Source organism: Mytilus trossulus, chromosome 2 (genome assembly GCF_036588685.1).
Source record: "Mytilus trossulus isolate FHL-02 chromosome 2, PNRI_Mtr1.1.1.hap1, whole genome shotgun sequence".
Classification (NCBI taxonomy): domain Eukaryota; kingdom Metazoa; phylum Mollusca; class Bivalvia; order Mytilida; family Mytilidae; genus Mytilus; species Mytilus trossulus.
In genome coordinates, this window is record NC_086374.1 from 102936122 (window position 1) to 103008210 (window position 72089).

General features: G+C 32.2%; 4 protein-coding genes across 4 annotated transcripts; 2 read left to right on the forward strand and 2 right to left on the reverse strand.

Moving 5' to 3' along the window:
- The first annotated feature begins 2234 nt into the window (after positions 1-2234).
- On the forward strand, positions 2235-4367 carry LOC134706181 (uncharacterized). The gene has a single exon (XM_063564889.1). The coding sequence runs from the start codon at positions 2235-2237 to the stop codon at positions 4365-4367; it is 2133 nt and encodes a 710-aa protein (XP_063420959.1).
- Positions 4368-22185: 17818 nt separating this feature from the next.
- Positions 22186-28814, reverse strand: LOC134705602 (thyrotropin-releasing hormone receptor-like). Its single transcript, XM_063564323.1, has 2 exons — positions 28585-28814; positions 22186-24135 (listed from the first exon to the last, which is right to left on the reverse strand). Exons 1-2 carry the CDS (start codon positions 28634-28636, stop codon positions 22901-22903), a joined length of 1287 nt encoding a protein of 428 aa, XP_063420393.1. The 5' UTR covers positions 28637-28814; the 3' UTR covers positions 22186-22900.
- Positions 28815-44828: 16014 nt separating this feature from the next.
- Positions 44829-60315, reverse strand: LOC134708579 (amino acid transporter heavy chain SLC3A1-like). The gene is made up of 12 exons (XM_063569227.1): positions 60226-60315; positions 58327-58408; positions 57285-57607; positions 55956-56135; positions 54589-54719; positions 53498-53623; positions 51319-51444; positions 50245-50345; positions 47798-47984; positions 47047-47304; positions 46100-46251; positions 44829-45489 (listed from the first exon to the last, which is right to left on the reverse strand). Exons 2-12 carry the CDS (start codon positions 58398-58400, stop codon positions 45279-45281), a joined length of 1869 nt encoding a protein of 622 aa, XP_063425297.1. The 5' UTR covers positions 58401-58408; positions 60226-60315; the 3' UTR covers positions 44829-45278.
- A 1399-nt stretch (positions 60316-61714) lies between these two features.
- Positions 61715-69718, forward strand: LOC134708580 (uncharacterized). Its single transcript, XM_063569228.1, has 6 exons — positions 61715-62098; positions 63693-63931; positions 64806-64941; positions 65591-65857; positions 67859-67979; positions 69135-69718. The coding sequence occupies exons 1-6, from the start codon at positions 62011-62013 to the stop codon at positions 69274-69276; spliced, it is 993 nt and encodes a 330-aa protein (XP_063425298.1). The 5' UTR covers positions 61715-62010; the 3' UTR covers positions 69277-69718.
- The last annotated feature ends 2371 nt before the right edge of the window (positions 69719-72089 follow it).

The window sequence follows — 72089 nt, forward strand, 5'->3', positions numbered from 1 at the left end:
TTTTTCACTAGTCCTTTATAGCTTTCTGTTAGGTTTGAGCCAAGGCTCCCTGTTGAATGCCTTTAACTTTTTACTGTTAACTGTTTATATATTGTGACTTGGATAGAGAGTTGTCTCATTTGCACTCGTTAACACATCTTCATGTTTATATTAATTATTTTTGTATCGAATAGACATCTAGTGCTCTTAGGAGACCTGGATGCAGATACTCCAATCTAGCCAATGATTACCCATTGACAGCAAAGATGAAATACCTCATGTTTTGAAGTTTCCTTCTGTTATATGTTCATTGTTTTTAATGGTTCAGTGAATACATGAAAACATGTTAAGTTTCTTAATCACATACATTGTAATGCTCTTCTTTTTTCTTATTTATTAATAAGATAATTAGATTTAGTACATGGCAGGCTTCTTATACGTTCAGGTTGTCACGATCCAGATGTATTTTATAGAGTTATTCACATATTTATTTAGTCGAGCTTGTATATAGATAACGATTGTGAAATTGTCGTCATGATCAGAGAATTGCACTTGCAGTCTTTGCGCAGGACGCCTATTGTTCACGGTTTATTTTATACATAGTTTTAACATACGCTTTTATGTATATATGTACGTTTGGCCTAAGTTTGGTTCACCTGTGTTTAAACGCACACTGATTAGGCTTGGCCTATTTACACACCTGTTGACTATTTTTAAATAGTGGTCAATCGAGTTCTTCGGACAAGTTTGGCTATTTTTAAACAGTGGTCAGATGATTTCTTTGGACACGTTGTCATTTCATTTCTGCTTGGGATTTTCGTGTGGAAGGATGCCACACTCGTTAGAGCATTTTATATTTGTTAGCTAAATTTAACCTACAATGGTTCTACTGCATATAGTGCATCAATTCCGAGGTAAGTGTTTTATTCTTACATATATTTATATATACTTTTCTGTATGTTACTTTGTTTATCAAATTTCCGAAACTTTCAGACTTCTGTAGATAATTTTCCATTATGTAAATTGTATAATTTAGAAAATATTTTGTAACCGGATTTAATGATATGAAAACAATGTTTTATATTCAGATATTTGCGGTTTTACTAGTGAACAAGAACAAGATTGTTAATTACGGGTACATATTGAATGTACGTGATATTTATGTGTACAAGGTTCCGAATTTCCTTATGTACGTGAAACTATCATGCAAGGTTATGATATTTATTACAGTGTGACACATTTTGCTACATATAAAATGTATGTGCGTATTTATCTATGTAAATTAATAGAATATATATGTTCATTTTATGAACGTGAGATTATAGAGTTCATGTTTATGTTGCATGAACGTGCAAGTAAAAAGCATATCTAAATTGATAATCGTACTAAAGAGTTTGTACAATTATATTATTACCAGGTTCCAGCCTGCACCAGAGTAATACAATGCTGCGGTGTTAAGGAGTGGTCATACAGATTGAACGCAATCATACATGATAATTCATCAAACAACATATCTACATATTTTAGTGGAACTGTCGTGCACGATACCATAACCGTCATAACGATACCATAACCGTCATAACGATATAAAGGGAAGTAATCTGGATATACAATACAAACTACTGAAGCTGTTGGACTATTTATTTGGACTTTAATATTTATAATAAGTTGATGTATTTTTCTTCTTAATTGTTTATTTTTTTTTGTTTGTTTATTAAATAATTTATTTATTCTAATCGTTGATTCTTTGGTCAATATTGTAAAATAGCACTGAAAGACTTCTCCATCCGTCCGTCTGTGTCAGAAGTGGGATAAGTCTGAAGTGTCTTTTTTCTTATACATTTTGAAGTTAAATTTATATTTTCTATAGAAGAATTGTTATTTTTTTTTATATACATTGAATATTCATTTATAACGTGTAGTAAAGCTTACTATTGTATTTTTCAGAAACTGTAATGTCGACAGAAACCTGATAGTTTGGAACCTCAGAATTTGTAAAATTTCTACACTACATTACCTCGGTGTTGTTGCACGCTGCAAGTACAAACAGTAGATTTAATGTAGGTATTGTTATTTAGAGTAGATTTAGACTAAGGCGATTGTTTATTTGTGTTGTGATTGACACTTGTGGACCAGGCTATGGTCAACTGTGATACTAAAGCGTAGTGTTACGAGATATATATATGTGATATATTGAGCATTGTCCTTGGTCTAGTTTATTGTTACATAGCAAGTCATATTAGCAGGAATTAATCATGGAGAGTCTTAAAGAGTTAAGACAGTATGGTGAGTCATTAGGGTTAGCCAATGAAGATTTAATTAGGTTCATTGAGTCACAACAGGCGAAACAACGCGATGATAGACGTTTTGAAAGAGAAAGAGAAAAAGAAGAATGGGAAGTTGAAAAGGTAAGATTAGAACATGAGTTGGAATTGAAAAGGCTAGATAATACTCGTTTATTTGAAACTGAAAAACACAGGGAAGAAAAAGGTAATGTTAACCCCTCAAAGGTACCTAAACTACCTCCTTTTGAGGAAGGTACTGATGATATGGATGCATATTTGCGTCGTTATGAAAGGTATGCTATATCGAAAAAATGGGACAAATCAATATGGGCCACTCATTTGAGTGCACTTCTTAAAGGTAATGCATTAAATGTGTACGCTTTGATGCCCTCAGATCAAGCATTAGATTATGATGCTCTTAAGACATGTTTGTTGAAGAGGTATAACATGACCGAAGATGGGTTTAAGCAGAAGTTTAGATCTTGTCGTCCAGAGCTTGGTGAAACGTTTCAACAGTTTTCTGTTCGTTTGGGTAGTTATTTTAGTAGGTGGATTGATATGTCTAATGTTGTGAAGACGTTTGATGGACTTTATGATCTTATGTTAAGAGATCAGTTTTTACACATATGTAATAACGAGGTAATGTTATTTTTGAAAGAGAGAGTACCGAATTCCATAGATGATATGACTCGGTATGCTGATCAATTTAAGGAGGCAAGGCGAGTAAATATAGTATCACTTACAAATCAGACTCAAAAAGGTAAGTCACAGCCGGCTCAAAAACCCAACAATGCACGGAACCAAGAACCGCCAAAGCAAAGTGATAGAGATAGAAATAGACATACAGGAGGTTATGGCGGTGGAAACAGATTTGATAGAAAGTGCTTTAAGTGCAACAAATCAGATCATTTGATATCGAACTGTCCATTATTGAAAAACAAGGTTGGTAATGTACAAAATAGTGGTTCACGGGGAAAGGAAACTCCTATTTGCGGGAATGTTATTACTCTTACTGATAGCATTATTACTACCCAAGTAAGTAATCTTACAATACCTGAACAGTGTGAAAAGAAACCAATCAAAATGCCTGTAGCTAAAGGTAAGTTAGGTGACCGTGTTGTGACAGTACTTCGCGATACAGGATGTAATGGAGTTGTTATAAAGAAAAGTCTTGTAAGTATAGATTGTTTTCTAGACGATTATCAGACATGTGTATTAGCTGATGGGTCGAGTGTTAAAGTACCTATAGCTATAATTACTATAGACAGTCCTTATTATCAAGGTGAAGTAAAAGCATGGTGTATGGAACAACCATTATATGATGTTATTATAGGAAACATAGATGGTGCTAGGGAGCCTTATGATCCCGATATATCTCCGTCGGTAAGTGTAGTAACTCGACAGCAAGCGAAGAAGAGAGATAATCCATATCCGAAATTAAAAGTTCCAGGAAGTATTAAGGATGTTAGTCTAGAGGACATTGAGCATGAACAGCAGTCTGATGCAAGTTTGTCGAAGCTTAGACAGTATGTAGCTGAAGGCAGAAAGTTTGAGAAGACCAATGGTACAAAGGTAAATTACATATTGAAAAAGACACTTATGTATAGAGAATTTATGTCGCCAAAAGTAGAAAATGGTAAGTTATTCCGTCAGTTGGTCGTTCCTGAAGTTTATAGAAGCGATGTCATGAAATTAGCACACGAGTCATTGATGGCGGGACATATGGCTACACGACGTACAGTTTATCGTGTATTATCAGAGTTTTACTGGCCAGGAGTTGAATCCGATGTTAAGCGGTATTGCCAGTCCTGTGATATTTGCCAACGCACTGTACCAAAAGGTAAGCAAGTTAGAGCTCCTTTGGGTAAAACCCCTATCATAGATGTACCTTTTCGAAGAGTAGCTGTAGATATAGTTGGACCTTTAGTACCAGTAACTGATAAAGGAAATCGGTATAAACTAACACTTGTTGATTACGCTACAAGGTATCCAGAAGGAGTAGCGTTACCATCTATCGAGACAGAAAGGGTAGCGGAAGCATTGATTGATATATTTTGTCGGGTAGGTTTTGGGCGCACAATTTACTTCCAATTTAATGTCTGAGGTGAGTAGACTGATTTCTCTTCGGCAGCTTACTACCACACCGTATCATCCTATGTGCAACGGACTCGTTGAAAGGTTTAACGGAACGATGAAGCTGATGTTGAAGCGACTATGTGCAGAACGTCCGCGAGATTGGGATAAGTATTTAGGACCAGCATTATTTGCCTACAGAGAAGTACCTCAGGAGAGTGTTTTATTTTCCCCATTTGAATTGGTATATGGTTGGCCAGTCAGAGGTCCAATGACCATTCTTAAAGAATTGTGGACTAGAGAAATTACTGATCCTGAAGTGAGGTCCACATACGAGTATGTTATCAATTTACGAGAAAGATTGGAATCGACTTGTGAATTGGTTAAACAAAACTTGGAGAAAGCGTCACGTAAACAGTCACGTATATATAACAGAAAGTCACGTTCAAGAAAGATGAAGGTAGGTCAAAAGGTATTGGTGATATTACCTACTAAAGCAAATAAGTTGCTGATGCATTGGAAAGGACCATTCTCTATAGTAGAAAAGATAAGTGATCTTGATTACAGAATTGATATTAGAGGTAAACTTAAAATGTTTTATGTCAACATGTTGAAACTGTATGTTGAACGTGAGCAAACTAACGTGTGCGTTAGTGCACCAGATCACAAGGTAGGTTTTGTTGCTACAGTATCAGTTATAGATCTCGAAAATGAAGATACAGACGATGTAGACAATTACGAAAGTGAGTTAATCGAAACGCCCGTTGCAGTTGCTAAGGAGACATTACGAGATGTTCATATCAACGAAGCTTTAAAAGCAAATGAAACAGTTAAGGTACAGTGTTTACTAGATAAGTTCTCACACGTGTTGACAGATATTCCAGGTAGGACAAATGTACTACAGCACGATATCAAGTTGACTTCTGATGATCCTGTTCGATTTAAACCTTATCCCATACCATATGCTATGCTAGACACGGTAAATAAGGAAGTCGATAAGATGATAGAAATGGATATCATTGAGCGATCAGATAGTCCTTATTCAAGTCCATTTGTGATTGTGAAGAAGAAAGATCAGAGTAATCGGTTTTGTATAGATTTTAGAGGTTTAAATAGTATTACAATTTTCGACGCAGAAACGATGGGTAATATAGAAGAGATGTTTTCAAAGTTATCTGGTTATCAGTTTATATCTAAAATTGATTTAACCAAGGGATATTGGCAAATTAGTCTTGTGGATGCTGCAAAACCTAAAACAGCATTCCAAACACCTAGAGGATTGTTCCAATTCAAGGTTCTGCCATTTGGCTTGGTCAATAGTGGTGCTACTTTTGTACGTTGTATGAGAAAAGTTTTAGAAGGTTTGGAAAACGTTGATAACTTTGTTGACGATATTATAGTGTACACACGTTCTTTTAATCACCATATGGAGGTTTTGGAGAGTGTATTTGAGAGGTTGGCATCTGCTAATTTGTCAGCAAGACCCTCAAAGTGTTATATAGCGTATAGCAGTCTTGAAGTTTTAGGTCACATTGTCGGAACAGATCGCCTTTCACCAAATCCAGATAAAATTGAGGTAATCAAAAATGCTCATAGGCCTACAACCAAGAAACAAGTTAGAAGTTTCATTGGCATGGCTGAATTTTACAGAAAGTTTGTTCCCAATTTCTCAGATATAGCAAGTCCGCTTACTGATCTGACGAAAAAGGGACAACCAAATCAGGTACGTTGGGAAGCTATTCATGAAAGAGCATTTTCAAGTTTGAAGAATGCATTAGTAAAAGCTCCTGTTTTAAAGTTGCCAAACTTTTCTCAGGTATTTATCCTTCAAACTGATGCTTCTGATAATGGAATAGGCGCTATACTGCTACAGGATGAAGATAATATTAGATTGCCTGTATCGTACGCTAGTAAAAAACTAAAAGCTAGTGAACGAAATTACTCCACTATCGAGAAAGAATGCCTAGCCATTGTATGGGCAATCAGCAAATTTCAAAGGTATTTATATGGTAAACAGTTTATATTAGAGACCGACCATCAACCTTTGATATATTTGCAAAAGTCTAAAATTGCAAATGCACGATTGATGAGATGGTCACTCTTGTTACAACCGTATAGGTTCAGGATTGTTGCCATCAAAGGAAAGGACAACGTTGGAGCAGATTTTTTGAGTCGTATATAGGATCGTGGAGATAAGTGAAAGTAAGAATACTTTCTCAAATTTGGGAGGTGATGTCACGATCCAGATGTATTTTATAGAGTTATTCACATATTTATTTAGTCGAGCTTGTATATAGATAACGATTGTGAAATTGTCGTCATGATCAGAGAATTGCACTTGCAGTCTTTGCGCAGGACGCCTATTGTTCACGGTTTATTTTATACATAGTTTTAACATACGCTTTTATGTATATATGTACGTTTGGCCTAAGTTTGGTTCACCTGTGTTTAAACGCACACTGATTAGGCTTGGCCTATTTACACACCTGTTGACTATTTTTAAATAGTGGTCAATCGAGTTCTTCGGACAAGTTTGGCTATTTTTAAACAGTGGTCAGATGATTTCTTTGGACACGTTGTCATTTCATTTCTGCTTGGGATTTTCGTGTGGAAGGATGCCACACTCGTTAGAGCATTTTATATTCGTTAGCTAAATTTAACCTACAATGGTTCTACTGCATATAGTGCATCAATTCCGAGGTAAGTGTTTTATTCTTACATATATTTATATATACTTTTCTGTATGTTACTTTGTTTATCAAATTTCCGAAACTTTCAGACTTCTGTAGATAATTTTCCATTATGTAAATTGTATAATTTAGAAAATATTTTGTAACCGGATTTAATGATATGAAAACAATGTTTTATATTCAGATATTTGCGGTTTTACTAGTGAACAAGAACAAGATTGTTAATTACGGGTACATATTGAATGTACGTGATATTTATGTGTACAAGGTTCCGAATTTCCTTATGTACGTGAAACTATCATGCAAGGTTATGATATTTATTACAGTGTGACACATTTTGCTACATATAAAATGTATGTGCGTATTTATCTATGTAAATTAATAGAATATATATGTTCATTTTATGAACGTGAGATTATAGAGTTCATGTTTATGTTGCATGAACGTGCAAGTAAAAAGCATATCTAAATTGATAATCGTACTAAAGAGTTTGTACAATTATATTATTACCAGGTTCCAGCCTGCACCAGAGTTATACAATGCTGCGGTGTTAAGGAGTGGTCATACAGATTGAACGCAATCATACATGATAATTCATCAAACAACATATCTACATATTTTAGTGGAACTGTCGTGCACGATACCATAACCGTCATAACGATACCATAACCGTCATAACGATATAAAGGGAAGTAATCTGGATATACAATACAAACTACTGAAGCTGTTGGACTATTTATTTGGACTTTAATATTTATAATAAGTTGATGTATTTTTCTTCTTAATTGTTTATTTTTTTTTGTTTGTTTATTAAATAATTTATTTATTCTAATCGTTGATTCTTTGGTCAATATTGTAAAATAGCACTGAAAGACTTCTCCATCCGTCCGTCTGTGACACAGGTATTTCACATCCTATTTTTTATGGGAATATTCTTTATAAAGCACAAAAATGTCAGTATTCACCTCATAAACTAACAAAACCTTTAAATAGACTTATCAATAAGGGATATAGTTACGATACTGTTGTCAGGTCATTAAAGATTGCTTATTTGTACGTGAATATTAATTCTCTTATAGGGTCTTTGCATCGGAACTAAACACATTTATTCAAAAACCAGTTGTTGGCATGACACGGGTTATGTTCCTCTCATATATGTTATGATGGTTTGATACTAAACCCCTAACGGGAAGAATTGTGCCTGATATTCATATGATGAAATCATAATCTTTCAATCAGTTTAACTGAAGTCTGGAGCTGGCATGTCATTTAACTGCTAGTAGTCTGTTGTTATTTATGTATTATTGTCATTTTGTTTATTTTCTTTGGTTACATCTTCTGACATCAGACTCGGACTTCTCTTGAATTGAATTTTAAATGTGCGTATTGTTATGCATTTACTTTTCTACATTGGCTAGAGGTATAGGGGGAGGGTTGAGATCTCATAAACATGTTTAACCCCGCCGCAGTTTTGCGCCTGTCCCAAGTCAGGAGCCTCTGGCCTTTGTTAGTCTTGTATTTTTTAAATTTTAGTTTCTTGTGTACAATTTGGAAATTAGAATGGCGTTCATTATCACTAAACTAGTATATATTTGTTTAGGGGCCAGCTGAAGGACGCTTTCGGGTACGAGAATTTCTCGCTACATTGAAGACCTGTTGGTGACCTTCTGCTGTTGTTTTTTATATGGTCGGGTTGTTGTCTCTTTGACACATTCCCCATTTCCATTCTCAATTTTAACCTTGTGAGCCGGCATACTTATCCATAAAACAGGGTTCAATGATCAAAATCTTTTCATATAATAGTGATCATTGATCGATGTTAAGTTTTTTTTATGTTTGGTATGTATCTCAGGTACTAAGCAAAGGGACCATTGTATTCGGTGTAAGGTATACATGTCTGTCTGGCAGGTTTAATCGGACATTGACTTTTCTTTATGGCTGATTGGACAATATTACGTTTTCTGGTTTGGTATATTTCTCAGATACTTAAGAAACTATAAACAATGGGACCTTTTTATTTGGTAAATATAATGAAAGATATTCATATTTGTTTTACATGGTTCACCTGACACTTACCTTATTCACTTAAAGTTATTGTCATGGTTTATAGATTAGTTGCAATTATCATGGACATTGCCAACCATAGTCTATTCAAACCCGTATTGACTACATCCAATAGTGAGGAAAAACGTTACTTTTTTAAGGTAGAATTCGCTAAAAAGGTTTAGATGCTGTAAATATTGGCAATATTTTCCATCAAAAACTATACCTCATTACTTCAAAAATAAAGCTACACCTGTTATTTTCAACCACAAGAGAGTTTTAGAGGCTTTTTACCTCAAAGATACAAAATCCAAGCCTCCGGATTGCTCATGTGCATCTTCTCAATACAATTAAAGTCCAGCTGGTCATATTATTACTGGTGACCTTGGTATTGTTACAAATGAACAACTAAGAGAATTGCTAGCCAAGGGACCAAAGTATAGAATCCCCCAGCCCATCATCTGGAAAAAGAATTTCAAGTTACTGATGGATGCAGTTGAGGACTATGCAAGACAATGGGTAAAGCGCGAACCAGACGAACCCGAACTGGACACTTTGTCTGAATGGATCAAAGCAATTCGATCATGCATTCAGAGGCGCATACAAAAACTACGATGTAATATGAGTACTAGAATTTTTAACCCTTTCAAGAATCCGGAGGTTGTGGATGCTTTATCCTCTTTGCATGACAAATATGTCGTTGTTCCGGCAGATAAAGCCTCCAATAATATTGTCTTCATATGTAAAAACATTATTTGCAATGTCTCACTACAGAGCTTGGAATTGATAAAATTACTGGTAATCCTACATATTCTTTAACATCATTTACCAAGGATGAATTTTTACAAAATCATAAATCTGTCCTTCTTTCTTTTTGTATCAACATCAAAGAAAACGAAGAAAACTTGCTCTCATTATACTGGATACCTAAATTACACAAAACTCCATATAAAGAACGATACATAGCTGGGTCTTCAAAATGTTCGACTAAACATCTTTCTAAAGTATTAACTACTATTCTTTCTACAGTTAAAGATGGGCTGCAAAAATATTGTGAGGAGATATATTCTACCAGTGGTGTTAACCAGATGTGGATTCTCAAAAATTCGAAAGATCTACTGCTTAACCTTCGATCACAATCTTTGCAATTTTGCAGCAACCTAAAAACTTTTGATTTTTCTACGCTATATACTACTATTCCCCATGCTCAGTTGAAAGATCGACTTCACCATCTCATAAAACAGAGCTTTTTCTATAAAAATGGGAATCGTAGATACAAATTTCTTGTTTTGGGATACAATAATTCATATTTTGTAAAGAATCACACTGAATCTTTCAGAAAATATACTGAAGATGATATTATTAAAATGCTGGACTTTTTGATCGACAATATATTTGTTGAGTTTGGAGGATTTATATTTCAACAGACAGTCGGTATTCCAATGGGTACTAATTGTGCACCCCTGCTGGCTGATTTGTTTTTGTATTCGTATGAAGCAGAATTTATTCAGAACCTTCTAAAAGACAAAAAGAAAAAGCACCTTGCGAAATTCTTTAATTTTACTTTCCGATATATTGATGATGTTTTATCATTGAACAACCCATACTTCAGCCAATACTTACATCTCATATATCCAAGTGAACTTGAAATTAAGGATACTACTGATACTAGAAGGACTGCTTCATACCTTGATCTTTTCCTCAATATTGACGTAGATTGACGACTTCACACGAAAATCTATGATAAACGGGACGATTTCAACTTCCCAATTATCAATTTCCCATTTCTTAGCAGTAACATACCCTCTGCCCCTTCGTAGGGGGTGTTTACATATCACAATTGATACGTTATTCACGTGCTTGTTCACACTATACAGACTTCATATACAGGAGTGTGCTCCTTACGCAGAAACTGCTCCAACAAAGTTATGAGGAGGACAGATTAAAATTGACACTCCGTAAATTTTATGGACACCATCACGAATTGGTGGATCCATATGATGTCTCTTTAACTAGCTAAGGACATTTTTTCCACATGGTAGATTGTGTTTTGTCATTATGTCGTCTAATCTTTTAATTACCAAACGTGACTTATTCCCGATTGTGACTGTTTTGCTGAATGTGAATTCGTATTACTATAAGACGTGTTTCTGTACTTGTTTATCCCAAATTCATGTATTTAGTTTACATGTTTAATGTTATATTTGTAATTCTCATCGGATTTTGTCAAATGTGTTGACGTCTTTTTATTATATTTAGGTGTTACGGATAGAAAAATTAATCACCGCCTTTATTGATTATATTTAATTTTGTACGATTATTTACGTTTGAAGTTGGATTCATAACAAACTGGACATATATATATATATTACAGTTAATTGCTATTAATAAGTATTACAATATGCATTTTGTTTTTATGAATTATCAGTATTTAGTTCTAATATAATCTTAAAGCAATCCTAATTCTATCTCACTTTTGAATTATAGTTTTTCATGTGTGACGTCATGCTGTTTCTAAATTTCATAAATTCAAATGTCACATAACGTTTGTGCCTTTTCGCCATCGTATGTGACGTCATTTTTTTTAATTGAGTTGACGCCTGGACTGATTCGGGTGTGTCTATGCTGTATTGAAATTAGCATCATGTATTCGGGTTTAGTTTTCTGTAATAGGTTAATACTTCAGTTTCATTATGTATATATCTTTCATATTCGTTTGTTAATATTTACTGTTTGCAATAGCATGAATCGTTCTATATGATAATGGTGTTCTTATCCCGGGCATAAAACAATGCCGTATTTGGCAAAACCTTTTCAACTTTTGATCTTCAGTGCTGTACAACTTTGTACTTTTTTCACTTTCGATCTTTTATATCTGGGCGTTATGTATTCGGGTTTAGTTTTCTGTAATTAGTTAATACTTCAGTTTCATTATGTATATCTCATTCATATTCATTTGATAAAATTTACTGTTTGCAATAGCATGAATTGTTCTATATAATAAGAATGTTCTTATCCCGGGCATACAAACAATGCCGTATTTGGCCAAACCTTTTCAACTTTTGATCTTCAGTGCTGTACAACTTTGTACTTTTTTCACTTTCAATCTTTTATATCTGGGCGTCACTGGTGAGTCTTGTGTGGACAAGACGCGTTTTTGGCGTATTGAATTTTAAACCTGATGCCTGTTGTTATCTATTAATCATGTTTTTCTTTGTCTAATGTGTTCTCCTATTCATTTGTATTGTAGTCCTGTAGTATCATGTTGTCATTTCAATGTTATATTTAACTTTGCCATTGAAGCGCGAGGTTTGGCATGCCATAAAACCAGGTTCAACCCACCACATTTATTCCCCTTTAAAGGTGTCCTGTACCAAGTCAGGAAGATGGCCATTGTTTTAATATTGTTCGTTTCTGTGTGTGTTGCATATTAACGTTGAGTCATTTGTGTTTTCTCTTATTTTTGAGATATTGAGATAAGACGTGGCACGGTACTTGTCTATCCCAAATTCACGTATTTGCTTTTGATGTTATATTTGTTATTCTCGTGGTGTTTTGTCTGTTGCTTGGTCCGTTTCTGTGTGTGTTGCGTTTCGGTGTTGTGTCGTTGTTCTCCTCTTATATTTAATGCGTTTCCCTCGGTTTAAGTTTGTTACCCCGATTTTGTTTTTTGTCCATGGATTTATGAGTTTTGAACAGCGGTATACTACTGTTGCCTTTATTTATTAGTCAATGTAAAGTGTGCAGGTTTTTCTTTGCCATTTGATCAAGGGCTTACCGTTTTGAATTTTCTTTGGATTTCGGTATTTTTGTTATTTTACTTATTTTTATACGACTTCAAACAAATTTTTGCGTCGTATAATGCTATCGTGTTGTCATCGTTTGCGTCGTCAGCGTCATGGTCGTCCAAAGACTCATTTAGTTTTAGGTAAATAACTGTAGTTTTCGTGAATGGATCTCTATAATTTTTATCAGAAGGTTTAATACCACTCAAGGAAGGTTGGGATTGATTTTGGGAGTCATCATGGTTCCAATAGTATAGGAATTAGGGACCAAACAGGGGGCCCAAAATATTTTTTTTTGTAGTTTTCAAACAATAATTTGTGTTTAAGTGTATGAATCTCTCTGAAATTAAACCACAGGTTTTCATACCATGAAGGGATTTTGGGGGCTTAAGGCTCAATATATTTTGGAATTAGGGAAAAAAGGGGAAAACTAGGGTTTTCTGGTCAATGGACAAATTAGACAATTTAAAAGCAGTTTAAGGGAGGTAGTTCAGACATACAATGTTATAAGTATGTTCAGAGTTACATACCTTACACCTTATACGGTATTAATCTTGAATGTTGTTTCCATACTTGCCCCAACTGTTCAGGGTTCGACCTCTGCGGTCTTATAAAGATGCACAATGGGGAACACATTGTTTCAGATAATTTGAGCACACATATCAGTTTCAATCGTTAAAAGTCATGATTACATGCACATGTTGTCTGGCATGATTCATTTGACTTTGATCTCATTGTTAGCTCAACTGGCCAAAAGTGCCACCTTCAGCTTATGCCATCACTCGACGTCCGTCTTCTGTTGTTTCAATTCGTCAAAAACAAAAATCATCTCGAAAACTACTTTGCCAAATTAACCTAACTTACTGTTTCTTTACTAAGCCACAATGATCATAAGGGAATGAAGATAAGATGCGTGTGCCTGCAAAAGCAACTTGGCCGACATGACTTAAATAAAATATTGGTGGTATAATTCGAGTTTTGTCTTTTTCTTGAAAAGAACAAAACATTAAAATCTGACAGAAAAATATGTCAAAAAAATAAAGGCGCAGAAGTATACCGCTGTTCAAAGTTCATAAATCGATTGAGGGAAAACAGCGCGTGCACTCTTGTTAAAAATAATAGCAATAATAATTACTTTTTTCAATTTACTGGCTAGTTTTGTCTTTTAATATAAGCAAGATAATTGATATAATACCAGTATGACTGGCAATTGTGATGATCAATATATGATCTATACAGACCCCTCCTACTTATGGCAATCGTAATTAACCAAATTAGAAAACTGTTCAATTTAAAAATTACAAAACTGTTCAGTTTACAAATAGCATGGTATACCACTTAATACTCGTACTTATCATTAGTTGTAATTTGATCTACATGTGTATAGATTAGTCCTGTGTTATTGAAATTAACATAAATTTTAAATGAGCATTTCTTTATCAAAATTATATACAGACGATAGAGTTAATCCTGTGTATATATAACTTGAGTTAATTTGCATCAGACAAAAGAACTGTAAATGGTGTGTAAAAGAAGATTTATAGAAGGGTTTATACATAATATATATTTTTTAGAAAGACCAAAAAGAAAATCAATATGAGTCAAAATCCAAGTGGGGTCTCTTTTTTCTTGATAAATGTAAGCAACTATTATTTGGAATCCATGATAATTTTATCAGTGAATGTATTTGTATATTCATGTAATTCTAATATAGGAAATGTATATTCACTCTCATGTTAAAAACAAATAAGAATGTGTCCATAGAATACGGATGCCCACCTTGCACTATCATGTTGGTGTTTAGTGGACCGTGAAATTGGGATAAAAACTTGGAATTTTAATTAGAAAGATCATATCACCGGGAACATGTATACTAAGTTTCAAGATGATTGTACTTTAACTTCATGAAAAACTACCTTGACCAAAAACTTTAACCTGAAATGTGCACTATCATATTCTATGTTCAGTGAACCGTGAAATATATATAGGAATCAAACACTAATTTGGCAATAAAAATAGAAAGATCATCAAAGGGCACATATGTACTGAGTTTCAAGTTGATTGGACCGCAACTTCATCAAAAACTACCTTGACCAAAAACTTTAACCTGAAGCGGGACGAACGGACGAAAGGACAGACGAACGAACAAACGGAAGCACAGACCAGAAACAATGACCCTTTTACTGTCGTAGGTGGGGCATCAAAATCAATAAACTTTCTCAAATTACAATATTATAAACATTTGCCTAGAAAATAAAATAAAATTCTCCATCTTGGAATAATTATTAGAATGAAAAACATACTATTATGTTTACTGATGTGAAATTCACCCTTTGTCAATTATGCATCATCAATATCATAAATTATTGTTTCAACATATCCTTATTCTCACCAGTACAGAGATAGCAACATTAACAATTTATCATATATTATAAACCAGAGAAAGAGGTTACAAAAGTAACTATAATACATAATCAAAATCAATAAGCTAAACTATTAGTAATAGGAGTGAGAACATACCTATACATGTTTGAACACACAAATACCCCAATTTACATGTTTTTGACTACAATGTCAATATTTTATAAGATAATTTCATGTATCTGCTTTTGTTTTCAGAAAGCACACTAACAGCTTCCCCTTGTTGACCGGCAGGATTTTGTTTACCATTAAAAAGTTAATGCAATGACATAATATGAAGGAGATGCAGTTTATAAATTCGATACAGCATCTACAGTTGGACCATCCAAGAGGTCAAAATCTCCAAGAAATGGATCTTATTTAGTCAGTAAAGCTAGAAATCAAGTGTTGTTTCAAATATTTGAAACGACAGAGAATTACCAGTTTTGGTGCACAGGAAATGTATGAAATCCTCAACAAGGATATCAAGAATATAAAACAGAATAGAATTATGATTCAGATAATATAACAGCCAATTCGGATTTCGGTTTTTATTTTCTGTTCGATGCGGGTAGCAACCAAAATGCGTAGGATGTTTCGCTGGCCCATCGTCCTTCTAGTCAAAAGTTGAATTAAACAAAATTATGAACTCCGAGGAAAATCAAAAATGGAAAGTCTCTAATCAAACGGCAAAATCAAAGGATAAAAGCAATCAAACGAATGGACAACAAATATCATACACCCGATGTTAGATGTTCCGTGATTATTTGATCGACCAACATACCAAGTCACGTAATCATCAAAACAGATTTGTCTTTTTTTTTAATCACTCTTGCGCTGTGTGGTTGTCGTAGCTCTAGCGAGAGGTCTCGTGGTTTAGGTCACTACATACGGAAATTGCATCGGAGAATTAGAGTACGGAATGACAATAATTCAAAAGTAGTACATTTCTGAAAATGTTGTTTTTTGTAAAAAAAAAAAAAAAAAAAAAAAAGCGTCCATGCATAATTCTTTAATAGCCCCAATTAAAACACAGCCATGCAAATACATACACATATTCAACATTTTTAATTTCACATGATTTCGAATATTGAAGAGCATAAAATCAAAATGAATTTTCAAATTAGTATATCAAGATTAATTTACAGTACGGGGTGCTATTTAGGGTTATATCATTATATAATGTATAAAGTAAAAATTCCATCAAATTATATTAAATTATGCATTTCGAAGACCAGACGACTGTCACATTGCAGGTGTATGCAATACAAAAATAATTGCACAAGGGTTTTCGATATTTCATAGTAGTCAAAACATTTACTAAATTTTATTATCGGTATAAGGTCACCATTCGTAAATATAAACCAACAAGCAGACATTTTATACATTCAGGTATTTGACATTCAATGTTTTATGGTAATATTCTTTACAAAGCACAAAAATGTCGGGATTCACCTCAAAAGCTTACCAACCCTTTAATCAGACCTATTAAGAAAAAATATAGTTGCGTTTCGTTGTCAGGTCATTAAATATGGCATATTTTGACTTTAATATTGATTCACTTATAAGGTCTTTGCATCGGAAATAAACACATTTTATATCTATTTTAAAACCAGTTTTTGGCACTATGACACAGGTTATGTTCTTCTCATATATTTTATGATAGTATGATACTATAGGAAGGGATTGTGCTTAATGCTTGATATTCATATGATGAAGACATAAACGTTCAATCAGTTTAATTTAGGTCTGGATCTAGCATGTCAGTAACTGCTAGTAGTCCTATGTTAATCTATGTATCATTGCTTTGTTTCTTTTGTTACCTATTCTGACATCGATCTCGGACTTCTTTTAAACTCAGTTTGATTGTGCGTTTGTTTTTCTACATTGGTTAAAGGTATAGAGAGAGGGTTGAAATCTTGGTTAGACTTGTATGCTAATTGAGATTTAGTTTATTTATGTATTTCGGAGTTTAGTATGACGTCTATTATTACTGAACTATAACATATTTTTGTTTAGGGACCAGCTGAAACACGCTTCCTGGTGCCAGATTTTCTAGCTGTGTTGAAGACCCATTGGTTGCCTTCGGTTGTTTTCTACTCTACGGGTTGTCGCCTGTTTGACACATTCCCCATTTTCATTCTCAATTTTATTGAAAAAAAAGTGAAAATGATAAGGAAAACACAATTTAAAATTTAAAGTATTACACTATTATGGAAACGAAAACTCGTAATAAAAGTGCCAAGCTATTCATATATACCCGATAACGCCAGTGCTGCTGAATATATATTGTATATGAATTATTAAAGAGAAATTACAATGTCGATTTCCTCAAGGAGATGACAAAACTAGTCTTGCGTAAAATATTTCACTTTTTAATGAAAATGAAAAGAATAATAAAAGCCACCTAACATTGTTTATGGACACATTCTTAGTCCCAATATTAAGGTTTAATCATAACAATTCTCTTAATACAGTCAATTGAATTATAAAGTTTGTTTTAAAATCTCGATAAGCATCCCTGAGCCAGTGTTAACGTTTTTCAATCAAGCCACATGTTCTTCCGATTAACCGGAAGTTGTGTCTACAATGTCATGTATTGAGTCATGCCACTTTTTTCAAAGAGACGAAAAGAAGGTTGTAACTGTCTGGAAACGAGATTAATTCTAAATTCCCGTTAAGTTTTACAAGCCTGTTTGAGGATATGTCTTTTGATTATTGACATTTATGTTTTGTTGTTGTTGTTGCTAAAAGTGCAATTAAAACGGATATTGTTAAGGGAAAATGTATTGATAGAATTAGGAGCAGCATGGTTTATCTCTGATTTTCAATCCCTGGAACCATCGAACAATGACCCACATATATCCTCGTACATAACCACATGCTTTGGATCCTCAATGCTCTTCAACTTTGTACTTGTTTGGCTTTATAAATATTTTGATATGAGCGTCACTGATGAGTCTTATGTAGACAAAACGCGCGTCTGGCGTACTAAATAATAATCCTGGTACCTTTGATAACTATTTGACGTTATGCGGAAAGAACCACGAGAGCTAGTATTCCACTATTCCTGTAATTTCAAGGAACAAGAGACTATCATGATAGTATAACATGCAATATTATAAACTCGAAATAAAAACCGGATTTATAAGAAAACGACCTAGCTTAAAATTAATTTCCAAGTAAAACAAACAATCGCCTCTGGAGGGGGTAATGATTAAAGGATACTAGTAACCTAAAATATAAGAAAAAGCAATCCACACCAACCCAGTAAACTCTGTGCTATTGTTTCTTCCAAAATAATATACTTCGACTTCATCATCACAGATGTAACTAAATATGAAAAACATCCGAATACGGGCGATTCATTTTGAATTTTTAATAACTTTATGTATTACATGCTCAATTTTAGTATCTAGCAGCACCTGTATACGGTGTGTATATCTCCCAATTGATACAATATTCTCGTGCTTGCATTTCCTATCACGATTTTCTTGGTAGAACAGGGTTGTTGCTCACAAGGAAGCTATTAAAATAAGAGTTCCAAATGGTTAAGTTGAAAATAATCTCTTCTTAAATTTTACGGACGCCATTACGAATTGGTTATGAAAAAAACGTTTCACAAAAGATATCCGATATGATCCTTACGTCGTAACTACAATCCCCTTCCCTTTCATAAATTTGACCTACCGAATTAGACTATTTACTGGATTTGTTATCTCATAAGCAACACGACGGGTGACACATAGGAAGCAGGATCTTCTTACCCTTCCGGAGCACATGAGATCACCCCTAATTTTTGGTGGGGTTCGTGCTGTTTATTCTTTAGCTTTCTATGTTGTGTCATGTGTACTATTGTTTGTCTGTTTGTCCTTTTCATTTTTGGCCATGGCGTTGTCAGTTTATTTTCGTTTTATGAGTTTGACTGTCCCTCTGGTATCTTTAGTTCCTCTTTTAGGGTAGCAAATTTATCAGGAATTGACCAGGATTAGTCAATTATAATGAAATGTGTAGTTTTACACTAACTTATCAATAAATGTTGAATTGGTATAGTTGTTCGAACAGAGTTATTGCTATTTTCATTTACATATTTCTAAAAGGGCTAAATGTATCTAATGTAAATTTTGAAAGCAATTAACACTTTAGTGTCCTCTGAAACTAAAATCTCAGCAATAATTAGCGAATAATCCATCGTGAACTTCTACAGCTATTATCAGTTGATGTCTTCATATTGAAATATTTGAAAGTGGTTCAAAATCCTTCCTTTAAAAATTTCTTCTAACTGTTTTAATGTTGTCCTGTTACACAATTGTCCCTGGTCATGAGATCGGTTTTGAGCACTTGTATAACATTTAAAACCCCGTCATTTTCTGTTTCATGTGTTATCTTGCTTTCTTTATTTATATTCATCATATGTCCCGGTTCGTAAGGTATCACGTAGGCAATAATAACAACAAAATACACTGACACTGAATGTCATAAGAAGTTATTTATTTCTTGGACTGATTCTATTAAACCTCTAAATATCAGAAGGGAACTGCCATAGCTCTTCAAGACGAATCAAAACTTTTTTGCACTAGAATAGAAAGTAAAACAAAGTCCAGATCACAAAGTTTTCAAAGCGTCCGTTTTTCCACTTGTGAACTGATTAATTAGGTATAACGTACATCCCATGGATTTTCTTTCAAAACTATATGTTGGAAGGATTTCAATGGTACGGTTAAAAACCAAAAGCAACAATAGATTACGTCTCAGTTTCAGTGATCTGATCATCCTATTTTTATCCGTTTCTATATGTGTTACATTTCAGTGTTGTGTCGTTGTTCTCTTATATTTAATTCGTTTCCCTCGGTTTTAGTTTGTTACCCCGATTTTGTTTTTTGTCCATGGATTTATGATTTTTGAACAGTGGTATAATACTGTTGCCTTTATTTTTCATATAATGAAATTGAAAAGGGATACGGTTCATATGATGAAATTGAAAAAGGATACGGTTCATATGATGAAATTGAAAAAGGATACGATTCATATGACGAAATTGAAAAAGGATACGGTTCATATGATGAAATTGAAAAAGGATACAACTACGTTGATAAAACGCTAGAAGCAGGACGTGAAATTTGCCACCAGCGTTATACATTCCTGTGGCACTTTCTCTCTGATACAACTTACCCATCCGATAAGTATGGGAAATATGAATGAAAAGAGAGTCTACAAACGTCTCAATAAAAGAGAGCCGTGGTATAGTGGTTAGTGCATCGGACTACTAACACAAAGGTTCCTGGTTCGATTCCCGTTCGGGATGAAAATTTCAGGAACTCGATTTTCGGCTCCCCCTTGACACCATTTGCGAGAATGGTCTTAAGGAAACGAAGATAGTCCTTCGGAAAGGGACGATAAATGGCTGATCCGTGTTAAGAGAGAGCCATATCTCTTGCACGTTAAAGACACCCTTGTAGATTTCGAAAAAGAGTAGGCTAATGCCGCTACAAGGCAGCACTCGCACCCGCAAAGTGGAAAGGGATTAGTATAAGTTGCAAAACTTGTTTCCCAATCCACTATGAATAAATATGTTTAAACTAATAATATATATGATAACGATTTTGTTACATTGTTGAAGATGTCTACTTAAGCGGTAAACGTTTGAGTTTTATAACAGGGATCGTGTAGTACTGGGCCAAAATGGTCACTGCACTTTTAAATGTAAAAAACACATGCGTTCCACAAAATCACCCAGTGGTGGTTATAATAGAAAATTTCGAATTACGTAAGATTGAAGATAAGCAAAATGGTTATATAAAACACTAATACGACGGAAGACATTAAAGATATCAAAACATCTAGAAAACTAAAGTAAGTGATTGTTTTCAAGCCTAACTGTGCATCTGCTTTAGTTTTTTTTTTTAGAAAATCATGCAGATCTTATTTTACACACTTGCAGACAACCAAGTACATGTATACAAATCGGTGTCGAGATGAGGCGTGTTTTAAACTTATAAAGCACAGAAAGGGATACAGAAGCACTCCTGGAAACGTGGTCCAATTATTTTAGAAACAGTCCTTTAAGACATGGATATTTTCCTCCCCAAAATTCAACATCAAAATATATAACTAACAGTTAACAAGTGTTTCTCGTTAAACGTTTTTTTTTATATAGATAAGATCATTGGTTTCTCTGTTTGAATCGTTTTACATTGGACACTTTTGTGAACATTTAAAGCTTGCTGTTCGGTATGAGCCAATGCTTCATGTTCATGGCCGTACTTTGACCTCTAATGGTTTACTATTATAAACTGTGCCATTGGTGGAGAGTTGCTTCGTCGTCACTCATACCACATCTCTTTTTTTTTATATCTATAAAATCAATGTAATGACCTAAATATATACCTATAACTATCCTTCACGAGTATTCTATCTAGTAGTTTTAGATTGGATTCATTGAACTAGGCGCACAGTAAACTTACACTTCCAATACTTCTAGTATAACTAACTTTTTTTGTTTTACTGTTACGTTTTTTCTATGCTTCAAGGTTTTTAATTAGTTCATTTATATTGCCTGTACAATTTGTTTGGTGTATTTTCGGAATATTTGGTCTTTTCTATCCATGTGAGTTTTCTATTTTGTAAATGTCGATCGTTTGTTTGTTTATTTGCTTATTTTGGTTGGGTTTTTATGGGTTAGGCTCATGTTTTTGAGTCCTGTAGTTTTATAGGTTCATATATAAATATATAAGTCAAAAATATTACAGTTGTTATCCATTCGTTTTGTGTGTTTTGTCTTTCCGTTTCGAATTGTCCTTGGAGCTTAGTATTTTTGTGATTTTACTTTTTATACTTACAAAATTGAATAAGCAATATTTCAGAAAAACATATTTTAATGGTAAAACACATAAATTATTATACATTCAACAAACCTAATGGATATGAAACTCTGTAAGCAGACATCGTTGTGATGTTTGATGGTGAACATGACACATCATATGGCCGTGTCATACATATATTTATAAATGAGTCTAGCACTAATTTGTAGATGTTGTAGCAGAAGCATATCTTTCGTTCGTATACAAAGCCATATTGTATTATTTGTATAGAAGGTTTTTAATAAACTTCATGCACATTCTAAGCTTATGCTTTTGTCCTGCTCTTGAAAATAGTTTACTGAAAAATGCTATAAACACCAAAAGAATACAGAGATAACGGCCTTCTTATCTATAACCTTATAATATTTTTTTATTATCATCTGATACATGTATGTCTCGATGATGTCGTGGTAGCGTGTTTGCACAAAGTGTGGGAGGTTGGGAGTTCGAACCCCGGCCGTTTTCAAAACAAAAGCCTTAAAAGTTGGTAATTGCTGATTTTTTGCCAAGCACATAACTTTAAAGAGGAATAACAAACACTGGACGGCTAATTATGTCCGTTTAAGGTGACTCGTCTTTCTGAAGACTTTTTTCGTTAAATCCGACTCAGCGTGAAGGTCTTGTACAAAGTGGAAATAATAATCCGCTATCACCAACATTTGTAATTTCTCAATGACCAATGGAAAACGGAATTTCGAACGCACTTATAACATTCTAATGTACACTGATTTAGTATTTTGTATGTTATCCAATCATATCAAGTTCTTATCATACATTAAGAAGTTTTAAGCAATTGTATTTACAGTAGAGTTGCTGCTGTGATCTCTTCCATTTGCCGAGTTTTTCAGAATGTCCTGTTGAGAGGATAAGGTAGTGTTGAATGCCGATCCATTGCGCATTGACACAGAACTCATCTGAGTCATTGTTGTCGAATATGGCCGACGGAGTGGTTTCTTTCTGCAGCAACAAATCATGTTTATAAACATCGTCCTGAATTTACGACCACTAAGAAAATACATATAGAAATTAATAGCATGGTTAAGATCCGAAAGGAAAAATACGATGTTATACACCAGAAAGTATTGTGCATACGTATGAACATCTTTGGTGTAATCCCAATAGTCTTGCATGATGAAAAATGCACAGTTCGGCATAGTTAAGATAATAAACACAACTGAGATACTGACTAACATTACAGTTATCTGTTGTTGGTGTTTAATCTTGTCGGTATTTTGTGTTTTGTCAATTTTATTAGTCAGCATTCTTTGTTTGCTAGACGCCATTTTTATTCCAAGAATAATCATCGTGTTAAATATCAAGAGTAGTATGAAAGGTACTATGCTGTAAGCAGCGCCATCTATCCAGTACCATACCTTAGTGACGAAATGCACATATTCATCTACGAAAGAACACTGCCACACATATACCTTATGTGGTAGCTCAATTGTTGTCCAGTAGAATTGCAAGTTTAGGGCCATCAGTATTATTGCCAAAACTATCATATTAATAAAGGCTCGTCTTTTAGTGCATAACTTTGTGACTTGCAATGGAAACCAAATCGCAATAAATCGTTCAATCGTCATGGATACTAACAGCCAATTAGAATAATGCATTAGAAATGTCCCGAGAAAAAACATAGTTCTGCAACCATTATCAAATAGTCGGACATCATATAGTGTAAGGAGCAAGTATAACAATTTGAAAACGAGATTCATGGCGTCGGTTAAGGAAAGCATCGCCATGTATACAGATGATGAAGTTAGAGGTTTCATGCGACATATCGTAATGAGTGCACATGCGCTACCGGGAATTCCTAACGCACATAAAATATAAAGATAATAATTATTGATAACAACGGCAGCTTTGAACTCTGAATACTGATTAAGTTGATCCAAAAGAGACAGTACTTTCTTGGACGCTGCTGTTGTACCGTTGTCGGACGTTATATTAGCTGTAATATTCTCACTTATTGATGTGTATGTCATCGATATTGTTGTCGATTGCATTTTCACTTTTTTTTCTGAAAAAAAATGTTTATTTTGTTAGTGAAAAATATTTCTTCGCATATTTAAAGCATAAGGTGTAAAGAGAATGTCTGGAAAGTTTTATAACTTCAAGGCCTGTGGTGATTATCGTAGAAAAATCTACGCCATAGAACTATGATATTCATATTCATGTGCATGGAAATTCTACTTTAGTTTTTTAACCGTTCAATATTCAACAGATCGTCAGCCATTAATTGGTATGAATATTTTAAAGATTTAAATGATAGTTTTCATATCCGCTACCCTCGAATCAGAAATCTGAAAATAGGTGTCAACATGAGCATAAAATAATCTTTCAGGGTCGGTTGTCGGTGGTGGATACAGAAAGCTCTATGTTTTCGGTCTCTTAGCTTTCAAGTTAAATCAATTTATTGGTATAATATATTAAGTTCCATTATGCCATATCAATAACAGACTTTATGACATAGACGTCAATGGGACGGCAACCCAACAATTCGAGAAAAAAACTAGTAAACAGCTGCGCCATGAGCGCATGATACGCCCGACGTCTTATGTGGAAGTTATATGCAATAATCATAAATAGTTTCTGAGAAATTTTAAGCAATAACCATATATAGTTTTTGAGACACGGCGGGAAACCCCCCACCCTGTTTTTTTTTATACAAAAACTATATATCACTAAAATAAAATTTTGAATCAAAACCAAAAAGTATATAGATCTTTAGATTAATATAACAAAGAAGTGTGTAAAGTTTTAAGCAATAATCATAAATTATTTTTGAGATACGGCGCGACAAGTAAAAAAAAACCTCCCCTGTTTAACAAAATACTCAATAACTCAAAAATAAAATTTTGAATCTTCACCAAAAAGTATACAGATCTTTAGATCAATATAACAAAAGAAGTGTGTAAAGTTTTGAGCAATAATCATAAATTGTTGTAGAGAAACGGCACAACATGTAAAAAAAACCCTCCCCCTTTTTTACAAAATACTCAATGACTCAAAAATGAAATTTTGAATCATCATCAAAAAGTATACAGATCTTAAGATCAATATAACAAAGAAATGTGTAAAGTTTGCAGCAATAATCATAAATCGATTTTGAGATATGGCGCGACATGTAAAAAAACCCTCCCCCTTTTTTACAAAATACTCAATAACTCAAAAATGAAATTTTGAATCATCACCAAAAAGTATACAGATATTAAGATTAATATAATTAAAAAGTGTTTAAAGTTTTAAGTCATAATCAAGAATCGTTTTTGAGATACAGTGCGACATGTGAAAAAAACCACACCCCTGTTTAAGTTACAAAGTGCCGTAAATCAAAAAGTTTAAATCTAATTTTCACCAAAAAGTATACAGATCATTTGACCATCATAAGAAACAACTAAGTTTCATGAAATTTGGATAAGTCGTTCTCAAGTTACGGTGCGACATGTTTACGCCGGACAGACGGACAGACAGACGGACGGACAGACGGACACCGGACATGTGTATACCATAATACGTCCCGTCAAAATTTTGACGGGCGTATAAAAAGGACAGCTCAAGGTAGATTACTGTGCCAAGCTCTCACACTAGAACGTCCGGTGTCCAAAACGATTGTTGGTAATGATAAATGGGATAATAAAACAATTGTCTTCTAATTAGTTATTTTTCAAAGAAAAAAACCCTGAAAAAACAACACAAAGCATAAGTCGCATTTGGTGAAATAAAAAGTGCTGTTGTTGCAAATACGAACGTATACCACTAGCTAGTAATCAATAAATAACCAACTAAGACCTGCTAAACCATTTGGAGCTTGTGAGGATATTCATTGTGCCATGAAATCCTGTCTTTGGCTTTGTTAATCGCCTTTTTTTGTGTTTATCTTTTATTTTCAAATCTTTATAGGTCGTTTTTAAATTTTTCGATTTTGATTCGATTTTGGTTTGTTCTCCTAATGTTTCAAAACATTAAGCTTATTCAAGTACGTTACCTTTTTAACAGTGTCTTTTTTTCAAGATCAAAATGCATACCACGACAAGTTAAATAAGTGTTTGACATTGAAGCATAAACACAAAAAAACACTTTTTTATTTGAAAATATCCGATATATATCCTTTTCTTACTATTTAACTTTGTGTTGTATGTTTAAGTGCCAAATTTCTCAGTACTTTAAATCTAAGAAACAATACAGATCGATTCATTCCCAATTGGAAAATCTCGACTCCTTAACATTTCCCTGCTGTTCATATTTTGTTTCAATTCTTACAAATAGTCCTTTGTCTGGAAACATATTTAACTGACTTTTCGATTGATTATATTTAGCCTTGATTCTAAACTCAAACCAGAATGCATTCATCTTTTTTCTATAATGATTGATCAGGTTGTATTATTTATATAATTTAAGAGTATAATTGTATTGTCTTTATTCCTAGTAATTATGTTCAATCATTCAATAAACTAGAGCAAAACCTTTATTTAGCTATAGTTAGGTCTTCTAAGCAGTGAATTCTCTTTAAAACGTTGTAATTCGTGATCAAAGGTATCAGGATTATAATTTAGTACGCCAGACGCGCGTTTCGTCTACATAAAACTCATCAGTGACGCTCATATCAAAATGTTTATAAAGCCAAATATGCACAAAGTTGAAGAGCATTGAGGATCCAAAATTAGAAAAAAGTTGTGCCAAATACGGGTAAGGTATTATATTCCTGGGATAACAAAATCCTCGAAAAGTTCAAAGTTTTGTAAACTGGAAATTTATAAAAATGACCATATTATTCATATTAATGTCAAAATAGAGACAATTCCGTGGAGAATTAGCTTTTAAATTTCGTGCGTACTTAAATTTGTATCGTGCGTATACAAGTGTTGTCTAACCTTATATGTACACAAGTGCTTGGGTTCAAGATTCAGTTGCGGATCAAAAGGAGGCCACATAAGGTGACGTCCATCGCCACCGTTGACCAAATATTTTGTTTTTCAATATATATATATACAACTCGTCTAAACATCAAACCAACAATGTTAGATCTGTAAATTTGCTTTCGCAAATTTTTGGTTCTTCCCTCGCCGGGATTCGATCCCATGCTACTGTGATATCGTGACACCAAATCGCCTGCACTGCAGCCGTCCCGCTAGACCACACGACCACCTGGGCTCTCATATATAGATATGTATAAAAATATTTAGTATAAAATATTCTAAAACAGTTTTGCCAGCGCTACACTCGCCAATATAGGCCGCACTTCTTTTTAATCAAAATTTTGTAAACGTTGTGTCGCGTTTGTTAATGTTTTCTTGATTGACCCTGTTTGAACTTTCAATAAGGCAGCAACCATTTAAATTTTGGGGGGGTGGGGGCTATGGATTTTTGTGGAAAAAAGTTTGTTTCCAGTTTTTGTCGCAAAAAAATAGATTGCAACAAAAAAAGTGTGCCGGGGAAAAAAAACCCATAGCCCCCCTTCCCCCTCCCGAAAATCAAATGGTTGCTGCCTAATGCATGCACATGTTGTTGCTAAACAGACTTTTTACAAACGTAGAAACAAATACTTCGTTTAATCAGGTAGTAGTAAGAAAAAAATGTAGCATTTGTACTAACAAACGACAAACGAAACACTGCAGACACATTTTTATTGTTTGCATAGTTTGTAAACTATATGTAAATTTTGCAAACGTGTGTTTGAAAGAAATGATCAAAACATTACTCTCTCGCATTTAAAATTTTGGATCTGCGTCTTAGATAAAAGAAAATCATCGTTAGGACTGATTATATTTTTTCAAAAATTTATTTACCACTGAGCACTGCTGAGCTTACTTTACCTTGCTTAGGATGAATACATCCCATGTAAAAATATCTTGAATTTTACTATCCATACTAAAAAAATACTTGATGTATGCGGTTTAAAAATAGAAAAACCAATAGTCAGTGACTGTAAAGAATGTTAATATTCCAGTATTGTACCCAAGTACCTGTATACGAATCGTCGTAAAGTACTGCGATCGTCGAAAAGAATAAAGAATTGACAATTTCCCCTCCTTTAATCTTATGATAAAACAATATTAAAAAGCTGTAACACACAATAAAAAGATATGTTTCACTTAAAATTAATTGGCATATTCGTTACGTGTGACTAAGGCAGTAAAATGAAGTCGATAAAGTACTTCCATGGTGTGAACATCTCAACAACTTTTATAAACGCCAAAATGTTTTGTTACTTAACATCCACTCTCCAAGATGTTTAATAGACTTTTTATTTTTATCTATAAATCTTATGTTTTTCGCGTGGTAAAGCGCGCCAATAAAGTAAGCATGCTTAAAAACAGAAGAAAGTGAATTTTCAAATTTTCAAAATAACCCTCCTGTTCACAGTCCTCCCCAAGAAGAACTAATAGTCACCCCTTATAACTAAATGTAGTTGTATAATTATGATTTTTAAAACCAAAGAACACGGACATACAATACTTTTACTTACCTGTATAGATCAAAACCTTTCCAAGTATCAAACTAAAATGTTTAAGTCTCATAAGTATATATATTATATGTATAAAATAAATTTCCTGTTTAAATTGGCCAACCAATAAACTGTTAGGCTAAACATTGCTTCGGCAATGAATGGAAATCATTAATTAAAGTACCATTCATGGATGCTTACAAATCCCGCCTCTTAACGATTAACAATGAGGATTTAGTTTGATCGCTATATCATATATATAACCTTTAGTTTAAGGTTAAAACAGTATGATATAATATCACACGAAACATATATATAATCTTCGCCAAGAGCTGAACTTAACACAAACACATAGAATTATATTTGCAGAAAAGGGAACCTTTTCAATTTGGGGTTAAAAAGGTACGTGGTCGCAATAGGGAATAACTTATTTTGGAAATATTTTAAGAATACATTAGAAATTAAAACGTGCGAGTTAGTTTGATCATGGTGACCGTCTTCCATTGGGAAATTAATGTATGATTAAGTTGCATACAGGCCTTTTTTCTTTTCTTTTTTTTTTTTATATATTTAAGTATCTTCTTTACTTTACCGCGTTACAAAATGAATCCCCAAGCTCGCCCACCTTTCTATCTGTCATTTGATTGACAGCTAATCACAGATCAATAATGAGGATGTTTATCACTGTTGTATCGATTTCAATAACATACTTCATGTAAAAACAAAAATAAAGTAAAGGACCTATCCAAGAATAATTGCTTATCCAATATCAATGTCCAATCGAGCGAAATAAAAACATTGGTTAGCCATTTAAGCCGTCGTCAATTTAACTAAGGCAGCGAAACTTGTTTTCAATCTTCAATAACATTGAAAACTAATTAAAAACAGATTTATGCAAAATATAAAACGAAAATCTTGTTAATCTTATGACTCTTTTATTACGCACGAGGGGTTGGGTGGTCATGATAAAAGTTTTGAATAAAGAATCTTTCATATATGGACTTCATGAATCTGATATAAAAAATATCGAGAAAATAAATTTACGAAATATACTCATTTTTGTAACTATCAACAATAATTTATTCATAAGCATCATCAACAATTTTATTTGATATAGGTAGTATAAGTATAAGTACATCTGCAAAAAAATGGGTTACCTCTTATACCGACTTTTATGAGTTGCGTGGTTTTCCTAGACTTTTTTTTATTATATGAATTTTTGGTTTTCACTTCGTCCGGAACCTACCTTTACAAAACTGTTTCGACACGTTATTGTCTAATTTTGAACATCAAATAACAACAAAAACAAAAATTAGAATCTGTTCACTGATCTGTTATTTGGAAGAATTTTTAGTAGGTATCATTGGGGTCAAAGCGTGACTCGAACTTGCCGCTTTGTTGTAGGCGTGACACTTGCAAGTCACATTATTATGTCGTGAAAAATGGAAATGAAGTCAAGCGGGACACAGGAAACTACGAAAAAGCTTACGTACAAAGTGTAAGCGGGATACGAGAATCTGACAAAACAGTAAGCGGAATCATGGATCAGACCCCCTCCAATGAGACGCTTTTTTACTAAGACATAGACAATACATCCAGATTTAACCGTTTGAATATATGATAAAACATTTTTTACAATCGTTTATAAGTAAACTACGAAATATACGAAAATGCAAAATTACGCGACTGTTAGACGTCCACCCCAGATTTTGGCTCGATTTCTTTATAATCTGCTTTACCTAAAAAAAGTAAAGTCACCAAAATAAAGAACACTCAGGTGAATTAAAATCGGAAAATCCCTTATCAAATGGCAAATCAAAAAGCTTCAGGTAAAACAAATGCATCAAACGAATGGATTACTACTGTCATATTTCTGACTTCTAGTTTTATATCTAGGTAAACCTCTCACTTTTACGACATTCGCAGACAATTCTTAATAGTGACAGTCACATAAATATCATGAGCGCATGTGATTGACAATCAACGATCTCATGTTTTGAGTTGAAAAAGTTGCCCGAGTGTTACGTTTCAAATTTTGTTAAACGTTGTTTTTTTCATCCCGAATTTGAATGAAATGAAGTATCATGATTTTAACATAACTAAATATTCATTGTTCCTTTTTTGTAAATGCTGAACTTTTCACGTAAATTGTTAACGTTCATTTTGTGATCCCATAGAACAGTTGTTAATGAATTTAAGTTCTATTGCATATTTATTTATCATTATTATTGATTCGTATAGTAAATATTTTCAATTTTCTAAAAGAGACTCCCATTCAAAATTGGTTTAATCCAAATATTATTATTATTATTGAATTATTTTACTATTTATCACTATTTTGTTAAATTTATTTAATCCCGAAGGCATTTATATAAGAATTTCCACTTCAATTACTTGTTACTTAGAATACAGTTTGCTCCAACAAATAAGAATGATACACTGAGACTAATATAATACATACACTTTATAAAAACAAAGAAAACATTGATTGCTAATAGTGCTGCAATACTCGGCTGTTGTTCTCAGTGTATTTCTTTTCTTCTTCTCCAAAATTCAATATAACTAAATATTTATTTCAAACAAATAACAGTTTTATGTTTTGTATATCGCTTGCCTCAGTGAATATCTATAATTTAAAAGTCTATTAAACAAGATATTTACCTCATAAAAACAATTTAATTAGGGCAAAAAGTTCAACATTTACGATCATGTAAACCAGGTTCCGTAGACATCTTAATGCTGTGAAGCTATTTCTTAAAAGTGATTTATAAATTATCCTGGCACATATTATCCTATGAATCACAAATCTTCAAACAGAGCGTGGTTGATCACGACGCCTGTTAGCATTTGCGCATCGCAATTTTGTTTACAATACGTCAACGCTTCGTGAACAATCTCATTGGTGGACTCAGTCCTTTAAAGAGCCCTCCAGAAAGCTGAACATGATTGCATTAAAAGTGAAAAAAATACACAAACACTTGTAACGTATAATCAAAAACAAAATGTCATTTGAGGACTGATCAAAATCTTTAACTTCTTATTAATTTTCGGTTAATTTGCCGAAGATTATAACGATTCTTAGCTCAATAAACCATTTACAGATAAGCACGTGTATAATAATTGAGATAATTAAGCGATATCTGGTTTTTTTAATTCCTGATTTTTATGTCCAATGAGTCCCATTTTTAAATTAAACTCTGGCGTAAATATATTTTATTATCCTGGTATCTATGACGATTTTATTTGTAGTAACATATTTTTACGAATTTGATTCCCATCATGTTTGTTTCCTTACTCATATGTATCGAGTTTCCCTTTTGCTGTTCGATTGACGAATTTGTAACGAATTAGAGGTCATGAAGACAATAATTCAACAGCAGTATATTTCTTAAGATTTGACAAAATAAAGGATTTTATTTTTAACGAAAGTCTACGAACACATGTTTTATGGTAAACATAAGCCATTAGAATATTAAAACAGTACGTTATATAGGGATCTGTTCAGGTTATATCGAACCAGGACGAAGCAGATAACGTATTTACTGAGTGAAAGCCCTTAATTTATATATTCTATATGTAAATAATGTATTAAAAACAACCGAAAGCTTGTACGCTTTTAAATGATGTAAAATGTTATGTCCAATGTTTCAGCAAACGACAGGATGAGGTACAGTTTTGACATGAAATAACTTTCAGGAGAAAATAGCTTAGAATGATCAAAATGGAAGATGTAATATAGAATGAAGCATAAAGGCTATAGATGTTAACATTGTTTTATCATTTTTATGAAACCTACCAATTTATAACATCAAATGTATCATAAATGAAATTGAAAAAATAAGAATTATTGAAAAACAAGTTTTTACAATCTCAGAGAGAGAGTAAACAATATTTTACATCAAATTGTGTGTTCATTAACAGTACAGCGTTGTTCTCGGTGCATTTAAATTCAAATTAGTTGACTTTCAAGCCCTGGTGTAAATAAATTTCGATGACATCAGAGCTAATGCTATAATCTGGTAAATCTAAAGGTTTTTACAGCTTGTTTGTTGATACAACGTAAATGATTTCTGAAGCATGGTGTATTACATGCAAAATATCGACTTGTTTCCAAATGCAACATGTTCTTACCGAAGCATATCATGTTAGTTTTTTTTTTTATATTTGCTATAAATGTTAGAAGTTTCCTTTTAGGCTAATTTTAATTCTAAACTGTGAAATAGTTTTTGTTATTTGCTGTAAATGTTAGAAGTTTCCTTTTAAGCTAGTTTTGATTCTTAACTGTGTTTTAGAGAAATTGATCCAAACTTTACGTTCGGATTTTATTTTGAATTGGGAGAGACATGCTATGGCGTGTAAATTCGTGGTACACATGCCATGATTGGTTGACATGAAATGGCGTGTAAATTGGTGGTACACATGCCATGATTGGTTTAATATTAAGTGTTTAATGTCACTTTTGGCATATTGGCTATGTTGTGGCAGTTAGGTTGTATTGGTAGGGGGAGACTGAGTGCCCAGAAGGAACCGTCGATGTAAAGCAGAAAAACAGGAAAATAAACCTATAGTCAATTTAGATTAAATTTAAAAAGAACTAAAGCGTCTAGGATTCAACCATATTGTTGACAAACCAGAGAAACATAATATGAATGTCTTAGACCCCTCGGCCACCGATTACCTCATATTTCAAGTATAGACTTCCTAGAATTATTTCAAAAGTTCATTCACTAGTTTTAACGCTTTGGGTTCTAAATGATTGATTGATTGTTGGTTGCTTAACGTCCAATGGGTTCTAAATGATACCAACAGATAAGAATGACATTATTTCAGTACCTTTCTCTCTCTCTTTTGCGCTAGCCTTTAGCATGTTATTTCAATTTTGTAAATTTGAAATATATATATGAGAAACTTGATGAATTAAGAAGAAAACTTACAATAATACTAAACTCAGAGGAAAATTCAAAGCGGAAAGTTTCTAATCAAATGGCAAAATCAAAAGCTCAATCACACCAAACGAATGGATAACAACTTTCATATTCCTGAATTGTTACAGGTAAAGTGTACTTGTTTATGTCCTTGTTAATTGACAAAACAGGTCAAGTTCACACGGGAATGGTTCGAATACTTCATATCTTTCAAGAAACTCCTAAGCATACTAATTTCTAGCATTTCCGACATCAATATCGCATTTGAAGTATAGTTACATATCAATACGATAGCTTAGTTCAAATTCGTGCCATGATAAATTCTAATTGCTAAAGATATAATTTCAAAAGCCTGAAACTGAAAGACGGTTACAAAATATCGTCACTTCACTCAAGCGTTTATTTACAAGATTTTCTACTTAATTCGTTAAACATGTTTTGACCATTTGCATTACTTCTGTACAGGTATTATATTCAGCTTGCGTAATGTATTTTATTTATCGGATTCTGCTTAAATATTATTTAAACTAAACATAACACAGAATACATCACTTAATATAAGCTTCTCTTAAATAAATACTGGATTATTTTTAAACAATGTGTCATAGTCTACACTAAATAATACGACAGTTTTATGAAAGTAAAATAACAAAAATACTAAACTCCGAGGAAAATTAAAAACGGAAAGTCCCTAATCAAAAGGCAAAATCAAACTTGGTACAGGCATTTTTAAATGTAGGTTTTATAGCGCTAAACCACTCATTTGTATGACAGTCGCATCAAATTCCATTATATTTACTACGATGCGTGAACAAAACAGACATAATAAGTAAAGTAGTCACAATATGGGTACAGCAGTCATCAATGTGTCACACTCCCAAAACAAACAAATATTTAACAAAAAAGCACATAAGTTTCTGCTTAATGGTTTTGATTTAAAGTACACATAAAATGTTTCTTCTCTTTTAATAAACTGAATAACTCAATAGAAAACCATAAGTGCTAAACAGCTAGGAGACAGAAACACGCAAACGAATCTGATTATCTGTTCTGTCAACCATAAGTACATATCAGAATAAAACAGTTCACAATAAATTAGACAGTCCTTTATTTGTCGCTAAAAAGATAATAAAAACAAATCTTGTTTTCTTCAACGGTTAATGAACTCTTTACCCACAATTTGTTACATGTTGAATGTATACTACATGTAATTGATATTCTAGTTTTCGATTCATGATTTTTTATTACTTGTAATTGGCTTTAAACTATCTATCAGTTAGTTGGAGTACTCCCAATAGTTGCTGCATGTAGTATTTGCATTTGGATGATTGTTTCAGCATTGATTTGTTATCTTGTTTTGTAATTTGAATTGGTTAATATTTTATCAAGCCTGGTCTTAGGGTTTCTTATGATCGAATGCCAAAGAGATTGAACTGTATTTATTGACAACCCCAATGGATCTAATGTCCTAGTTGTTAGCAATATATCTTTTAAATCGATAAGATAATAGAACATCCAACCGTCTTAGTTGTTTCTTCGATAAACGGGCAAACTGTTGTGTTCCGAGTTGTCCTGTTCTTTGGCGTGAATTAGTTTCTTTTGCGTACGTGGCCTGTGGCAAGACATGGATTAAATTCAAGAATAGCTGCTCCACAGTTGTACTGACGGTGATGATTTACTCATAGTTTTATATAGCTCCCATATTGGGTTTTGAAAGAGAGCAAAGATAAATAAAATAATTTCTATAATAATTAAATCTCGAATCTTTTTTAATTCAGCAATTATCGCCATTTGCAAAATATTATTATTTTTAACATTAAAAAAAACCATAACAGTATCATATTACAAAATGAAATACAACATTTTGTTTTCCAACACATGACACAAAAAAAAAATAGTTTAGTTTTTTATAAATAAGGTTTATTGTCTGGTCATTAAATGAAAAATCTATATTGTATATCAGTGCTTTTTTAACCACATCTTTGCTTCGAATTATTTTACACAGTATTTGTACCAATGAAAATACGGAAACCTAAGCTAGAACAATGTTTTTCTAATGAAAAATTACAATAACCATTAAATTCGTGTAACCAATTTCGGTTCTAAGTGAATATTTGTCCTCACTTCATTCCACTTCGTATTTTTTTTGGCATTTTAATTTTTTTTGGTTTCGAGCGTCGCTGATGAGTCTTTTGTAGTAAAAACGTGCGTCTGGTGTCAGTACAAAATTTAATCCTGGTATTTATGATGAGTTCACTAAGAAAAGTCAAATGACTTGAGAAATCAACATGACACAAATATTTACAACTTGCCATTAGTATGAAACAATAAACCATATGTCGAAATATCGTGAACAATGGCCTTTAATAAGGAGAAATTAACTTTCTCAAATTCAAATAAAACGACAAAGAATCGAATGTATATGAAGTGGAGGAAATTAATTTCAATCACAGGTTACAACCAAGACAGATTACCTGTACGATTTACGACATTCTATATTATCATTATCAATTATGTGTACGTCAAAACTGTCAATCTTTATCTTAGGTGTTTATTAAGAACACAATACATAGTAATTAAGCCATATGCAAGCTCAAAATAGCAGCATTTACCTTATGTAAACAAAGTTCTATGTCACTCTAAAGAATTTTTATTTACGACTTTTCATGCTGTTAATCAAAATGCAAGATGATGAGTTAGTATATATTGAGGGGAACAACAACTACAATAAGTGACGTTAAAAGATTGAGACGTCAAATGACACATTGAAGAGTTGCAAACTGAATGTGTCTTAAGCCTATATTTCATGTATTATTTGCACATTTGTAGCATTCATAAAAAAGAATTTCATTAAAATGCCATTAGTTAACAAACGACTAAAGAAACCACAAAAAAACCAACAACAAAACAACACCCGATAGAGAGCGAAATGTCAACTTTGTGTCTTAAGTCTCTACTTCTTGTATTGTTTGCAAATTAGTAGCACTGCTGAAAAAAATAGTTTCATTCAAATGCTATCAGTTAACAAACAACCCCAAAACAAACCCAACAACAAAACAATTAAACGAACCCGATAGACAGCTAAATGTCTACTTTGTGTCTTTAGCCTCTTTCTATTGTATTATTTGAACATTTGTAGCATTGTTTAAAAACGGTTTCTTTAAAATGCTATCAGTAAACAAACGATAAAAAAAAATTCGCCAAAAAACAACAGCTAGATCTCTAGGAAGGATTAATGTTAACCGAAACAGTTAAAAGACCATATTTGATAAAAAAAACAACCTCCAAACAATAGTCAAATTCATGAAAAATCAATTTTGACTGACTTAGGTTTGTTATAAATCATGTCAGTACTAGCACTAGTGGTCATATTCAAGATTTTGATTCTTACAAGATGTCCTAGCTCTTAGAAAATCTTTATATTTTTTGCGACATTGATGTCAGTTGAATTTATCAATAGCTTGCCCTTTCATATAGAGAGTACCATACGGTGTGGTTACTTGGTAATCGTTAAAGGCAGCATGGGTTTCTTAAAATATTCATTTTTGTCATCTAATTAGTTTTCAGTCTTATTTGTTTAAGAATAGATACGCACGTGATGTAAAACAGTTTTTGTTTCCTTATCATTTTTGTTTCATTGTGCAAAATATAGGCAAGAGTACTAGTTTACCGCTGTTCGAAAGTCATGAATCATTGAGAAAAAAACAAATCCGGGTTACAAACAAAAACTGAGGTAAACACATCAAATATAGAGGAAAACAACGAAACAACAGAAACACTAAAGTGCAACAAAAACCAACCGACATTTAAAAAAAAAATGAAATTGATATTTTTTAATTTATTTACTATAACAGTTGTTTTGTATTTAAAAAAGTTTGTGGAATATGAGCTTTAGTATTTAAAAAAAGATAAATCTCAGTACGAGGAAACGAGTTGACGTATTGAATATTTCAAATCTACAGATTTATTAATGAAGTCTTAGTGATAATTATTTGACAAGTTAATTCAAAATGAAAATTGTTATTTTTTCTTGGACAAAGGTTTTGTATTAAAAGGAACTATGATTGATGTTGTATTGATTTTAAATAAGAAATGACATCGACATAAACGAATTCTTCTGTATCATGATAAAAGACACTGATTGTAATATTCAATCTGAAGGAATGATAAAACTAGAATAAGTACAATGCTTGAATGTTTTTATTTAATTAAAATTGTGTTTTATAACGGGGTTTGTGCATAAATTAAGCAGTGCTTTTGTACTGCCATGATTTATAACAAATTCGTCTTAAGGAGGCTCGCGGGTACAAAAAGGTCAGCAAAAAATTAAACATTTGTTTTTTCATTACAAATGTTATTTATTACACGTATATTTATTACTTTATGATATGGTTTAAAATTCAGACAAATCGATTTGGGTTGGCCACAGATGACTTTAAAAATGTTTATATCATTGAAAAAGCTCCAAATTATCTCTCTTTGGTGCACACATGTCATTATTTTTTACGTTTAAATTAAAATATCTTTTTGAACTCATCGGTGACCTATATTTATCATTATAGTTCTTAAACAAGCTATACATAAACTAGATAAATGTAAAATTTAAGCGATTTCTGTAATTTAGGTCTTTTTCTATTTTGATATTACCAATACTTCTCCTATTAGTTCAACAGAAAAAAAGGACATTAAAAAATTGTATGCTTCTTTTGGAGGCAGATTGTGAGCTTAAATGAACGGTCACCCCATATGTTTATTTTATATTTCTATTAAGTATAAGATAAAGTTTAATCATAGAAAAAATAGCAAAAATCCTAAATTAGAAAAAAAGTTGATGCATTTCAAGATTATTAAGAAAATGAGGCTACTGCTGGTATGCTTGGATCTATATGTCATTTTGTGCTTCTTTGTTACATATTTGTTTGTTTTGTAAGTGATTAAGATTTTAACATAATGTTGTCTGCTATATTTTTTTTACATGTTTGCCTATCATGTCTGTTTATTTGTTCACGCATCGTTGTCAATATAATGGAATTTGATGCGACTGTCATACATGTGAGATGTTAAATCCACCATTGTTTACATATTGACTGTAACAAGTCAGGAATAGGACAGTTGTCATCCATTCGTTCGATGTGTTTGATTTTTGATTTTGCCTTTTGATTAAGGATTTTCCGTTTTGAATTTTCCTCGTTATTTTTTTTAAGATTTTACTTTTAAACCATAAAACAGGAAAATATTACTTTTGATCGATTTGACTATCATTTCAAGGTCCTGTTAGTCCTAAAGCTTCTCCACGGTTTCGACTTTTACGCATCATTGGCACACAAATATATGACTTCGGACTATACCAATGAAGAAGGTTAATTTAGAAAAATATCAAGAAACGTATTAAAAAAAGTGATGTTTTCATTTTTATCTGAACATTCAGTGAAATTCATTTATAAATATCCTTTTTACTATTTTTAACTGCAACTAGTTGTGTTTATTTCTTAAATATAGTAACATAGCTATATTTTGTATAATGTCAATTTCATCATGAAGCACTTTCTCTACAATCAGATGCCTATTAAGGGAAGAAAATAAGTTTGCCATTTGTGTTACGATTAAAATAGTTTTCAAAAGTACCAGGATTATAATTTTTTACGCCAGACGCGCGTTTCGTCTACATAAGACTCATCAGTGACGCTCAGATCAAAATAGTTAAAAGCCAAATAAATACAAAGTTGAAGAGCATTGAGGACCCAAAATTCCAAAAAGGTTGTGCCAAACGCTATCATTTTATTAATTTAAGATGCAGTATAAAAACAATGTTAAGTCTATGTCATAAGATATAAACTGTTTTGTACTCAGCACAAAACTGCGACAGGAATCAGTACAACCTCGCCCTTCTTCCAGTTTTTCAGCCGCATACTAAAACGTTTACATTTTCCTGAGATTGACCTAATATCGTATTCTTACTTTTTGATCTATTTATACGCGTTTTCCTCAGTAAACACGAGTCTCACATGACAAATCAGGAATAATTATAGTGATCTGAAGTTATACACTCATATAGATTTTGCAGCTGTATCTTTATTTATATCTATATCTATAGAGTGCAAGTTTGAAATTATGCTACAAGAAACATATAATGTTCTTTCAATATTCGTTAAAAATTATCAAGATATCATTCAAAATCATGACAAACACTTTGATTTAATTTGATATTCATTTTGCAATGTGGACACTCCCGGTTTTTGCTTTGCTCGGTCTTTCGACTTCCATATTGTATTTTTATATTGATGTTTGTCTTTTTCATGTTTTGTCACTTTGTTTTATTAACTAACGAGTTTGAATACATCTTTGGTATATTTCGCTTCTCCTTTATGGAGTAGATTTGAATCGAGGTTACGAAAATAGATATTAACATTACAATCAAGCGATTAAAAATATGCTCTTCTACTAAATAATTTGAAAACCAAAAAAGAAATCAACCTGCAATTGCAGACATAATGCAATATTTATGCATGTTAAAAAAATTGGAAACAGATAAATAATTTTCTTTAAATCCATTCCTTGCAACTTCTCGCAAATTTATCAGTATGATTAATTGCTTCAATAATTTTAATTATTAAGAATACGTCAAATAAAGCAGTATGTCATGAAACATCTTTGCAGTTAGTTCTTTATCTTGCTGTTAGATCCATATCCCGCGTTAGAGCTTTGGTTCAGTACCCGTAATATTAACAAATGCATATATGATATGATTGCAAATGAGACAACTTTACGACAAAACCCAAATAACATAAATATAAGCAATTATAGCATAAAGTCAGTATAAAAGGGCATCGAAATGACAACATGTATATTAGTTATCCGGGTAAATCAACGGATGATTTTCGACAAAACATTTAACGAAAAAAGAAATATAATAAACAGCAACAAACGTATGTATTAGTCAGTAACATCGTCTCACAAGTGAGTCACATTTATTTTGCAGAAAATGATGACAAAAGTCGGCACTTAAATTTTGAAAATGAGATTTAAGTATTCAAATCTCTGCAAAGGTTTTCAAAAATTAAGGCAGACCATGTTCAACTTTTCTCAATTTTAAGTTTTAATATCAATTTAAGATTTTTTTGTAAAAAATACTTCTATTGTATAAACAAAAATTAAAAAAGTTTTTTACTTGAATACAATTAATAAGAAATTAACACTCTGAAAAAATTAGACCACATGGGTAATTATTTACCTTGGTACAGTGTATCCAATTTCAATGTATATGGCAAATACATTGCCTTGAATCGACTCTTTTGTTGACTAGTATACTATATGGTTTTTGTGATTCTGATTTTTGAAGGCCAACACCTTCTTATTCATGCATCTTTTATTAGTTCAGCCAATCTTTTGGAAACAGTAAAACTAATCAACATCATAAACATCGGAATCAAAGTGGTTGTCATGATTTTGAGTTTTATTTTGTTATGACTAATAGTATATCGATCATATTTCCATAAGACTAGTTGTCAGCACTTCCGTGTTGCATTCATTATCATTGATATGGTCCCAGTTATAAATTAACTGTTGCAAAACTTGAATTTTCTTTAATGTACTTTTACCAAAGGAATAGATTACCTTTCTTTTATTAGGAAGAAGTCTTAGCAATTTTGGACCGTCCATGTTCCCCAACGTTATACTTTATTTTGCCTTGTAACTTTTTTTCGAGCTGATGGATCTTTTGTAGACAAAACGCGCGTTTGGCGTTAAAAAAACAATCATTGAATCCTTGATGTGTCTATTTTATCACACATCGTCGGTTTCTATAAATAGATGCGAAGACCATGAAAGCATTTGATTTGAGACATGAAACATTAATTTTCAAAACCAAATAACCATACACCGTTATTGAGTTATACAAAAACTTTTGATAATGACATAATATTATAGCAATGTGGACAAACAATTGATTGATTCATACCTTTACCTTGAAGACTCGTGACAAATAGTGATTGAGACATCCTGGAATATGCCATACATTTCCTCTTTAACACGAATACCCATAGCTTCTCCCTGTAAACCAACATTTCTAAAAGAATGGATTATCCATTATCAATCCATAATTTATATCCTTCTAAGTTATATATTGTTATCAATGAAATATATGCTGGGTATACCTCATTTACACAGAAAGCAACAAAACCGGTGAAAACTAGAAAATATAACTTGGCTCCGTTAATTCATCAGCATAAAAAAAATACATATTTCTTAAAATTTATGCATTGCAAGAAGTTGTAAAGTTAAATGCAGACGGATTATCGTGTCTGTTTGGACATAACACTTATATAATTAATAGGCGTTTTACAGGAGTCTCAGATCTTATTGCGTTATAGTGCAACAACAAAGAGGAAGATTAAAGGTGAATTATGGTAATAAACTTGAAGAGAATACTTTTAAATAATAATGTATCTATATTCTAAGAAAATTCGCATCATCCTGTAATGAAATGCATATATTGCCATCTTTAAAAGAATTAACAACCATTACATGGTGCATTTACAATGTATTGCTCTCTAGAATTAATGTTTATTAAGCATACACTATCAAAGAAACGGCAGTTGCCAGTTTGACACTTATTAACGTATGTTAGTACTAAACGGCAAGTCTGATGTCAACGTCAATTGAAAGTCTCAACCTGAAAAGTTATGAATATAAGTCTTGTTTAAAAAAAAATTATTTCAGAAATTCTAGGACTCTTCAGTGACTTTTCAGATAATGCAGTATAACTTTGCTTTGTATCACTTACATTCAACTATATTGATCGAACATATTATACATTATACACTGAACAAATTTAAGTTGTGTGCAAGCGAAATTTTTAGAAAGAAGCTTCGGATAAGTCTTAAATTTGACTGAAAGTCTGAAGATCTGTTTACCTTTTGCTTTTACCTTTCCATACAATGAAACGCAGTTTCAACGGTAATGCCAGTCTAAACAATAATAAACATTAAACGAACGTTAGTGGTAGTGATATCCTACACTCGTAAAGGGTTCGTTGTAGATTTTTTTTCCTTCTAGAAAGCAATATTGAAATATCGCTACGTGAAGATATGATGTACGTTCAAGATTCTAATCAAGATGTTATAATTTTCAATCATGACAAGCACTTTAATTTTTATATCGGAATCAAGGAAACTAAAATAATGTTCACATTAAAATGAAGCGATTATAGCCTTGCTCTCTTATTGAATAATAATGTTAGAATAATATGGAACAGGTAAGCACTTTAGATTATTTGTATCGTCCATTTGTTTCTTGGAGTAATTATTTTTTTTCCCCTTATTTGTGTCGATTTGTTGAGTCAAGGTCTTTTACCCAATTTTAAAATGGTTTCAAATGTTGTTCTGTTACTCCTTGACCTTGACTAGTAGAAAAATGGCCTGGCACTAGCAATATGACATAAAAAGATAATTATTCAAAAGAACCTAAATAGATATAAGAAGATATGAAATAACCTGGATAATAACAGTTTTTGCTCGTGCAGGACCTTCAAATAATAGACAACAATTTCTGTATAGTCATCCAAAAAAACCGTCAACATGACAAAATGTAAATAGTTCAAACAAAAATACCAACGATGTTTCTTATGGAAAAAACAATAAACGAAATACTAATATGACAGCAATTAACGTGTATACCTAGACACATTCTGTAAAAGAGGGACGAAATATACCAGAGGGACAGCCAAACTCATAAATCGAAAATAAACTGACAACGCTATGGCTAAAAATGAAAAAGACAAACAGACAAACAATAGTACACATGACACAACATAGAAAACTAAAGAATAAGCAACACGAACCCTACCTAAATCTAGGGATGATCTCAGGTGCTCCGGAAAGGTAAGAAGATCATGCTCCACATGTGGCACCCGTCGTGTTGCTCATGCATCTCTCAAGCTATAAAGTCTATAGCTTTCTTTTGTGACTGTCTGTCATATTAGTTTTTCGTTTATATTGATTATATATATACTTCAAGCCAATAATTTACTCGTTTATTCTTTTACATTTTACCATGTCGATGCTTATGTTCGCTTACTATACGGTATATGTTTTCCTAATTATCGAAGTCTCATGTCTTTGTATTTCATATGTGACTTTTATCCGTTTTGCTTTGCAGACCATATTTTTTCAATTCAACACAAGTACGTACGAAATAAGCAGGATATCGGTCACCTCTTGTGCCACAACATCGGTTTTCATAGATAAAACTTTTAATAACGACATTATTTTATGGCAGTGTGGACAAAAAATTGATTTATTCATACTTTAACCTTGAAGTAAACAAATGGTTGCGACATTCTGTAATATGCCATACATTTCCTTTTTAAGATAAATACCTTTTACATCAACCTCCTTGTGAACCTACATTTCTGATATATGGGGTTATCTTTTATCAATCACATTTTATATGTTACTAAGTTATGTATTGTTATGATGGAAAATAGATGCTGTGAATGAAGATCTTGATGGGGGTCCTCCATTTCTTAATTCTTTGAAATATTAGACCAATGTTTTTTTACATTCTGCTTTAACTTGCCCATTATTATAGTTTTATTTATATTTTAGCTCCTCATTATCTCTATTCGTTCTTTTTTGGAAAATTGTTTGGCTTTTAAAATATTTTGATGTGAGCGTCACTTATGCATCTAAATGTAGACGAAATACGCATTTGGCGTACCAACTTATACTGGTACCTTTGATAACTATTTATTATCATTGTTTATTGTCTATTCTGTTAATTCAATCTAGACCCTCTGGTTTACTTTACTGACACAGAAACAAAAAAAAACCCAAAGAAACTACAACTTTCTCCGTTAATTGACCATTAAAAAAACAATTTGCCCCTTTTAAACATAAGCGCATTCAAACAATCAATATTCGTTTTACAAAAGATCCCATCCCACATTGCATTACAATGTTATATCATAAAGAAGATTAAAAGTGTATTATGGAAAAACATTTTAAGAGTTTCTACGTCATCTGATCTCTGTTGGAGAGTTGTGTCATTAGCAATTATACCATATCTTCTGATTTTTATATTCAAAAATATGCTTTTATCATTATCAATTTAAATTTTGTTGAACAATACCATTGTCGCATAATGAAACGAATAAATATCCCATATTTCATAAAAATTAACAGTCATAACATGGTGCAACTACAATTTATTGGTCTCTTGATTATTGTAAAGTATAAAGTTTATTGAGCGTACAATATGTAAGAAATTACATCCTGTTATTTGACACTAGTAAATTAATTTGAATCTAAAACGACAACTTTGATTTGATCTAACGTGAAAAAGTTTTTGTAATAGTTGAATTAGTTTTCCAGAAATTTTCTAGAACTGTTCATTAGTTTAAATAATACAGTATGATGTTGTCTTGTATAAATAAAAAGACAGTAATGGGACATAAGACATAAGTCGGAGACATATCTCAATTGACTTCAACCGAATGGTCTAAACAGTACTGAATTTGCCACTGAGTTTGGAAATTGTCAGAAAGGCTTAAATTGGCTTTAGATTTATTGTTCAGTCTTGCAAGAGGTTTCTTGAATACAAAATTGATTTACTAATGTGAATATGAATTAGAGAAAAAAAAAAATATTAAACATAGTTATGCTCTTAGTATATTTCAGATTTGTAGAATATTATGTTTTATCAATAGAAAATTGTATTTGATCTAAAACTAATTGCTTTGTATTCTCAGAACAGTCTTGTTTTCCAAAATATCCTAAACATATGTAACTAGTTTCAAAGTTCTTTTGCTTTAAAATCCCACGAAACAACGATTCCCTGAAGTGGCGATAATCTTAGAGATTCTGTTTCGACATCGTCATCAACACTGAACCCTACGTCACTTCCTGTTGTCATCACAGCAGTGGCAGTTGATTGGATTGTGCCATGAGATGATGTGTAATCGTGGGTTTCTGCATTATCTCCAAAGTTGATTGCAACAAGATATCTATAAACGAAATCAAAAACAAATGAAAGCATTTTGCATATAAATTTCATAATAAACAAGGCTGTACTTTAAAATTGTACAGGTGTTCATTTAAAACAAAACTGTGATAGGTTTATTTTAAGGAAAGTTAAGTGGGGGAGAGGACGGTCGAATAATACGTTTAACTCTTCATTCTAAAAAATTGCTAGATTTCTTCTTGTATTGATGTTCACGTACTTCCAGGGAGAGGCAGTACCGAACCTCATACACTGATCAGAACTCGGAGATCCAACGATATTTAGAGCCTCAAATTTGAAAAACAAAATCTTCAAAAGACAAAGAGAAAATTGTATTTATATTAAATTTATTTGATGATCGCATTTCAATATTCAATTACAAATGGATTATAAATTATCAAGCTGTATAGCTGTATTTCTGTGTGTGTTGCGTTTCGGTGTTGTTTCGTTGTTCTCCTCTTATATTTAATGCGTTTCCCTCGGTTTTAGTTTGTTACCCCGATTTTGTTTTTTGTACATGGATTTATGAGTTTTGAACAGCGGTATACTACTGTTGCCTTTATGTATAGCTTAAAATATAGCAAAAACGTAAAGTAAAGCAAAAAATACAATACCCTGTAACTCCATCAAACTCTCGGACGAACGAGAAAATATTGTTGCTAGTGACAGCTGTATGAAACTCTCCATAACGGAAGGCATCCTCTGTTCTCAGAGAAGACAAGCTTTTGATGAATTCATAAAGTGAACCAGCCTTATTCATTTGAGCCTGAATCAAATAAAAGTTTTGCCATTTTGGTATCAATTTCTTTATTTAGGTTTTTAAATTAGATTTTTATTACAACAGTTTCAACTGAAAAATATATATTCACTGCGTTTAACTTAACCTGTTTATTACTGGAAGAATATTTGAGTACACTTGCTTTTGTTAATAATTATCATTCAACATTTCTTTTTCCTCTTAGAATATGGTATAAAACTATAAGGGTCTTTTGTTTCGGCAAATATGTGGTTAAATTGATATTTAAAGATAAAAAAACTGATATCGACCTTCGCTGATAGCCTCAGTGAATATCAGCTTTTCAAACGTTAATGAAAACCACATCAAGCCCATGGGACTCCACGATAGAATTGGTTCCGATTAATTTTATTCACTGATTATCAGATTCTATAACTTCCAACATGATTCGAAACTCTTAAACAAGCAAAAACATAAAATATTTGCCAAAATTCAAAATAACAAGACAAAGTGCATATGCATATGATCATTGTAGTGTTGCTTCTCTTGTATGCTTCTATTTCAACCAACGACGTCTAAGACAAATATTCCACTGCCGGGTTTTTTTTTTGCTGTTTTTGATTTTCAGTGTTATAATATTTTTTATATATCGATATGTGCATGGTGTAATTTAATTTCGGGTTTAATTTATATAAAGACGTGTGAAATCAATACATACGATGAGTTAGACATAACAGTAGAGTGAAACTGAATTTGTATCTAAAACAAAGCAATGAAACAGTAGATCTGATTTTTTGAAAAGGTAAAAAAAAATAGAAAACGTACAGCTGCATTTATAGTTGAGAAGTCGCTATTAACACCGTTGTAACAATCGTTGGTACAGTTCCATCCAGCGTTAGTAGAGTTCTCCCATTGCATTAACCCAGTAGTCACATGTTCTGTTGCTTGTAAATCAGTCATTCCGAGTTCGTCTCCGTAGTATATAATAGGGGTACCCGGAAGCAGCATCGACAACATATAAAAAGGCCTGCTAAAGTTGGCGGGAAATCTTGAAGCAAATCTTGACATGTCTTCCCCGCCAGTCTGTTAATTAAAATATTCTAAATTTCATTCAACATATTTTTTAAGTGAACTGTCATTGATTTGCTTGACAAAATGAAAATGATTAAAAGATTTTGAAAATAAAGGAAAATCAAATGCAGATGCCAATATAAAATATTTAGAACAAATAAAATTCAAACGACCTTGTTTTAGTACTTTTGATGTGTATATATTTTTCCTATTGAAACGAATCTTTGTGTTGTAAACAGATATATGATACATGTATCATTTTATCAAAATATTATTTGTTATTGAAAGATGTATTCCCAGACAGGGCAAATCGTTTATATTTTAAGACGTTTTTTTATGTTAATATTGTGAGCATTTATACTTTCCAGTAATGTGCAGTTTTTCTTCAGTCTTTTCATTTTTTGTTACATTTTGTATTCACAAATATATCAACCCTTTCACGACATCAAACATTCTATAAAAATGTCATCGAAATTATGTATATCTGATAAGAATAATTCAATACCATCCAGTTTGGCCATTTGTTATTTGAGAAGTTGTCAACCCAGTCCATCACATAATCTTTGATACAGTTTCCACTACATGGTGCAGTGCCTATTGGGTTTAGAGATATATGTACACCACTGCCTGGGAAGCTACCATAATATTGCATTTTTTCAGTTGTTGTTCCTCTTCTGTCAGCCATTAAAAATCTAGAAAAACAAACACATATTTGCACTTTATCATTAAAAAAAGAAATACGGCCGGGTAAATCGTGCGATCCATGTCTTTAAAATGGTCTTTCTTTCATTGTTCTATTTGACTTTTCATAACCACTTTAACAAAACGGAGAGATTGATTACATGTATTTGACATCCAATTGAAAATATTTCATGCATATTCATGAGAACAATTCTATAAGAATTCATATAAGACAATTTGGTAAAGTTGGTTAACCGTGATGAATTGTGGGAAAGTAAGACTGCCATTGTAAAAAGAGGGTATTTTTTTTATATGGAAAGACATTCACCTTAAGCATGAGATGGAAAACAAAACCTACCTTTACAAATTTCAAAGCATTTAAAGCCGAATAAGTACAAAATGTACATAAAGACTAGTATAGTGTGTTGACTTGACATATCAACGATATAAGGATGAGGCTTAGAAACGGGGAATTGCGAGGCTCTGTCGAGCTTTTTCCCCGATCCGAACAGAATGTTTATATCGTTGTTATGTCAAGTCAATGCACTGTTATCGTCTTTATATTGCAATCTAGAAAAACAACATTTTCAATTGTTAATTGTGTTTTATGTATTTAATTTAAATATTTGGAAAAATTCCCCATAATAAAACGCTGTCGAAGTAATATCATACCACATTTAAATGATCTGTTGAAACCAATCAAATGGTGAACGGATTAGTTTGAGTATGGACTAAAATATCAACAATAAGCATGAAAGGCATATACACCAATTATAAAAGAAATAAGTATGAGTCGTTTCACGCTTCTTTGTTCACATTGAAAGCAAAGACATGTTGGAGAGGTCGTCATGAATAATAGAATATAGTTCCGGCAACTTCTATTTAAATATGCAAGTGAAAAAGTGATGTCGGGTCATCAGTAACTGTATAAGACAAAGAAATATACAGTCAACGCTTTTTGACTGCTCAAATAGAACAATTCTATTATGCTTCAAACATCCGCAAAATTTTAAACGATATAAATGCAGATAGTTTAGAGGATAAAGATATCTGTTTTTCGGAAGTCATCACTAGGCATTCAACAAAATATAGTTTTAATTTTTAATCATATCACATCTCGCTGATTTTGTACAAAAAAGTTATTGAAAAAACACTCAAAAGCGAAGGAGGTTACATTGGTCAATAGAGAAGCTTTGAAAAAATTCAAACCGGTGTAAAAAGTAAATATGTCTATTGTTTATAATAGTTATCAAAAGTACCAGGATTATAATTTTATACGCCAGACGCGCGTTTCGTCTACATAAGACTCATCAGTGACGCTCAGATCAAAATAGTTAAAAAGCCAAATAAATACAAAGTTGAAGAGCATTGAGGATCCAAAATTCCAAAAAGTTGTGCCAAATACGGCTAAGGTAATCTACTCCTGGGGTAAGAAAATCCTTAGTTTTTCGAAAAATTCAAAGTTTTGTAAACAGAAAATTTATAAAAATGACCATATAATTGATATTCATGTCAACACCGAAGTGCTGACTACTGGGCTGGTGATACCCTCGGGGACGAAACGTCCACCAGCAGTGGCATCGACCCAGTGGTGTAAATAGTTATCAAAAGTACCAGGATTATAATTTTATACGCCAGACGCGCGTTTCGTCTACATAAGATTCATCAGTGACGCTCAGATCAAAATAGTTAAAAAGCCAAATAAATACAAAGTTGAAGAGCATTGAGGATCCAAAATTCCAAAAAGTTGTGCCAAATACGGCTAAGGTAATCTACTCCTGGGGTAAGAAAATCCTTAGTTTTTCGAAAAATTCAAAGTTTTGTAAACAGAAAATTTATAAAAATGACCATATAATTGATATTCATGTCAACACCGAAGTGCTGACTACTGGGCTGGTGATACCCTCGGGGACGAAACGTCCACCAGCAGTGGCATCGACCCAGTGGTGTAAATAGTTATCAAAAGTACCAGGATTATAATTTTATACGCCAGACGCGCGTTTCGTCTACATAAGACTCATCAGTGACGCTCAGATCAAAATAGTTAAAAAGCCAAATAAATACAAAGTTGAAGAGCATTGAGGATCCAAAATTCCAAAAAGTTGTGTCAAATACGGCTAAGGTAATCTACTCCTGGGGTAAGAAAATCCTTAGTTTTTCGAAAAATTCAAAGTTTTGTAAACAGAAAATTTATAAAAATGACCATAAAATTGATATTCATGTCAACACCGAAGTGCTGACTACTGGGCTGGTGATACCCTTATAACATACTTGGAAGATGTGTTATCTGCAACCTCGCGGAACATTGACATCAGGAACCTATTACTCTCCAGACCGTATGTATACTCATGGTTGTAATAATCATATTCATCCTGTAGGTAAAAATAACAATTATATTTTACTGAGTTACATGTTAGATCATGTAAATAGTTGTAGCAATGTGTAAGAAAAAAAAAGTTCATGATTGTAGAAAGAGATGGAAAGGTGGCGTGTTCCGGTAAAAAAAAAAAACGAAAGACGAAGAAAGAAAAAAAAATTTAGAAACTTAATTTGAATTGGAAACCGTTAAAAAAATGAATCTTAAACCACTAAAATACATCCCCGCCCAAAATCGTACAATTCCAAATAAATTAAAACAAGTTTTACTTAATACAAAAAATATACTGAAATTATGTCAGCCACAATCATGACATTTCTTTCTCAATATCTACATCACACTAGCCTTATCATCGAATCTGTAAAAGAGGAAGGGTGACACACTTTTAGCAGGATCACCTTACTCCTCCGGAGCACCACAGATCAACATGTTTTGGTCGGCTTGTGTTAGTCTTTCTTTGGTTAAATATTTTGTATATTGTTTGTAGACTACTGTATGTATTTTCGTCGTTTTGAATTGCCATCATGATGATGGTGTCGGATTGTCTTCCATTTTTGTTTTTAAATAATATTCCTTCGGTATCATGTGGCACTTTTGTTCTAAAGAAGTACGACTTAAGAGTCAAACAGTCGACAACGTTTTTGTATTCTTTTAGGTTCTTGCTTAAGGATTTGACATTTACATCGTTACAAATAACCTGATTATTCAAGGTTCCGTTTTTTAAATTCGTATAAGCTATACCTCAAAATTCTATCCTGTCTGAAAGAATGAGAGCATTCTTTCTTTAATAAGATTAAGATAATAATACAACTTGGAATACATTGGTGATTTTTGTTTTGTTTTGAGTAATTATCTTGGTATTACTAACTATTTTAAATTGTATTTATTGTATATTTACTTACTAAGTTAATTCTGTTTTTAACTATTGATTAAAGAAACATAAAAATAATTGCATGAATGCAAAATACCTCCGTAACACCTGCTGTGTTAGAAACTGTTTCGTTGCGCATGTCATAGTCTTCGAATATGTACCCGCTGTTTCGTACATACAATCCATCGACGTTTACTGTGACCATCCAGTACTCCATGATATCCTTAAAAAGAGCAACAAATTAAACACAATGAAAAAACAACATTTGTGATGTCAATACTTCCGTTTAAATGCACATTCAAAGTTCACATGTGAAACTTGAAGGAGACAATAAACAGTAACAAGAAAAAATGTGTTTCTGTAAAGGAATTGTATGGAAATGGTTTTAAAATAGTCTGCTCTGTTTAGCACCATTCCATTCAACAACCATGAGGGTATTCAGGGTTTCAAAATTGGTCCCAATATTGCCATATGATTGCTTCTAGTCCCCCGAGAGAAGCTCCACTCCGGAATGTATAAATACGCAAGCAACGTCTGGTTGGAATGGGAACATTACAGTGGAGATCACATCTAACCGCTCATCAAATCTGTCTGAATATTTAAGGGTAACTGTTCTAGGACAGTATGTAGAACTGTCATCCTGAGACCTAACAACTTTTAGAGGTATGGTCAGTTCTGCCTAGAACAGATTTAGACAGTTATACCTAGAACTGAATGAGACAGTTCTACCTAGAACTGATCCTGACAGTTTTACCCTACAACAGTTTTAGACAGTTCTACCTACGACTAGATAATTTTTACGTCAAGAACAATTCTATGACTAGAACAGTTTAACGATTATAATTTATTTGGTCATTTTTATCAATACAACAGTTTTAAGAACTCTTTGCCTTAATGTAAATAGGTCAAAAGAATATAATACTAAATTATGAATTAAAAAATTCTCCCCACGTCACTGTTTAAACATTTCTTTGATCCTGACAGGTTTGGTCAGTTCTACGGCTAGAACAGCTTTAAACAGTTCTACGGTTAGAACTGATTTGGTCAATACTGCTGACAGTTTTGCGTGAATGACAAGAACAGTTTTAGACAGTTCTACTAGAACTGCTTTGGTAAGTTCTATCTAGAACTGATTATGACAGTTTCTTGGATATAACTCTTCTAGGAAGAACTGTTCTATGGCAGCCTAGAACAGTGTTATGACAGATTATTCTGACAATTCTAATGAGAGGTTAGAAGTGATCTTCACTGTATATCCGACGTTTCGTGTAGCGAAAATGCGACGATTTCTGCATATTAAAACGCCCTTGTGGTTCTGTATTTTCCATAAAATTGAGAAAGGAAATGGTGAATATGTCAAAGCGACAACCACCCGACCATAGAGCAAACAACAGCCGAAGGCAACCAATGGGTCTTCCATGTAGCGAGAATTCCCGCACCCGTAGGTGTCCTTCAGCTGACCCCTAAAAATATGCATAATAGTACAGTGATAATGGACGTCATACTAAACTCCGAATTATACACAAGAAACTAAAAAACAGAAAATTCTCAATTTATATTCACAGTCCAAATAAGCAGCCACATTTGTTTTCAATCCGCTGTTCAAAGCTAAAAGGTTTATTAAGTTCTATATTCAAAAGAAAAACTGACAAACAATTTTTACTTTATTTTATTGTATACAGTTTGTTATCCTTTTTATTAAAGTAATATATATAGCACTGGGTATACGTATGAATCACTGGATATTCAGCAATTAACAATCCGTTAATCATTACATTCACCATTTCGAATCTTCAGTTCGACCAAAACAAAAATAAAATGATCGAAAATAGATCGAGGAATAACTTTTCGCGTAGTCGATTATTTTTTAAATAACAATTCATTATTTCATATTTTTTCAGAGAACTCATTAAAATGAAATTAAAAGTTCAAATTTTATTTTATATATACTCATATAATACTTACTTGTGTCACTAACAGTTTATGTTATAACTTATTGATTGCAATGTCACATGTACTTATTTTAAAATGATTAAATACCTAAAAATAATAAGGAGTTAATCATGAAATTGAGGTTAGCCAAAATGCCAATTATTAAAATGGTGGATTCATAATCCATGACAGCATACTATCTCGAGCGACCTTGATAAATAGTATATCTCACGTGCAAGAAAAACACATATTCTGAAGATTGTTTGTCTTTAATTTCTTTTTCCGTGGGTGGTTGGGTGAGATGATAATAGAATATAGCTCTTACAGAGCTGTTGCGTTATTACCTTTAACTCGTTTACAACCCTGGCACTTCTAATGTTAAGGTCAGGTTGACCGGTCTTAAATTGATGTAGGTAATACTCATTCCTTGCAGGTTCCATTTCCCAAGAAGAATTTCCATACACAGAGTTCTGTAATAAATATAAATATTGTGATTCTATTAGTTATGACAACCTATAATCACTGTACAAAATAAAAAGTTATAAAATATTCTAACGGATCCTTTTAAAGTTCAAAGCTACAATTTTGCATTTAAAATGGTTATATAGCTTTTATAGTTGACTATGCGGTATGGGCTTTGCTCATTGTTGAAGGCAGTACTGTGACCTTTAGTTATTAATGCCTGTGGCATTGTGGTCTTTTGTGGATAGTTGTCTCATTGGCAATCATACCTGGTTGTTATAAACACGAGTTTGATTCCTTGGAAATCTTTTTTAATCAGATGAATCAATCTAGCAATTTATTATTTTTTCTTGAAGAGACGCTGACTTAAGGTGGTACCTAACACTACAGGGAGATAACTCTGTAAAGTTAGCTAAACGTTTTAATTACGTTGTATTGTAAAGGGAATATCAAGCTTCTCAATGATCAAAATTAGCGTTTGACAAATTGCTATATAACCAGTGTAATTTTCCTAATAAAACGGTTGGTTCAAAATTTTAGAAATTTTTATATTTTTGTTAAAGGGTCAAAGTAAATACAATTGTCAAAATTTTATGAAAATTAAACGAGCCAAATTAATTTTAGTGAAAGTTTGGGTACCACCTTAAGCTGTTATTATTGATCTAACCAAATGCACTTTTCAATAATTTTTGATAACTAAGAACTACGAATATATGCTATGCAAATGTATATTCCATTTGGGATATAAAACACACAAAAAACAATTTAAATTCATTTTGGGTGATTGGTTCCAATTTGAATAAGAAAAACCATGACTGCATGTGCTGGCCAGTTTAATGACGTTCTCTCGATTAAGTCAACATCCAGCTATTTTACCACACACTTCATGGAGTGCAAGTCAATCGTAAATATGCAAAAACATTTTAAATGTACCATAGATATAAATAGCCATTGATGTTTGGGTTTAACTTACCCAGTTTGTAATCTGACTACTCCATACGTAATAGTTCTTGTATTCAATGTTTGTTGCGTCCATACTGCCCAAAAACCACGTATGTTTATCGCTTGTATGGTTAGGTATGAAATCCAATATGATACGCATACCTATAATAACAATTTCTATAAATAAAACTCATAAAACAGCGTTTCTTAAAAAAAAATACGATGGGTATGACATGGGATATTTATAATAAACTCATCATAGATTACAGGATTTACTTTTGTATTTAAGCCAGACGTACGTTTCAGCTACAAAAGACTCATCAGTGACGCACGAATCCCCAAAAGTTACACAATTGAAGAGCATTGAAGACTAAAATTCCAAAATGTTTTGCAAAATATAACAAAGGTAATCTATCCCTGAGGTAGAAAAGCGTTAATTAGTATTTCAAAAATTCAAGTTTGTCACAATAAAAGAGAATCATGTGTGTATGCATAAATTTCTGCTCCAGAAACATCATTTGTTTTTACTCATTGAAGGATATTTCATTTTGTCCCTTAACATTCACGTTGGTTTATCTGCGTGATAATCTTTACATGTGATTGACAATATTAGTTGCATAGTGTGCTAGTTTCATTCATTCAGGTCTGCGGTTTGAGACGCTCAACGTCATTGGATAAACTGATTGTTTGTGTTACATGTCCGTCAGGTGTGCGATATGTGGTTCCATTTATTAAAGAATTCCTAGTCACTGAGGAAACCGGATACTGCATGATATGTACATGTACGGTTTGATATCTTTTTATCATTTTTGTTATGTACTTTTTATTATTAAATAATACGATTAAAACAGCCATAACACTTAACAAAACGACATGTGTCATACTGGTGACGTCGTCCTTGTCATATAAAACATGTGATCTGTATTGTTTTTCGGCCCGGTCCAGTATTTTCAATACCGACATTTATTGTGCATGTAATTCAGGATTCATTGCCAGTCTGATTTGAAATATTGGCCCTATATTCAAATCATTGCCAGTCTGGTCTGTATTAGAAGTATTGGCCCTATTTTCACATTCAATATATGTAATACAGCATTCAGAACAAGTCTGTTCTGAAAAAGTTTGATTATTTAATAAAAGTGTTATGAACTGGCTGTTTCTGTGTTGGCGCTGGTAATGATTCTCGGTCAGCTGTATTGGCCCTTGACCCTATGGGTCTCGAGGCCAATACAGTAAGCCTTGAATCTATACCAGCGCCAATACAGAAACAGCCAATTAATAACACTATATTATGTAATATGTTATTTTGTTTCTATATATTCTATCAACCGTTGGGGCATAAAAGTGCATTATTTTCTATAAATAAATTGAAATTATAACCCCCAAAATTAAATCTACCTTTGTCATGTACAGCCTTTATCAAATCTTTCAAATCTTGTAAAGTTCCAAAGTCAGGATCAATCACTTTATGGTTTTTAACACTTAAATCATCTTTTGTTGCATCCATACTATAGATAGGACTTAATGATATAGCGCCAGCTCCCATGTCTTTAATGTAGTCAAGCTTTTGGTGAACACCTGAAACATAGGAAGTTGAAGGTCAAATTAACGATATTTTTACTTGTGCAAAGAGTCATCAGTGAATCATATTTGAAACAAACATGAATTATACTAAACTATTGTTTTTCTTTTTTTGTTTCTTTCCTGCTGACATCCATTTTCAAGATCGAATCTGGTCTATGCTGCATAAAAGAGGATGAAAAGTAAAATCACAAAATTTAAATACTGAACTCTGAGGAAAATTCAAAACGGAAAGTCCCTAATCAAATGGCAAAATCAAATGATAAAATACATCAAACGAATGGATAACAACTGTCATATATTTCTGGCTTGGGACAGGCATTTTCAAATATAGCGAAATTGGTGGATTGAACTTGATTTTATAGCGCTAAACCTCTCACTTGTATGACAGTCGCATCAAATTCCATTATATTTACAACGATGCGTGAACAAAACAGATATCAGATGAAGTGTTAGCTAGCATAATGCAACATTATTCCACTATTGCCTTGATATTCAGTAAAGTCGACAAAAAAGGTTATTGACTGCTTGTGGGCTTCAATTATTGTATTGTATCAGGCACTTATTTCTTCCGTTGTTGTTTTACATGGTATTAAGAATTCTATAAACTGCCAACTTCTTCCTTGGTTTGTTTTCAGTAAATCCAAACATCGATGGGATGTTCAACGCAGGTTACTACATGTATACCGTATTGTATACCGTTTATAATTAATAAACGTTTGTCCTTCTATATATTTGTATATTTATTGAATATAATGCATGATTTAAAACCACAGTTGCATTATATAAACGCACCAATTTTTATTTTATGTATCATGACAGAAACATCGAAATTATATATAACGATCTTGAAGTTTTGTGTGTCTGTATTAGTGACGTTTTGGTAAATTCATTTATGAAAATGACTGCGTTAAGGCTGGTGGGTGTTTAACTCCTGGCTGGTCGATAAAAGCTTGTCGAACCTGACTATACTTCGTTAAAAGGAAATTTTTGTATTTTTATATAAAGTATATTACTCGCTGATAATGTGTCGCATTTTGGTGTTGGTTGATTCAAAGAGGACAGGGTAAGATTTGTTTCACTAACAAGAAGTCTATCTTGAGTTACATTAAATATTGTTTTATCTTTGTACTCTTAGCAATTTACCTTTCAAATCGCCAATACCATCATCATTGCTGTCGTAGAAACTTCTGACGTGTATCCTATACATGACGTCATTCTGCCACCATGATCTAGAATCCTTATCCTTACATTTGGGATAGGCAAAGATCAGCGCCACCACGGTAATTATCAAAGCTAGCCATGCAACCAGAATGATGGCAACACAAATCATTCGTAGTCTTACCCATAACGGTTTTGACGAGTGACGCAAGAGTTCTTCTTTTCCCATCCCTCGAAACGGATTCCCGTTCTGCGTTTGTCCTGATTGATGCTCCGACGCCATTTTTAAATTGATATCATCAGGATTGCTAAAAGATTTGTATGTTACAGGCATTTAGATAAAACAAAATGTTTCAGTTTCTTAGATACAGAAACTTTTCCTATAAATATATGTAATAGATTTAAAAATTACACATTTATAGTACACTAAAGGTAGATATATAAATACTAGTAAATAAAACAGATGGACATAGTAATCAGATATGAGTTAGCACGAGACATTGTTTACAATGATTTAGCATAAAATTATTAAGGAAAAAGATCACACTTTATGTTCATTAAAAGTATATTGCATTGGTTGTTTGCTCGATTTTCAAAGCCTTGTGGTAACACAGTGTAGTGATTGCTTGCATGTCGATGTTTGACAATTCCCTAGTTTACAGTCCGTATTAGCAGTACACATAGCCAGCTGGTCAGAAAGTGACTGTGTAACATATAAGTTAAGTACTGTTCATTGTTTCAAAAGTTATCATAAAAAATTGACTGCTTCATTGGTATCTTAAACCCAAAATACAAAAAACAAAAATATAAAACTAGACAACACAAATACAAATGTGGCAAAAACAAATCAAGAAAAAACAACCTTAAAAATTAACATTTCAGGTGCAACAGAAGGTTGTTCCAAGATTTTTTGAAAAACTATGGAATCCAATATAGTTTAAAAGTGAGAGAGACATGCCATGGTTGTATTTTAGCTTAAAATTATCATTTCAATAAATGTATTTAATGCCTGTATAAAACAACTTACGTATATGTGGGAGCATTAGTTTTGCCCTCGCCTACAGAAGTAGCACTCACAAGGTATACACCAGATTTACTCATCTTCTGATCTGCAAATAAGATTGTTTAAGCTCACATTTTCATTTAAATTTGTGGTTGATTACAACAAAAAGTGGAACTGTAAAGAATGTTCAGCGTTGGTTCCTGATTGATTGATTGTGTGTGTTTAATGTCACTATCAGCACCTTTAGCTCTATTAAGGCGGTCATATTTCATTGGTAGAGAAAGCCATAATGCCTATAATGAACCACTGACCTTCAGTATGAAAAATATCAATCGTAGTCAATTAAGATTGGCGTGGAACGTACCTGCAACTCACAACATTAGTGGATGATATAAAACACCAGTCTCTGCATGTAACGCAATGCTGTAGTCAAGGCATCGACTCTTAATGGCATTGGTAAACGAATTATTTCATATATTTTGATAACTGGTGTAACGTAAAGTAGTTCTTATATATATACTTCTAGTATTACAAGAAATTATATAAACACCTCTTGCTTAAATAACTTTCACAGCTTCCCGTATTTTTCAAATGCTTTCAGATTTGTTATAACGAAAAAAATCCTCGTTATTCATTAGCACATGTACATTCAACAACCCTTGTGTGATTATGATCTTCGAATTTTTTCCATTTCAAGACCGTTTAGTTCAAAACACTAGGCTACCAGTGTCCTCCTACATTTGATATGTTTGTGAATTTGAAGCTGTTAAATACCTGAGACTCATTCATTTCTTTCAAGACAAGCTAAAATAAACAGTTTCTTATATTGTTAACCAAAAGAAAGTACTCATTTACCTCAAGTGATTTTCTATATTCGGATTAATAGACTGCGTCTATTAAACTAGTGTTGGGCTTTGAGAACTTGTAAAACGTTTGCTCTTTCGGATACGCTCGATTTATAAGTTGTTTATGGAAAGGATTATAATCATTAAAACGGGGTGTAATAAAACTTCAGTGACTGATAAATTAAAAAAAAATATAAAGGAAAATTGAAGAAAAACATATTTCAAAATTGAATCTGTATATAAAGATATCTTATTACCTTAGAGATCTTCAAAGGACAAGTCGTCGCCAAATTTGATTAAGAAATCATATACACATGTACATGTGCATGTATATATCCATATCTTTTAAATATACCTAGCTGAACACTATGTATATGTATCAGCATTATTGATGCATAAACAAACATTTGAAGCATATAATTATATAACTCATGAATATTTGTACGCCTACTTATGCGAAACCATGATTATACATATCTAACCAAATCAACTTTCAGTAAGAATGTATAAAGTGAGTTACTCAAGTATGAATTATGATGCATATATACTTATCATACATTTATGTATGCTTTACAGCCTATTAAGGGGGGGGGATAATGATGTTTTAGAGGTCATAAGAAACAAGAGAATGTAAGGAATACTTATTCTTTTGCAGTCTGATAAGATGCAGATCCGTATAGAATTTAAGACAAAGATTAGAATGGGGGTATGATATTAAATAGACTGGAACAGAGGGATATTCGAAAAAAAATAATATATAAGGACTAAGGAAGGTGCATAAAAATGCAGCAAAGAGAATGAACAGACAACATAATGTAACCATCTCTTCTTCTTTGGTCCTGTACAGCTACAAAATACTTATTTATTTACTAGCCTCTCTTTAAAAGACAATTTTATGAATATATGTTGAGAAAAGTGACCAACAACAAAGGTGTGTCATACAGAAAGTGTCTACATGCACAAGAAGAATTTCACAGTCCCATACATGTTTTGTTAGTGTTGATGCTTCTGTCATTGAAATATAGTAACTAATGATTTTTAAAACTTTTATCATTTTTTTTTTACATAAATGCCTTACCTTAGAAGTCAAAATAAAATTCCAAATCTACCTTTGTAAACAGGTTTAATTTTTTAAGGTAAAAGACAGTAAATTAAAGTTATTTACCTGGATTATTCTATTTTTTAGTTTACCTAGGTAAAGCAGGTTGCTGTAAAATATTCATATATTAACAAATCGAAAAGAAAACTATGCTTTTAATCATAGTTCATTCTTAAACTAATATTTTTAGTTATTTCCCGTTTTACTTAATTATTTTATCTAGTTAGGAGATCGTTTCTCCACAAAAGATGTCAAGCTAGCCCCTTACAGTGTATTTCTTATATAATATAAGCAGTGTCACAAATCGTCTTAATGTATACACACACAATAAAGTCAAGATTGACTGAATAAAATCAAACAGGTAGACATGATAGATAAGAGTTATCAAACTTTTTTTTTATAAATCAGGTCACGTTTAAAAGTTCAACTATGATAAAATTTGATAATTGTGTACATATACATGTATGAAGAAGCTAATCGGCAAATCCGTATTTATATATAATTGTTGTTGTAACATATATGTACTTCGGCTAAAGTGTACTACGTGTACATGTAATGAACCACTTAACAGACCATCTCCGGTGAAATAATGAAATTGTTTGGAGTCGAAGATGACTTTGAATTTAAAAAAAATGTCATAAATTTCCAACGTTAGCTTCAAAATTCTGCATGATAAACGGGGAGACGAACAACTCTTGCAATATAGAAAATAAGTACTGTGTTTTAAAAAAACCCATAAGAATTATATGAATAAAAGAGGTGTTGTCCCCGACGAAACCTATTATTTGCTTTGAATGGCAATTCCAAATGAAAAATGAAAGCTGCGCACCCCCCTCCCCAAGTCTCGTTTTTTTTTAAATCTTGGCTTTATTTCCCCATTCATTTGTATACTTTGATTGTTCTAATAGTATTACATACATTTAAAAGATACAATTGTCTTTGATAACATGATAGATTTTGGTGATCAATCCATTTCTTCAGTCTGTATCATGGAAAATATCATACCACACTCTTTCAAAATATATTAAAATCTGGAAGAAATTCTATAAAGTTCAATTAATGTCTCCGCATCACGCTAAACAGCTAACAAATTCGGTATTTTGTTTAATGAAAAATAGATATAGTTATCAAAGGTATATTATTAGTAAGTAAAATAAAAAAAAGTAAGAAGAAAAATCATGATAGGGAATTCGAAAAGCACAGGAAACATTGACACTCTATCAATTATAATAAAATATTTGCAATATAAGAGAAGAACATATTGTCAATTTGTATACATTATATCACAGTGGCACTAAATTTCTTTCCAGGGGCTCTTTTTTATTACAATATATACATTGAAATTGCCCCTAATTTATTAATTTTAAAAGAACCTCTAGCGCCTGTGGGAAGAGCAATTACCAAACAACTACATATTTAGATTTCTATTAAAACCTGTGAGGCAAATTATTTAAAATATATGAAGGAACAATTAATAATTCATTATCAGTTATTACACTTCATAATTTAAGTCTATTTACTGAAAAATAGGTGCGTCGACAATTATTATCAGTGTATGAATTAGTCAAAACTAATGAAAGGAAAAATGCGAGAGCAATAGACGTTACGAAAGTAACCTAGATAAAGAGATATTTACACTATGTGTTCAATGGTTCAGTCAAGAGATAATACGAATGAATGACAACAACGGCTAGTGTAAAGAACTTAGACATATGATAGGGCTGGAGTGAAGCTGGAGAGGAGGAGAGATCACCAACATTAAACATGTTTTCGACAGATTATAACATCAGAGAATGCATCAACAAATCTGTGTTTATGGTGACAGTGTTCCTGCTAGCAACAGCCGCTAGAGGTAGGATGTGTTTTCTTCTTTCTTAAAATCAATTAAAATCACAAGAGTTGTCTTTCTTTAAGTGTGATGAATTATGTATTAAAGTGAAATTTTAGATAACAGTTTAACATTGGTTTAATCCCGCACTTTTTTTTTTTAACTATTTAATATATAAAACAATTATTTTTATAAAATCCTGTCCATTATTTGAATATATAATTTAATTTACGAAATTGTAGCTATAACATGTTTGATTCAATTACAAAATGTACATGGAATAGAAAAAAAATGAAATAAAAATATAAACATGAATTTTGTTTTCAGTCAAAGTTATCATGGTTTAAAGTTATTAGGTTAAAATCCTCTGTAAACCAAATTTTAATCTCAGTATGTGATACAGTCTGTTTGCTATCGCATGTACTTTATTAATAAAATTGTACGACTTTAAAAACAAAGGTCATGTGAAATGTACAATATTTATTTACTTCCTAAATCAATATTGATAAAATATCAACTGTATGAGTGTATTTCATCCTCACCCTAAACTAGTTATCTAATAACGAGTGATAATTTTGTTCATATTTGAATTCTATGTAGAATTTAGGGTTAAATTTATTTTTCGATCAAAGCGTTGTTTTTCAAGTTACAATTTAAATTAAAAGACTAGCATTCATTTATTATTTCCATTCAATTATTTGAATATTGGGTATACCATGTACATACTATATAAGATATGATTTTGTTAAGATAATTTTTTGTTGTTTTTTGTTTGAATTTTTTTCTTTTCTTTTCTTTTGTTGATTTCTTTTGTTATGTTTTTCGCTTGTGCTATAATACGAAGATGTGGTATGACATGTTAACTCTCCACAAAGGACCAAAATAACACAGAAATCAACAACTATTGTTGTTTGTTTTATAGCTGTTGTTGACACGAATTTTGACCAAAACTGTGTATTTAATCTTCATAACTCACTATAGCACGACTTCCTTTTGTTCAAAAAATTTGGCCAACCAATGTATTCCTAAAGGATATCGTAGATATAATTGTACAAGGGATGAATTTTCATTAATTACAGAGCATTATAAGCTTTTTACAAGATTTATAATGTTTTAATTGGAAACAATCATCATTACTGTTTTATGGTTCTCTTAAGACAATGCTGCGATTTATTGGCCGTTGCAATTATCAGAATTTAACAAAAAAAAAACAACATTTATCTCTACTTGTATTCAACAGTTATCCACACTTCTCTTTATTTGAAATGAAAGAATGTGTTTCAATTTTAATATGAGGATAAATTGTACTATTATAATACATGCAAAAATAACCTGCGTTTAAGTGTAGTAAAAAAGCAGGATTCATACTTATATCACATAACATGTTCTCATTCTCATATGCATGTAGTGTTTGCCACTTGACGTTAAACTGTTTTCTTCCCAAATGCCGAAGACTAAGCGGAGTAGCAGCAAAATCTCGGCCCGGGGTCGAAATAACGACGTCTGAACAAGAGGCGTGCACCCTATTCTAATGAACAATGCTTACTTAGAAAAAAAACATATGTGAAATTGAATTTGAATCAATGTCAGAAAAGTGTATAGAATATATTTGTTGCAGGAGAATGGCTGCTGATGATCGTCTATTTATTTAAAGAACAATTTATCGGAACCTCGTTAACTAAAACTGCATCTTTTGAGAACAGAACGACGGAAGTGACATCAGAGTCGTTTTTAGAAAGATGGCGGCTACAGAATTTGCACTTAATGTTGACGATGTCAATAGTGGTGTCGTTTATCATGTTTTGGGGAATTGGCGGCGTTTTTCAGTACTATTTTTATTATAAGCGACGAAATCAAGTAAGTATTGATTGGTATTATATTTCAAAATCTATTTTAAATCCCTAATTGAAAGAAAAGGCTAAAGGTGATCCCTTTTATGGGGCATTTACTCTCACATATCCATTCTTTTACAAGGGTACTCCATATATTGGTTTCCTTTGAATAACAACACATCAGTCTAAAGTTACCTAAAGTTTGTTTAGTTGAATTTTAAAGGTTCATATATTATTAAGTACTTGCATGAAGTTTTAATAAATTCTTTTTGTTATGTCAAGTAATTTTCTATTAGTTATTAACATCAATTGTTTCTTATACTTTTACTGAGGTTTTTTAATAATATTAAACGTGGACTTTTGAATTGTGTTTTAGAATTATTCTCCGATTACAGACAATTGTTGATGTTACGGGAGTATATGAATCAATATTATATATTTATATCACGTTTTATTGTGGTGGGATCTCACGCAAAGCTTTGTATTGTGTTAGATGATTGCAACCACTAATGAAATCATTCTCCACAAAGCATCTGACTCTGCTTCACTATTCTGTTCATATATTGTTTACACCATGTACATTAACTTGCTGTAGCGTGTACATTAACTTGCTGTAGCGTACACCATTACCCGTTTTAAAGTAGAAACAAATCATAGAGTAGTTTACAAGTCTTTTCAACAATTATATTGAATTCATTGTAGATGTGGTTTTTCTTTTATATGCTTCTATTTACAACAGGTTTTTAGTGAAATGCTAACAATGCTTAAGTTATTTTCAATAAAAAAAATACAATGTAATTTTATTCAATAAGATAAATATCCTCCAGGAAAGATTTTACTTCACACACGTCTCAATTATTTCGCTAACTGCATGACTATAGTCTTGATCATCTCTTTAGGCAGCTGTCTGGAAATGTCAACCGGACAAATTTTTGACACCAGAAAACGAAAAACATGAATTCCTCCTCGGTTCAGCTAATATGTTACTTGGAGCTACGGTATCTGGCTTTATCGCTTGCTATATAGTTAATGGAGGTTAGTAAAGGGTATATTTCGTTCTGACTGAATTTAAAACCAAAATCATGATTGTTCAGTTTATCAACTGTGTGGTAAATGAAACCTAAATTTCCTCAAAGAGTTAAACAATTCTGGTTCGGATTGAGTTTTCAAAATAGTGTGTATTTTTTTACGTCTTATTGTGACGTGGTCACGCTGCAAAATTGTATTTTTCATGGTTTATTTCCTTGCAACTCTCATTTTAGATTGCAACAACAAAAAAACACCACCGAATCCCATGACCCATTAATATTATCATGTTATTGATAACTGTTGTTGACTACAATGATACATCAATATAATCAAATTATGTGGACGGAATTTTGGACAATTGCAATTTAAAGTGCACTAAACGATTTTTCTTTTATCAAACTTAAACAATTCGAAGGGAATAGAAATTAAAGGAAAACCAGAATTACATACGAATGCCATAATCCTTATTCATCTTTCTTAAATTCTTAGCTGCTATTTTTAACTATAAACAACATCCATACTTATTCTACACCAAAATCAAAATTACAAGTAACGAACAATCTATTTATGTTTCAAAGAGAAGTTCAAGACACTAAAAGGACACACATAAACCGGAAGTTACATTTATCAATTACATGCACGTTGAATTTTACAGGGTACACCACTTTATATTACAACGTATCAGACCGAGGATGGTTTTACACCCTAGCGTCAATTCCAGCATTTTACATGTATATAGACTGTTTAGCGTACTACTTCCACCGATTGACACATACAAAGTGGTTGTACGTCAATATACACAAAGTCCATCACCGATATCACCAGCCCACAGCCTTCAGTACTGTAGCAATGCATCCTGCTGAGTTTTTGTTGCATCAGAGTTATCTTATCATTGTTCCATTTTACTTTCCTATCCACGCAGGTAAGTCAATTATTTATTAGAATTCAGTAGAATGACCCATTACCAATAAAAAGCATTTGATTCAATTTGTTTCAGAACTTATCAACTTTAATATGATAACATCCCTGCTCCTTTGTTCTAACAGGGGTGATCTGAGCCGGATCACCCCAGTTTGGGTTCTTTGTTATGCATGCTTTCCTTTGTTCTGTAACATTTTGGCGGGAATGTCAAATCGACTTTAAAACTTATAATTACTTATACAGTATAGACTATCTATCAAAATTCACGTAGAAAAAATCCAGTGATATGCTGGAATTCGAACTCAAGACTTTTAGCATATCAATCCACGACACATACCACTACACCAAGACGACTGGATACGAACTAACAGTAATTTAACATAAATAAAGGAAGCAAGATCTTTTTATAAAATGGGTCGAGTTACCAGACCTTTATTCAGTGGGGTTTCAACCTTTTTCGTTAATAAGTGAGTTGTCACACTGATTGTACAATTTGATTTTACACTTTTTCAAAAGTGGGGCGAGTCGGTAAACAAGAGTGGGGCGATTTATTCATCGATTGGCAAGTGGGGCGATTTATTCATCGATTGGCAAGTAAGGCGAGTTGACATTGTTTGATATCTGCTCATCGTGTTCGGGGGTTATAAAGGGTAAACATCATAGAGTAATAAATAAAGTATATTATAATGCTTGTGTGGCGTCTTAAACTAGATTTTATGAATTGTAAATGGTTTTTCGTCTAAACCTTAACAGCTGGGATGTAAAATAATTTTCCAACTCTGATTGGTGTGTCAGTGTTAGATCACCCCCTTTCGTAGGAAAAATTTAATTGATTATATAGGGAATCATTGAAACATGACTGGAGCGGGCCCACCTTAGGTCAGTCAGCCCCTCCCCCTTTAGGAAAAGTTCTGAATCCGCCACTGGTCTCATGTTGTTATTAAAAGAGACGCTCAAATGAGTTCCAAATGAGTTATTGTTAACAGTAATCACGACTGATTTATAGTTTATACGTTTGAATTTTTTTAGGCGTTATGTATAAATATATATATAAAAAAAGGATTACCCAAACAAGGTTGACTTTACACGATGGATGCGATTATTTCTGCTTTAGGCTAAACATTTTATAGTGAATTGTTTAAATAATCATCGTATTGGGTATATTATATTTGAGTCAATGAAAATTACTCCGAGTGTGGATGTAAGACGAAAACATGACCATTTCGCATTTTACTTTTATGTCGTTCTCCGATCAATCATCAAATAAAGTACCATTCATATTATTAATATTTTATAATAAAAGATGCCCTAGTTGTCTGAATAGATTGTAAAACCATAGGAGGCATTTAACAGTATGTAATTTTTAATCAATATTAAAACGAACCCAGAGCCCAAATAAACTATAATGTATGTTAAATATGATGATGAATTTGTTATCTGTGAATTTATATAAATAAGGTGAGAATGTGTAACTGTTGTTTTTAATCAATTATTATTAGTATAAATTAGGTTAGAAAAATGACAGCTCAACTTTATCGTACCATGTCCAATCCTTAAGCTCAACTTTGTCGTACCATGTCCAATCCATAAGCTCATGATAATTAATGATGCTACATGGTCGATTATAAAACAGATGACCTGCAAATGCGAATCAAATTATACAGCTTTTTTATAACATATAAGAGCATTTTGTTTTACATGAATATGTCATCATCAGTTATTTGTAATTATATAATTATTTAGATTTATGTCAGTAATCATATTATAATCAGCCAAGTGAATCTGACAATTACATGACCAAACTTCAACACATTGAAAATATATACCAACAACAGTATGTGTTTATTGCTATGGTATAATTTTCAGCTGTTTATATACCAACAGTTCTGTATCACTTTATACCAACAATATTATATATGTACTACTATGGTATAATACAACTTCAGCTGTGCATATACCAACACAATTATATGTCTATTACTACGGTACAATTAAATTTCAGCTGTGTATATACCAACTATATTATACGTATATTATTATGGTATGATGGATCATTCCGGCATAAATATGAGTGCAATTTGGCCATGGCAACCACCTTCCATCTTCCATGACAACCATCACAAGTATGTACAATACAACACGTTAAGAATGTCCGTAGCACGAATTTGCAGCTTTTAAGTTTATAACTTTATGTAATGAAAATAGAGGTAAAATATGCAAAAAATAAAGAATTTCAAACTCATATAATTGAGTCTTAAAAAACAACTGACGATGCCATGGCAAAAAATGTAAAACGACAAAAAAACATACAATACTCAACATAATCTACTGAGACCTTGCTCGTGCGGATGCAATCGACTCCAATCTTATTTGACTAGGATTATTAGTTTTTCTATCGATGGTTTTCTCTGGGCACTCAGGCTTCATCCACTAATAGAAACTGACCGCCAAGAATTAGGCAAAAAGTGGGTTTACTAGTTGTTTAGAACACTAACAATCAATCAATAAATCAATCAAACAAACAAATTGTATGTTCAAATCAATTCGTTGCTGAAGATGATGTTTCATTCAATAAAAGAGGGACGAAAGATACCAAAGGGACAGTCATACTCATAAATCTAAAACAAACTGAAAACGCCATGGCTAAAAATTAAAAAGACAAACAGACAAACAATAGTACACATGACACACAACATAGAAAACAAAAGAATAAACAACACGAACCCCATCAAAAACTAGGGATGATATCAGGTGCTCCGGAAGGGTAAGCAGATCATGCACCACATGTGGCACCCGTCGTGTTGCTTTTGTGATTACAAATCCGGTAAATAGTCTAATTCGGTAGGTCACATTCATGAAAGGGAAGGGGATTGTAGTTACGACGTAAGGAACATATCCGATATCATTTGTGAAACGGTTATTCCATAACTGTCAACAATAAGTTATGTGTACTTGTATATCAACTAACATAGTCCACCCAGTCGTCGCTTATCAACATCAGACACATTTGCTCAATCGACGACTTAAGTTTTCTGTGTACACTGAAGGCGATTGTGATCTACATAATATTAACAGTTCGTTTAAAACATCAATCAAATGAAAAGAAAGATCAGAGCACTAAAAAGGATGGGATTGTCTTTATCCTTACCCAAAGCTTTGTCACATTCATTCGTTTTTTCAAATCGTTAAATTGGTGTTATGTTCATGTAGAATTGTCATGATAAGTATATCAAAGAATCAAAAGTACTACTTATATACATAAATATTTATTATTCAAGGTATTTCCATGTCAACTTTGGTTTTAATTCCTACTTGTTTGATTGGCTGCACGATACCCTCAGGACAGAAGACCGCGTGTATGGAGAAGACATTTTTGGTGGAAAGGGACAGCAACCTTTATCTACAAAGAAGTCATCATGATAAACTGCTAAGATATTTAATTCATTTCACTTATCATTAGTTTAATTTTCAGTCTACTTAAACGATACTTCATATTTATATTACGTCGGTTTTTTTTACTTTCTGTTATATCATTTAATATAATGCATAGTTGTCAACTGTTCATATATTGGTCGGAAATCCCAAAAGAAAAAAGAAAAAAATACATATCTCAATGGAAAACACTCCTGACCTAAAACCAAAAATTTTAATAGAAACTGTTTTTTTTTCCTAATTTTTTATAGCTATATTTCATTTTAAAGTAATTTTCATTTTTATTTATGAGGAAATCCAACAACATTAAAAAAATGGAGACTCTCTTTAGTAATAAAGGGATAGATTGAGAAATGTGTAATTCATTTGGTTTCCCAATTAGATATATCTATTAAAAAAATATATGCAAAAATAACATTTTATGATGACACATGTTTTAATGAAACGTTTTGTTTCTTTAGATTTCCTGTTTTGAAAATTTTCTTTAAAGTTAACATATTTTTTTTGCTGTTTTTTTTTTACATACATTACACTATAATGATCTTTAATTTACAAGTGCTAATTTTTTTTTAAATTCAATTAATTGTTATTCTGTGAACCTTGCCATAACTTGTTTGAAAAATGATGCTTTATTGGTGCCAATTATTTGGAGATCTATGACATGAAATTAATCATTGAGATATCTATGAACGAATAATTGGACCATGTAAACAGCCTTAACTTTTTCAATTATTTATTTGTTATAGTTTTTGTTGTTGTTGTTTTTTTTATAATATGCTTAACTCTTGCAATCTAAAGTCAGTTTTATTAGTTGTTAACTAAGTAGTTGGTTGAGATCTATGACATGAAATTTATCATTGAGATCTCTATCAATACTTTTAAAATTAGTGTAAAAGAAAGGGTATTTTTGTTGGGTTTTTTGTTTTGGTGTTTTTTAATGATACTGTTGTAGTATCTTTGAAGTTATAAGCCAGTCGTTTTATTGTTCAGTATTATTATTTTAAAATTATCAGGGTAAGATTAAAATATTTGTGTTTCAACTTTTTACCTTAAAAAAATAACTATTGTTTGGTTTTTGTTTTATCCAAGGAGTCTGTGTGTCAGGATTTTTGTTTTTATTTAAGCTATGTTTCCCTTGACAAACATTGAAAAAGATGTATCACTTTTGTATTATTGCTTTATTGTAATTGTAAAAAAATAATTTTACATATTTTTTTTACAGATTTACTTATAATACAAGTGAAGGTTCTTAAATCCCTATGACTTGAAAACATATTTAACAAGGGTTTTAAGTGTGAAACCAATATGAAAGCACACCATATTAGGAATTGATATTTATTGATATCATTTGATGTATTTTTTTTTAAAAAACAAATGTACCTCAAGCTTTTTATATATTCTATATCTAAATCATAGAAACCAGTCCTTGCTTAAAACTGTGCTGTTTCAACTAAATGAAAGTCAATGAAACTCTATGACTTGAAAACTTATTTCAATGAGGGTTTTTTTGTATGAAAAACAGAACTGAAAATGCATTGTAGTAGGACATGAGGTTTAATTAATGATTCTTATTATTTATCAATTGATGTTTTATATAAGCATTCGTAATTAATGTTTTTGGTATTCATTAATTGTTGCATTGGTATTTATTAATTGATTTATTGAAAAATTATTTGCACAGTCAGTGAGCTTTGCACAAAAGTGAACGAAAAAGCAAGCACATGAAAACTTTCAACATAAGGTATGAAGTTTAAACAAACAGCAATGAACTATATCAGAGGTAATGAACGTTTGTACATAAAGCCTGATCCTGGTTTACTCTTATATTGAGAATCAAAATACTGATGCCCTCTATTAAAAAAAAAATGAAATTGTGTTAAATTGATGTACAATATTATGTAAAAAACACACAAAATTACAGATTTGGGAAGATAGATGCTTGCTATTTAAGTGACTGTAATATTTTTCTGTCTATAAAGACATAACATATAAAAATGTGGTGCACACTGAAAAAACTCACGTTATCTTCAAGTGTGCAACACATTTTTTATGTTATTTCGAATAGACAGAAAAAGTTTTACAGTTATTTTTTATAATTTAATTCTAAAATTCATTTTAAAACGGAGAAAACCTTGAAAAAAAGTGGATGAGTTCACTGTCACATGACTAAATTATGTCTATGAGCTGATAAACAAAGCAACGTCAGCCAATCAGAAGACGTGTTACATCCAAAATCAAATTATGATTTGAAATTGAATTGGACAATTCTACGGTTAATTGATATCAATCAAACGAATATTTATGTAGCACCAACTTGCACCAATTGTAAATAAACATCTATAGATTGATTTTTGAAATATTGATGATTGAAATAATTTAAGGTCGCTTTTTATCCATACAAATGAACATTTATTACTTTTATTATTTTCATTCAATTATATTTAAAAAATATGCAAATGCGTTGTTTCGGATTTTTAGTTAAACATACAAATGTTTAATTCAAAATCTTAAAAATATTTCTGACAAGTCCCAGTTACTGTTAGTTGACATTATGTAAACAAAACATATCTTATTTGGGTGCCAGGTAATGACATAGATATGATAATGAAGTCTGATGAAAGTTAAATCTAAAATACTGTGTAAAATGATTCGGAGATCTATGACATGAACTGTATCATAGAGATCTCTCTGAAGCAAACAGAAGCAAGTTTGTAGATTGTGTACCTTTTCAAGGAATATTTTTATCATCTTTACATACTTGTTATTGTTTTGTTGTTGAAAACATTAAATACACTGTGTAT

What these genes read in the sequence shown, in the direction of transcription:
- LOC134705602 (XM_063564323.1), bottom strand. Translation starts at nt 28,636, where the DNA reads ATGAGACTTAAACATTTTAGTTTGATACTTGGAAAGGTTTTGATCTAT. An exon ending in AAAGGTTTTGATCTATACAG is followed by an intron (nt 24,136 to 28,584) that starts GTAAGTAAAAGT and finishes ATTTTTTTTCAG; the next exon opens with AAAAAAAAGTGAAAATGCAA.
- LOC134708580 (XM_063569228.1), top strand. Translation starts at nt 62,011, where the DNA reads ATGTTTTCGACAGATTATAACATCAGAGAATGCATCAACAAATCTGTG. An exon ending in TTGCTATATAGTTAATGGAG is followed by an intron (nt 64,942 to 65,590) that starts GTTAGTAAAGGG and finishes TGAATTTTACAG; the next exon opens with GGTACACCACTTTATATTAC. An exon ending in TTACTTTCCTATCCACGCAG is followed by an intron (nt 65,858 to 67,858) that starts GTAAGTCAATTA and finishes ATTAAATTTCAG; the next exon opens with CTGTGTATATACCAACTATA.
- LOC134708579 (XM_063569227.1), bottom strand. Translation starts at nt 58,400, where the DNA reads ATGAGTAAATCTGGTGTATACCTTGTGAGTGCTACTTCTGTAGGCGAG. An exon ending in GGGTTGTAAACGAGTTAAAG is followed by an intron (nt 51,445 to 53,497) that starts GTAATAACGCAA and finishes GCTCTTTTTAAG; the next exon opens with GATATCATGGAGTACTGGAT. An exon ending in TCTCAACTATAAATGCAGCT is followed by an intron (nt 46,252 to 47,046) that starts GTACGTTTTCTA and finishes TATTTGATTCAG; the next exon opens with GCTCAAATGAATAAGGCTGG.
- LOC134706181 (XM_063564889.1), top strand. Translation starts at nt 2,235, where the DNA reads ATGGAGAGTCTTAAAGAGTTAAGACAGTATGGTGAGTCATTAGGGTTA.